We start from the raw sequence: 72089 nt of genomic DNA, 5'->3' as shown, positions 1-72089 counted from the left end.
TAATCCTTTTGTTTGATGAGAAAGGTACAATTAGTACAATGGCTGTTTCAAGAACTGGGTAACTTGTTGTTGTTGTTATCTTCTGCAGGAACACATGTCCGTTCATTTTCTATTCAGCAAATGATCAAAAGGTCCTTAAAATCCACTTTGTGCTTATTCAGAACACTTAGACTGCTTCTTTAGACTATAAAAGTTCTTGGTGCTGCTTCCCTTAGTAAGAAGTGGAAGAGTAACTCTTTTATTATTATAGAAGTGCATTGATAGCCTGATGACTAGTCAAAGAATGCAATTTTATTTCCAGGAATTGATTCCTCTTATTACCTTTAAGCAAGTTGCTTTGGGGTGACACAAAAATGCCACTCAGTATTATTTGAGGACATTATTTTAATTTCTATCTAAAAAAATCATAATTAAAAATAGAAAAAAGTCAAATCTCTTGCAGGCTTTAGTATTTAAAAGGACAAAGCGCTAATTTTTACTAATGCTATTTGGTGTCCATTCATCAAATATTATTATTTCAAATGTCATGTACATACTGTTTCTGCAGTTCCGTGACAGTCTTACAATGCCTCTGCTGTATTTAGTTGTAGCTAGATGTTATGAGTAGTCATTTTTTCCTGTAGCTTCTCAATGTAAGTATGAATGACCAGTTATCTTCTACAATACTTGGAGACAATACTTGGTATTCAGTCATCTTAGTATTAAGTTGTATCTATCTCATAAACCCCATAGACTGGGAACTTAAAATGTCAATATTTTCTCAGAAACTGACAGATAAATGTAGTTCTTTACATCCATACCTAACAGTTACAGAGGCAAAAATCATCCTTAGTCCAAAGGAAAATATACTGCTTTTGACTGATTTAAATCAGCAGCAATAAATCAGGTCTGTACTTATCCTTAATGATCTTGCTTAATCGGGAGGAGATTAAAACAGCACACATTGGGTACGTAGGCAGTAGGAACATTATCAGGATTCCAGCTATTTCTTTGGCCCTGATGCCAGACAATATTTCAGTGCTATGAAGCTCCTTTGGCCTCCAAGATGGTGTGGTCACATCCCAGCTACCTTTTGCAAATGGTTCCTGGACCATGATTGGGATTTGTTGGTAGGGTGCTCTTTTGTCTTGGCCAAATATGTGGCCAAACATCCAGCTTGGTAAGTTCAGGTGAGTGAGATTCAGTGCAAGGGACTAATTTTCTAGTAGGAGTGTGGCTGCTGAAAACAGAGTCACCCTGAAATCTGAAAAAAGTGGAAAGGGGGTGAGATATATAAGTAGCAAGTACCAGATGTGCCCTTAGGAAATGGCAGCAGGAACTGCTCTTATTTTGACATGAAGGACTAGAATAGAATCATTTCAGTTGGAAGAGACTCTCAGGATCATCGAGTCCAACCATAACCTAACTCTAGCACTAAAACATTTCCCTAAGGACCCCGTCTAAACTGTTACATCACGGGATCAACATGGACCCTCATTGCACTGCTGTTAAATAGCTGGATGGTCTAAATTGTATAACAGCAGCCTTTCAAAAACACAGGAAGAATGAATCCCCCAAGTACGTGATATATATAAAACCTCATCTAAGATGTAATGTCTCCCATTGAATAAAGATGGATAAACTAGTGCAGATCCTGAGAGTGACCAACTGTGGTCTGAGAAATGGGGAATCTCTCTTCATGAAGAAACCGAAGGTATTTTCATTTGGATGGTACGATTACTTGGTTGGCAAAATTAAGTTTGAAATGATACTGTGTCCTGTAATACACTGGGGAAATAAATTCTGGAACAGGGAAAGAGTTATCAGAGCTGCAGGAGAGTTTCAACATAATAACAAATAGGTGTATGTTCAGGCTGGACATTAGAGAAAGATTTCTAATTACCACTGAATAAAAGTCAGGAATAGGCCTACGGTAAAACCCAAAGGAACAAATAGTGAATCTATAACAAATAAAAGCAAAAAGAAAGGAATATGATCAGTTTACCCAGGGGCTGCCTGAAGTGCTGAGTGATGAGATTTCATAGCTGGAAACATTGTTCCTAATGATGTGTTCCCTCTTTGGCTGGATATTTTATAGGTTTGTAAATCGCATATTAATTACATTGAAATTAATCTCTTAATATGTTATCTATATATTTCTTTATGTCTTACATGGAAGTTTACATTATATATATATTTAGAAAGAGGATATATTGTTTCAGCTGGGACAGGTAAGCACATAATAGGACAAACTGCCTTTAGGAATTTGTGTGTTCATAGAGCTCAACGACAAGACACTTGAATTGTAGGGGAATAGGCGCTGTTCAGACAAACTCTTCCATGGACAACTAATTCGTCCTTTTTTCCCCCTACCTTCTAACAGGTTTATCACGCACTCCTTTGTAGACAGGGATTATAGTTTATCCAATAACAGGTTTTATAATACTTTAAATAATCCCGCCACATAATATGAATAACTTCAAGAAAGAGCAAGCATTTAGGATTAATGAAATTAAAACCTTTCATTAGCAGGAGAAAACAACTAATTTACATTCTTGAGCTGGTTTAGGACAGTAGCACTGATTTTGTGGTGAACAAAAATACAGGTAGAACAGCAGAAAAAACAATCTGCAAAGTTTTTGCTGGTATTTTCTTCTTGTTGGTTTGGCAGTGGTTGACTCATGGGTGAAGAAATGCCAATACCAGGATGGACCTCTGTTTCATGCTTGTTGCTGGTGATGCTGTCTCTTGGGTAGTCATCTAGTAAAGCTGACAATGTTGCCTTCACCTTTTACTCTCCTTCTGTGAGATGGCTAGAGATGGCAGGTGCTGTCAGAAGTTTGGCACAGCGTACTTGTCTATAGGGCTAACTCCCATTTGTAAACTTTTTGGCACCACTTTCGTAGTTGCAGAATCAGTCAGAAAGTCCTGGCACCCTGGAGACAGTCACCGTGAGAGAGATGTCATGGAAGTGGGATCACCTCAGCGAGCCACTATTGCCATTGCATGTCACACATTTTGCCAAGGTGTCAAAAAACAGTAAGAGAAAAAAGGGGTTTTTTTTAGAGGAAAGTGTTTCCAGCCTGCTGTCCGTGTTGGACCACATACATGGAGAGACTTCTAACAACCATCCTTATGCACAAACACACGGTGCTTTGGATTTATACTTAATAACCTCCAAGAACACCACAAAATTTGTCAGCATACAAGAAAACAGAAGTAGGTACTATAGCCCCTTTCAATGAAGGTTTGGGCTCATCTTCCAAAAGTGTGTTACGTAGGTGCAGAGACAGCTACCTTTAGGTCGTAGAAATTGAAGAGTGAAAAAATGGTTACATCAAACTCAAAGTTTGTTGCTTCTTAGACTCAACTGTTTGCAAGTGTTATTGGTTTGTTCTTTGCCATCTTGTCTTCTGGTCTTCACTTTAGTAATTGTTCCATCCAGTTTTCTTTATAACTGCCTGATTCACAAGGTATTTCCTAGGAGTCTTCTTCCAGCTGAGAAGATTTTCCTGTTCCTTGTTTTTTTTGTCTCAAGTGATACAAAATGGGTGAGTACTGGTCTATTTATACAAGAAAATAAGCAGTGGCTAAGGTTTTGGATACCTGTTTGAAATATGCAGTGTGACTTGTCCATCTGTATTTGAAGTTTGTGAAAATGCCATTAAAGGTTTGGTATTAAACCTGCATCTATCACAAATGCATTAAAACGGACGAAATGAAACATTTCCTTTGCACTATTTTCCACACAAAACCAAAAAAAATTATTCAAGCAACAGTCTTCTGCTGTGATTTCTTTTTTTAAAGTACGCCTCTCATTTTTAGTTAATGCACCAGAAATGAATGAATGACAAAACCTCAACAAGCTAATATTTCACATCTCTAAGTGCTAATTCTGTTGTTTAACCACTTTCCTGTGGTTACTTGAGAAACTTACGATTTTTCTTTGCTGCCACCTCCTGTTGCATTGAAGGTAATGCTGCTTAGGGGTGTTTTTTTTGGTAGTATAAAAGTGTTAATTTGATGGTAGAGTCTGCTTACCACTCTGCTGCATGAGGAGACTTTCCTGCTACCACGCTTGCTGTTATACAGCTGATGCAATCCATGTTGGTGGAGCGTGATGAACATGACCCAGACCAGGCACAATATTCTCCAAAACACTTCATGGCTACTTACTTTTCTTTCTCTGGAAATAAATAGAGCACAGTAAGTAGACTTCAGCCTGACACTGTGGGACTGGCAAGATGTGGTCCAAGGACTAAAATGTGTGACAAGCACAGGGAAACAAGAGTGCCTGGAAAGGGAGCAGGAAGAGAAGAAAAACAGGCAAGTGATAAACAAGGTTGAGCAGGGGGCTGAAGGGGGGATTGAGTAGGAAGGTGATAAGAGAGGATGTCTCTACCCCGAAACGTTAGAGGGGATGTTGGAGATTACTGGACCATAGAAGATGCAGTTTGAATGAATGCCAACTTATTTTCAGAAACTCTTCTTTCTTTTTTTCCTTCCAACTCTTTTCACTTCATGACTTTTATCTCTTACTGTTTTGAATACCTTTCCCTTTTGCCCACTTGCAACTGCTGTTTCTACCCATTCTTCACCTCTTTTGCTTTTTGTTTCTTTTGCATTCACTCTTTCTGTCCTCTTCAACTTAATAGACCAGAGTTCATGTTTTTTTCCCATTCTCTGTACTCAACAAGCATTCAGAGTGGAGAAAAAAAGACTTGAAAATACCATTTATATATATAGTTGCCATTGGACAACTCAGCTAGTTAGTGGCCTCAACTGGGTCATTCTTGTACTCAACCAGCTGATCTGACTGCTACAGTTCCTTGAACCTGCACCTTGTTGGAGGTTGTGGAGGCTGCATGGTCGAGATCCTTTCACTGTGGTGAATAAAACCAGTGACTCCAGTGAAGACTTGTGTAAGATCCTGGGAATCAAGTACATGATAGATAGTCCCCTTTCTCTGTGGTTGCAAAAAACTTTGCTTTACGTGAACCCCTGTGTCAAGATACAGCACTAGGTACCACTTTCTGGCAGCAGTGTTAATTTTGATGAGTATTTATTCTTGCCTTGTTCTCTCATCTTCATCACTCACTTATTCATAGGTATGTATGATAGGGGATAAGTCAACTGAGGTGGATACAAAATTCTCTGTCTCCTTCCCCTCTTTCACTCAGAAGCATGGACCTGAGGAAAGCCTGGACCTGTGAGTGAAGACACACCAGTGTTTCTTCAAGGCAATGGGGCTTCATCAATAACTTCAGCTTCTCATCAATCCTTCTCTTCCTATTGACCCAAAAAGAAATAGTTAGTTATGCAGGTAAATATACACCAACCAGCAGGCATCCAGTGTCTTTGAAAACTAAACAAACAGGAGCCAAAATGAGAACTACAAACTTTTGAAGTATTATTAACTCTAAAGGATTGTGCTGCAGAGGTGGTAACTGCACAAGCAGAGAATCACTTCTCCTGATTACAATTACTGTGGTGTATTGGGTTAAATCTTATCAAAACTGCTCACTAAAACCACCGCCATAAATTAGACTAGCTTAATAAAATTGACAGAAAAAGCAGGAAAGTTTGCAGCTGAAGTAATGGTAGGCACAAACCCAGGTACGGATCTCCAGGTGAAGATGCACAAGAAAGTGATTTGCTGTCACAGAAGGGAGCTGCTCCAGACTGGAAATTTGGAGGTGGCCCTTGCCAGGGAGACACTGAGTGCTTTGGAGAGAAGGCAGAGAGAGGATTTTTGTGATGGATTCTGGCAAAATGCCTGGGAACTGAGAATAAGAATCTTGTTTTTTATCCTGTTTTATTCTGTGTGCATAGGAAGTAAAATTCACTTTCCTTTGTGTTCAAAGCATACCTGACTATCAGCTTCTCTTTGCTCTAGATCACTGCTCTTGGGAAGGGAGGTTGAGCAGTTGCTGTTGATCATTTTGCAGTGGGTTAATTGGGCTGTGTAACTTTTAGAGCAGAGTAATTAGCAGCTCTGTGCCCTGTTTTGAGTTATTCTTAGTCACACATTAGTAAAGGACCCCAGAGCAGGGAAGCATATGCATATGTGTGTGTGTACATGCACAAGCGAACAAAACCACAACAAGAAGCCTTTTGTACTTAATAGGTTTGTGAACTGATCAGGGTTGGATCAGCTGAGCTATTCTAAAATGGATTAAAAAACACCTACTGAGACAATACATCCACAAGAAAATAATAACAAATTAGAAATATTTTTAATGGGGGAAAATCAGTTGTGTTCTTTAGTCCTAGTTTGAGCTTTCCACGGAAGATATTCTATTTCTTTTCTGCAAATGCCAAACTGATCCATAACTCTGCAGAAGTCAAAACATATTCATTTCTATTAGCTATTAAACTTTGTTATTGCCCTTAGAAAGAGTCTGACCACCTCAACCAAATATTAGTTCTTCTAATACTATTCTACAATCAGCACCTTAGCTTAGGATTAATTGTCTTAACTAAATAATGTTACCTCAGTGTAGCCTGAGCTTTTTTAATAATACAATAAATATGGAGTCTTCTTGAGTTAGTTTTACATTATTAAGTTGTTTTTTTTTTCCTGTCCTTTAAATGGAGAGCAATGGAGAAGCTGAAGCTTGTCTAATATACAGGAAAATTTAAAAAAGAAAACAAGTGTCCTTTGTCCTTTTTTAATTTGCAAGGAAGATAGCAGGAGTCTATGTGGGAAAATGATGGATCTGGGCGACTTGTGATTTTTTCCTCCCTCAGACTGCCACCAGTGTGTTTAATAATTAGATGCAGGCAGAATTGGACTCAATTGGACTCAATTCTAGAGAAATGAAATATAGGAAGAAGTTGCTACCCTTTCTAGAAATGAAAAGACAAAATCATTGCTGAAATTGTAGGAGGGTTTTTGGTTTCAAATTCAGAAGAAATCCTTCCATCAAAGGAAACAATTAAAGGGGCTATTTTATTTTTTTTTGCTTAGTGGAGAGTCTAAAGTCTTTAATAGTGTGAACTATTAAAGCAGTCAAGATGCAATCAGGCAGTTCCTTGTTGCAAACCCAGCAAGAATTGCCTTTGGGTCTAATGTCATTAATGTATAACACCATGAGGTTAATCTGTCAACAAATACATTTGATTTCTTTCTTGAACTGACAGTATGAAGTAGAGGAATGTACAACACAAGTAGACACAGATCAGTCAAATACTATGTCATACTCTTTTGAACTTCATTATTTAATGCACCTCAGTATCTCTTACCTGAATTTGATATGTAAAGTCTTTTTCTGTACTGGTTATATTGATATTTAGTTGGCATGTAGGCTGTTTTCATAAATGAATATAGTTATATTATATAGACTCAAAACAAGGGTAGGGTATCTAAGAAGTTATCTAGTCCATCTCTCTTCCCCAAACTCTTCTGAAATCATTTCTACTAGATATCAGTCCAAGCTTGTTTTTTTCCTACTGTCTAGTGTGAACCTTTTATTGAAATGTTAACCCCACTCACTTCTTGTCCTGTCTAACATAAGCAGGAAGCAAATTTATTCACTCTTCTAAGCATTTTTATACTGTTCAGAGATCTTTCTTGAACACTTTCCATTTCAGATTAAACAACTGTTGTGTTGTATTTTCTTCTCTCTATTCAGTTCTGCTTATTCTATTGTCTTTTTCTAGCCTCTAGGAGAAGCATTTAGCATTTTAAATATGGGCTCTACCCATACTTACCACCCTACTAACCAAAACGTTTGATATGTAAGGCTTGCCAAGTTAGTGACTTTTTAGCAGTTTCAAATACACACAAAAAAACCAACCAGTACTATCATGAGCACTGGAATCAATGGAGCTTGATTTTTTAATTATTCTTCATCCATTAATGCGTATCTTCCCTTTTCCCTCTAAAACAATCATGCTACATTCTTTCTATGCCTCTTATTCCTAAGAGATATCAAAGGAGAAATATTGTGCACAGAAATACTGGTGTTTCAGTTGTTTGATGAGGCACTAAACAAAATTTGAGTGCCTCATTAGCCTCCATCAATGGCACAGGTCATGGTTCTGCCTCTTTGCTGAGGGTTATGGTTCTACATAATTTTAATCTATGTTCTTACTGATTTTTCAAAACATTAAAAAAGATAAAACAAGATATTTCTACTCATTTCTGGTTTGGAGGGAATTAATAAGTCAAAAAGTTATTGGGGAAAATGTGAGCAGTGTAATTATGTAGTCCTGATTTCCTTAAGAAACCAAGAAGCAAGTCAACCACTTAATTTTCATTCCGTTTCCAATATCAATGTATATTTTCAGGGAGATGGAAATAAAAAAGAGTATCTAGGAAGTAGTTACCTTCAGAAATTTTAATGTCAATTTTTAAAGAAAACTACATTTTTCCATTTTGCTTTATTTAACGTATTTCCTCTTTTGACTGATTCCATGATTAAAATGTTGTTTTCTGGTTATTTTTCTCATGCCTAAATATAAAAGGCATATAGATATTTAAATTTTGATGATTCATATTTCATCAACTAATGTTAGGTGAGATTAATCTCAGCCTGCATGTATAATTATATTCGTATGTCATAGAATTAAGTCCAGAAGTCTGCTCACCACTTTATTTAGCTGTCTCTTTGATTTGTACCTTTCATGTTCCTCCTCTTGGGAGACTGGGGACCACTGGCTGAAAACAGAAGATCCCAAGGTGTCCTCATTGCCTGAGACAGGACATTTTTGAAGTGAGACGTACCCAGATGGTCTGAGTGAACTGTCAGCAGGTGGCCTAGTTTAAGGTTGTCTTTGGCAAGTTCTGCAGACCCAGAGGACAAAATTAGTGGCTTCATTGATCACACACATTTTGTATGCCTTAGTAAGAGAAAAATATTCCTACGTGGGTGCAAGCTGAAGGAGGCATTGCTTACATTTGCAGTGGAGGTTGTTACAAGTTGTTTTGGAGGGATGAATATAGGACAAGTTAGAATTAGGACTAATTTTAGACCTAGCTCTCTAGTCCTAGTAAACCTGACACTTTTAGAAAGCAATTCATTTGACTACTCTCAGCTATTCAGTTTATAGAGAGGCGATATGGCCTCTGGCAATAGTGAGAACCAAACTATCTGTTTCTCTGCAGTAACTGATACGAGCTTAACATAGATGGACCCCATCCCATGGCACCTCAGAGTGGCTAATTGATTTTTGGACAACACATCTGAGCAATGCAGTTCTATGTGCAAGGAAGAAATTAATTGGGAGCCAAGAAGTCAGGAAGGGCTTAGAGCTCAAGAAAATGTTGAAGAGGGTTACCTATAACAGGGTGAGGACAAGGGGAGAAAACGAGAGAGAGAGGAGCCTTGAGGAATTCTCCATAGCTATATATGGTGGAACATGAGGCCCCGAAGATCTAGTTGGTGGTGGAGCAATGGGGATAGCCACTTTACACAAAGTATGAGAGACTCACATACCCATAGAAGGGTTTCTTTTCACATAGAATTATTCCATTTTACTATTCAGGATTACATGTTAAGAAGCTAAGAAGAATGAGTGTTTTTGTTGTTGTTTTGTTTTGTTTTGTTTTTTCCATTTTTTCTTAAGGGGGCAGAATAAAAGAGAAGTATTTTACCTTCCTCCCTGACTCGAGCTATCTGTCCAAAAGGAATGGCGTTGCAACCATCTACCTGCAATAAGTAGAGGGAGAGATCTGTGTTTTGATGAACAAACCATGATGGAGTTTTCATGCTTCCAATTGCATTGTATTTCTCAAGAACTTGCAGGTAACCAATCCATAACTTCAAAGTTGGAGCATTTTTTAGTGAAAAAGACTAGAATAGGCTGTCTCTTGAGAAATAATAGTGGTAATTTGGATACAAATGGTCAAGTCTTGAAGAAAAATGTCTGCACCAAGAAACTTAGAGCCAAAACGCAATGGACAGGTGCAGATAAATAAGTGTGAATTTGCCTTAGAGACCAAAAGATCAAATTCTTTCGTTTACTTGTTTTGGACTCTAACTTGAGCCATGTTATTGATCATCCACTTGAACACTCAGCTGAGAATAATGTGGCATAGGGGGCTATTTGAAAAACAGGTATCCAAAAATGAAGAAAGGAATTTGAGTGTTATTGTCAATCTGACATCTGTGGATGAAAAGGAGCTGTGAGGTTTTGGTGCAGTAAGGAAGCAATGCTGCCTCCAAACATTTTTTTTTTCTGATCACTTTTGCTTGTCTGTATGGTTTATTTTCTTGATTACTGTTACCTAAACCACACTTTTTTTTTCCAATTTCTTTGTTAATGAAGCCATTCAGTTTTTCACTTCCTCAAAGAATGATGACAGTATCTCTAAATGCTACCTGTTCCTTCCTTCCTTCCTTCCTTCCTTCCTTCCTTCCTTCCTTCCTTCCTTCCTTCCTTCCTTCCTTCCTTCCTTCCTTCCTTCCTTCCTTCCTTCCCTCCTTCCCTCCTTCCTTCCCTCCTTCCTTCCCTCCTTCCTTCCCTCCTTCCTTCCCTCCTTCCTTCCCTCCTTCCCTCCTTCCCTCCTTCCCTCCTTCCTTCCCTCCTTCCTTCCCTCCTTCCTTCCCTCCTTCCTTCCCTCCTTCCCTCCTTCCCTCCTTCCCTCCTTCCCTCCTTCCTTCCCTCCTTCCTTCCTTCCTTCCTTCCTTCCTTCCTTCCTTCCTTCCTTCCTTCCTTCCTTCCTTCCTTCCTTCCTTCCTTCCTTCCTTCCCTCCTTCCCTCCTTCCTTCCCTCCTTCCTTCCCTCCTTCCCTCCTTCCCTCCTTCCCTCCTTCCCTCCTTCCCTCCTTCCCTCCTTCCTTCCCTCCTTCCTTCCCTCCTTCCTTCCCTCCTTCCTTCCCTCCTTCCTTCCCTCCTTCCTTCCTTCCTTCCTTCCTTCCTTCCTTCCTTCCTTCCTTCCTTCCTTCCTTCCTTCCCTCCTTCCTTCCCTCCTTCCTTCCCTCCTTCCTTCCCTCCTTCCTTCCCTCCTTCCTTCCCTCCTTCCCTCCTTCCTTCCCTCCTTCCCTCCTTCCTTCCCTCCCTCCCTCCCTCCCTCCCTCCCTCCCTCCCTCTCTGTTTAACTTTATAGCTCTTTCTTTAGAAGATCATCCAAAATGGTGCTAGCAGATTTAGAATAGGCAAATATTCAGTTAACATGTTTTGGCACCTAGAAGATGAGGGCCCAAGAGGGGATGGAACCCACCACCACTGAGCTCTTCTGTGCCTCAAGCTTTGTGCTGCCATTGTATTAATTTGTTCTGTCTCATGTCATGATGTATGACTTGGAGGTTTGCATGGCCTTGCCCTCTAATGAGGCCTGGCATCTATTTCTTAATGAGAGAGTGCAAGTGCCATGAGAGTAATTTGGGTGGACACATCCTGATGGATGAGGCTTTTGCACTCAAATATCCCTCTTCCCGGCCATTGTGTGTAGCCAAGCTGAAATTGCATAAGCAGAACAGAGAGTTACTTAAATTTTATCTCAGTTGATCAGTCTGGCATTAAGCATCAAGCCATGATTTTTATTTTTTTTTTATAACCACGTGAATGAATATGCTGAACATTTAAGATTTCCTGCAGTTCCCACAGGACCATGTGTACTTTGGCCTGATATTCTATCTGCTGCACCAAAAATACTATGTAGGGGTGCAAATGATGCAGGTAACATGGGGCTTTATTGTTCTTCCTGTTGTTTGCTGAAAAGGTACATTACAGAGCTGTGGTGCACTAGTAACTGAAGTACTGCCAGACTGAAGGATTTTGCATTCCACCCCCTGGTGTTTTTTTTTCTTACTCCAACCGCCCCTTTTTTTTTTCCCTAAAAAAACCCAGTCAAATATTCATTTTTGTATTCTTGCAAGCATGTTCACTGTTGGCTTTTGTTTCTCTATTTATGGTGGTCTAGACATGAAAGGTACATGTCAGCTGGATTCATCCAAGCTTGGGAATACCAGCATCTTCCTGGTTCTCTTCAGCCACTGCAACGATCTAATTCCTCATTTTCCAAACTATGGCATTTTTTTTGCCAAGGTTCCCAAAAAAATGTTTCACAATTTGAATCTTTTGTGTCTCACTTCTTCACTAAGCCCCATGTGCTTAAACTACTTTCTCAAACAGCTCAGAGCATTTGCATTGGTACCACATCCTAAGCCTGGCTTGATACAGTCAAAATCTTGTTGTGGACCTTGTAGAGACATACAAGAATTGATTGCCAGTCCAATTAAAATAAAGCAAAAAAGCTGCTACAAGTGCAATTAAAATGACACCCAATAATTCACATTGTCTAATTAAAATAAAAGGCGTGAAATCACTAATGTAATTAATAACAACATCTTGGCCACGCTGTCCTTTTGCTGTCCCTTTTCTCCAAGCTACTTTCCCACCCTTGTGGTTGCCTGTGGTTTGCTGTGGGTGCTGGCCGAGGGCTGCCATGGCAAGATGTCAGTGCCCCAATTTGCCAGCATCGCTGTTGATGGCAACAGTTTCTTCTTATGATAATCTTCAGTTTTGTGGTTTGCTTGGGCATATTTTTATACTGTTGTTTGTTAGTGAGCTTCTTTCCCAGTGACCTATGATACTGTACTATGCTAGGATTTTCGCTCACACATGGTTCTTTGCTGGACTTTTGCCAGGTATGATGTGACTAACCTTACTAAATATGAGAAAGTCTGAGATTTAAAGCTACTGAACAAGGACTGTGGTTAAAAAAATAACCATCTGACCATTTTCTTTTTTCTATTAAAAGTTTTGTCACTTGATTACTCTGTTACTTGAGCAAGAAAAGCCAGTCAAGACCAGTTAAGATGGGTCTAAGATGAGGACTTGAGGTCCATGGTCCGTTACTAACAATGGCAACATCATACCATCAATACCACCTGCAATAAACTGAGGAATAAACTCAATTTTCTTCCACTGCGGTCTTTCACGCATTTTTTCCCGTGATTTCTGCAAACTATGTCCTGGTGATGTGTGATATATCTCAGAAGGGCTTCAATTTATATCTATTGACATTTGACTCCATAGCAAATATAAAAATCTTCCTTAAAAATGCTGTTATAGGTCAGAAGTATCAGTGGGAACCCTGAAAGTCCAGTTCTTTGGTTACTGCTTTGGAAAAGAACCATGGTCCTGTTGTCTCCAAGTGCCAAAGGCTCTCGGTGGTGCTATAAATTACACCTTTTCCTACTTTTCACCCATCCATCTTTGCCCTTTCCTGGTCCTGACCCTCTTGTGTTATTCTGCTCACTGTATTCTGTTATTCTGTTATTCTGCACATAAAGTGCTGCTGTTTCCCACTGTGCTCCATGTTGATGAGGAAAAAGTGGAGGTGAGGACGGCCACCATGTAGCATCTGCTTTTGGGACTTATCAGCCTTGGTCTCCTCGTGAGGCTTGTAGAGAGCAGTGCAGAAGTGGTTTTGGAGGGGCTGGAGCAACTGGGGCTTCTCATTTCGAGAACTTTCCTGATGTCTACAACTGTTTTGGCACACACTGACACTTTGGAAGACTGGAAATCTCTTCAAGAGTGAATTTTGTGTTTGGAAAACCATGTGCTTTTCATCTCTCTCTGCCCTGCTTCTTCACCCTGTAAATAAAACATGACATTAACGATGAGCATTTTCTGCAAAGCGGCTTCAAGTCAGTTGAGCATAAAGCACTGTGTTCCTGTTAATTCTGTAGTGAACTGTCCTGAAGTCATTTGCCACACAAGGTTTTTGACAGTGTAGCTTTGGATTTTGGGTCAGTTAGAAAGTTACTTGCTGGAATTTCATGATTTTACTGAAAACGGAGCTACTCCCAGTGCTTTCATTAGGAAAGCAGAAAATATAGTGCTTTTCTCTTTTATGTAACAATCAGAGAGTGATATCCAGCCTTACTGTAAGACTCGCCCTTGCCTCAGAAAAATCTCCATTTCTGGAAATAATTTGCTTTCTCTTTTTTTATTATTGTAGGATACCACCCTTTTCTCTCTTTTCCTTCTAGAATGTGATCCTTTCACTTCTCATCAAGCATAGAAAGAAGACACTGGTGAAATTAGTAATGATTTTTTTTTTTTTAATGAAGTAAAAAAATTGTCATGATCTTTATTGATCTGTGGTATTAAAATGTCATGTGAATTTTTTTGATTATTAAAACTTTTCGTGACTTCTGCAGCCTCTTACTCTTAGCCACTGGCTGAAAGGTGACAGGGTTAGTCTCTTGTTACAAAGCAACCAAAACTGTTCCCTGCAATATTATTTCCATATCCATGATTGGATTAATTTTGCTATGTTATCCAGGAAAGTGCTTCTTGATCAGGCAGCTGATGAAAGCAAACTGATTCTGCGGGGCAGAGCTCTGCAGACTCAGGAACCTGTGTTGGTGGCGGAAAAATCAGTGTTTGATTCCTGTATTTCATATTTGTAAACTTCTTTTGCAGGCTTTTATTTTACTGCAATGGGGAGTGAAAGTCAGGTCTTCAACTAATGTAAAAATTTGCTAAGATGAGGATGGTGATGGTGATTTACACACATCCTTTTACTATCCAGTCCAGTTTTATAAGTGACTGGTGTTGCTGGTGAACATGAGTGAAATGCAACACTAAAAGATGCCTTTATTAACTCTCTAAAAGCAGCTTTTAGGACTGCAGATTATTTTTCCTCTCTTACCAGAAAATAAGAATCACTTGATGAGAAAAAAAACAAAACAAAACAAACCAAAACCAAACAACACATAAACCTTCAAGTTTAAAAGCATTCTCTGTTTTGCGGTGTGAGCGATAGAAACAGGATTACAGCTGTGCTGGCAGGAGGGATCCAGCAGCATGTGACATGTAGTTTGACAGAATTTGGCTGGGTCTGGCTTATGCCCCTTCCCCTGCCAGTGGTACAGTCCCAGGGTCCCTCTCTGAGGTGTCGTTGCTTCTTTGGAAAGCTGATCGGCACAGACATAGGGACAGGATGCTCCGGAGAGTGATTTCTGTGGGCTAAAGTGGATGATCGACAGCAGCACCGCTGGGAAGAGTGAGAGAGGGAGGAACAGCACAGCATCCATAGGCTGGGAGTGGGAAGGGGAGGAAGGAGAGAGATCGCGCTTTACTAAAGAACAGTGTGATTTTTCTCATCTCCCTCTCGAATTCTAAAACTTGAAACACCAGGAGCGCTGTGGATTTATGCTTTTACAGATCACTCCGGTCTGGACATTGAAATAAAAGCAGCTGTGGAGCTCTAGGGGGGATGATCTACACAGAGTTCATAAATAAGGTACGTCCTGTTTCTTCTCTTGTTCGTGTAAGATGCTGCAAGTATAGGGGTGTACATGTGAAAAATGCAGGTGCAACATTGCATGAATATGTGCACATCTAGGTGCTTACACTATGTATTTTCCCTGTATTTTAATTCAGGTCCACATTCCTATTAGCTTCACTAATACTTAATTTCAGATAGAATCTTTTGATTGCCATTCTACCTTTCTTTTCCTTCCTGTGGAATAAAATGTTTCATTGTAGGAATAAAGATTTTAGGATTTAGCATTCTGTAACATATCTGATGAAGTCAGAATTTTTTTCTGAAAGTTTTGATATTTAATATTTGCACCATGTCTTTTACTTCTTTCTCTCTTGCACCCCTTCTGATGATATTAGGGTTTCTAGGCACGTATGATATAACCAGGGATAATTTCATTGTGGGCAGAGTAATGGCATTTTGATAAATATTGTCCTTTTTGGATTGATATTTTCTTCTTGTTGAAGGTCTATACAAATCTGAAACTATCACAGAATTTGGAAGAGAACTGATCATTTGTGTCTTTAGGCAATATCAGGAACCTAAAATATTGATTGACTTGAATTTATACTGATTATTGGTTGATTTCAAAGTAAGAAATTAAAACCGATGTCCTAAAACACTCCCTTAAAACAAGAGAGAAAGTTATCTGCAGAAACTGTGTATATGTCCCTTCCTCACATCTTTACTTGTTCATAGAGAGAAGGCAATTGTCTGGAGCTGTAAAACTAAGTCAGCACAGTGTCATGATGGCACTTTGCACTAAAGAAAAACCAGCTTTTTATATATAGCAGAACTCTAAACTGCATTTCATTATAAATTAGCACTGAAGTACTCATCTAAGGGTCGGGCATCAGCAAATCCTGGTGTTTCCGTGTAGGTGGAGAATGTTTCTTTGTTGAGTGGGATGTAGGATCACTCCTTGTGTGCCTTCTGCAACCAAAGTTTGCAGTGTTGAGCTACTGCTTCAGTAGTAAACAAGCAGTAAAAGGACAATTTTAATATCAGTCTCAGTCTGTAATAGGAGGAGAGAGATCCAGCAGAGAACGAGGGAAAGAGAGTCAGCATTTCCAAGTTACATTCCCAGCCTCTGACTTGCTGTATGACTGCACGTAAATCACTAACCCGCTCTAATTAGGTTTATAAGCTGGAAAATAGTTGTGCTTGTATTTACTCCAGGCTTTACTGTTTTACATGAGAAAGGAACATATGAAATTTCGTATGCTGATCTGCCAAGAAGCCACTTGTTTCTCCTTGGGACAGGATCGGGTTTTTGTGTGTCTCCAGGACACTTGTTTAATGGACAAACGGAGTGCAATGTTGAAGTGGAGGAATAGGATTTCCTCTGCAATAGGAAACCTTAAAGTGTTCTGGGAGCCTAAATCAAAATTGCAGGTGATACATCTTGTGATTTGGCATTACCTTTCTGTTCTTCTTCAGCTGGTCTTGTTTTTGTAGCTTTTCCTTGTTGTTTGTACTCCTGCGATGCTACTATCAGGGTACCATTTTCTTGGGTTACTTAGCTCTATTCTTGTCCTCTCCGAACTGTGCCTTGACTGTGACTACTTTTCATTTTCTTCTAGACACTTTCTGCTGATCATGTAGCTCCTGTATTTGAGTGGCTCATGCTTTTTTCACAAATCAGCCTCAGGAAAGCAGGAGTGTGAAACCTTTATCACTACTGTGCTGTAGGTACCACAGAAATATTCAATAAAACCTTCTCAGCCTCTTCGGATCCTGTGAAATGTCTGCTCTGTTTTCTTTTGGTTTGTTTTGACTGAGGTCTAGAAAGACACTCAAATTCCTTTTGCAGTGTTAGGACAGGGTTAGAGCCAGATATTTGGTGCATGTCAATCAGTGTTACCCTGCTGCAGCAGGTTCACACAGTTGAAGGTCTTCTCACCACCAGTACTCCCAGGAAAACTATTTGAAGAAAACACAGAGCTGTCTGCCCCAGACAAGAGCAAAGGTGTGCACCCTGAAATTCATAAGCAGTGTGAACTCAAACATGGATGTGAGTAACATCCCGGGGATACAGTAGGAACATGGATAGATCTTTCCCCCCTAATAAGCTGTTTCTCAAAGTTGAGGAATTTTGCAACGAGGGCTTGAATCTGGAGATCATTTTTTTAATCTAAGAAGTGCCCCTGCTGTAATGTGTTCTTCTTGGGCAAGCTGTGCATGGTCTTGGGAGCTGCCTCCCCGTGCCCCTCAGCAAGGGTTCTGGGAGCATCCTCTGCTGTGGGCTCTGGTTCACACAGTGCTGCATTGCGTGTTCTTGCGGTGTCGGTGTGTATGATGCTTTGTGCTTGAGTTGATTTTATGAACTAAAATCCAAACACAAGCAAACCTGTATTGCTGTTTATCAAATGTTTACATGACTCTTCCTTTTAATTTTTATTCCCAAATTGACTTTTTCTCAGTGCTTCTTAAACACCCTTTGTTCTTCAGATGAAATAATGCTTGAGTTTCAAATCACGTTCGTCTTAGTTTCTCTTACTGCTTCCCTCTCACCTTTCTGCACCTTTTGCAATTCATTAGTATTTTGTGGTATAACATCATGGTGACTTTCATTTTATTTTTTTAAGTCCCCAAAAAGCATTGTTGATGCTCAGTTCTTGTCAAAGCAATGACACTACTCTACATACAAATGCATTTCTCTATATCCGTGTTACCCATTCAAGGCACTCCTTGTGCACAACCCTGCTCATAATCCATTTTGCATTAATAATTTTTTTATCAAAGCTGAATTCAGCAGATTATTGAATCTACACCATTTACAGTCCTAAAATAGTGAAATTAATCCCTGATATTATTCCTCCTCAAAAGGATCTATCATCTATCTATCTATCTATCTATCTATCTATCTATCTATCTATCTATCTATCATCTATCATGTCTGTCTGTCTATCTATCTATCTATCTATCTATCTATCTATCTATCTATCTATCTACCTACCTATCTATCTATTTTGGGGGAAAATGACTCTCTGATCTAATGATGTGAGTTGTTTAAGAAGTGAGTGGTCTCAAGCATCTCTCTTTGAGAATTTTAATTAACCTCAGGAAAAAAATTACCTCAGGTGGCTGTGAAATTTCCGTTGTTAAGAAAAGGCTGGACAATCTTCTGTAACAACATAACCAGAATTTATCCTGCCTTGAAATCAGGTAAGGATTGTTTGCTTGAAGCTCTCTCCAGACTGTTTTTCAGTCATAAAGGTTGCAATGGTCAGATACCATAATTTCATTTCTCAGTGCCTGCCATCCAGACTGTAAAGCCCCGGTCACCACTCAGCTGGCTTTCTTGGAAATACCACCCAATCTTCCAGAATTATCATTGAGCACTGTGGTTCTGACCTCTTGGAAACCACACACAGGGGGTTTTATTAGCAGCCAGAGGGAATAGTTAAGAGATTTGTCTTCCTAATCAGAGGTGACTGTTGTGAAGGCTGCTGCTTTACCCATCTTGCTCAAACATACTGCTGTTTTCAGAAGAAGTAAATTTTCCATGATTTGCATGCCCCAGCACCTTCAGATTCTGCTCCTGGACACAAACATACCTCTGGCTGCTGTTGGGGATGTTGGCAGGCATTACACAACAGAGAGCATTATTTGTTGTTTTGTTGAGCTATAGGAAAACAAACCCACAAATAAATTGTAGAATTCAGATGACTTCAGGCTTGTGGATGTTATATGCCCTTTGGATATTAAGGACTAACCGTATAAATACAGCACTCTGAAAGCGTAATGGTTTTGATTTTTCACATCAAAATTGAAGATATAACAGTCTGCTGAGATGAATCTGAAATTTCAGTTTCAATCTCCTTATTATAAAGAAATCAGTTGTCTTCCAAAAATGCTATGCTGAGAAATAGTAATATTAATAGTAATAATAATAATAATACTAGTAATAGTAATACAAGAAAAACACATGCCTCGCTCACAGCTTCAGTTCTCCGAGTATGACTTCACCTGTGAAATCTAGTCTGTTGTTCCTGGAGCTAATAAATTCATTCTTCATAAAAGCACTGCATGTCTTTACACCTCTTAGCACAGCTTGTGGTTTATAATAATTTTCCAAAACAGAAGAACACATTTTTCTTGCTTCTTTCAGTGACCTGAGAGCTATTACACCACCCCACATTAGTTCAATGGCCCACTTCTGCCATAGATGTGAATTCACTCTGTTTTCCTTCTGGGAGAGGAGGTTTAGCAATTTGCTGAAAATTGCCCATCAAGTAAAAGCGATGAGACTCTGCAGGACCAAGGGGGTTGCTCTGTGTTTGATCCTCCAGAACTTTTTCTCCTCTGGTAGGATTTGGGCCTTCCTTCAGAATCTGGGAAAGTGACTGGACTAGGCTGGAAAAGATGGACAGTGACAAAGTCATGGTGTGTGATGAAACATAAATGGAGAAAACCACAGCCTGGTCAGATTGTGTCAGTGGTTTGCAGCTGCTGAGGTGACAGGTGTTATGAATCTTCAGTCTTCTCTAGATGATGCTGTTGAGGAAGATGTGGCCTTAACATCACAGGCTGGATTTTGCTTGGGGCATGGAAAGCCTCGTGCTATGTTTGCAGTGTGCCAACCACTGAAGGGGTCTACAAAGCCCTGAAACCAAATGTTAGTGCCCGACAAATGACAGATAATGGCCAGGTCTATTGTGATTGTCCTCACTCAGCCCCTGCAAAATATCTTTTCGGCAGCTCGAGGCGAAAATTCCCCAGATTTGTCCAAACCTTAGGAAAAAACTTAGGTCGTCCATGCTCTGCAGGAACAACTGAGATTTTCCTCCCCCTTCCTTCAGTGCCCTCCATGTAGGAGGAAGGCAGCAGGAAGGTTGCTGCTCTTCTGTGCTTTGCTCCTTTCCTGCAAGCAGTGGGGATGGCATGTTCTTGCCTTCCTCAGCTCCAAAGGACATGGTGAAACACGCCAGTGGGAGATGAGAAGAGAGCAGGGAGCAAAACAGCTATCAAAACAGCATTGATGAAACCCCACAAAAAGCCTCAAATTGCTATTTTTTTTTTTTAGTCTCAGAAGCTTTGAGGCTCGATATTGTAATTTTATAGTGTCTGAGTTACTATTTTGGATCTCCTGATGTTGGCTATAGTGGAACAGTTCAGTTTTAAAGAATATAGTATTTAAAAGTGGAATTGGTTGCATTAATTAAATATGAATGTCTGCAGCACAAGAATAAGCATGAGCCAATTTCTAATTGGAAGCAGCATATTTGTTTCTTCGTTATGGTTTTAAATCTGTTTTCACAGGCACTGGGAAGCTTTCAGCACGGTTTGTGCTGGAAAGATGGTCTGTAAATGAGCTGGCTGATGGCGGGCTATGGTGTGGTGCTCTGTGTTCTCATGTATTGGTGATTGGAGACCTACTGCAGAGTGGAATCCTCTGGTCCTTCAAGGCAACAAGAAGAAACCAGTCTTTGATAACTGCTTTATTTTCCAGTACCTGTCAAAGTGTACCTACCGCACTAGATAGTTGCACATGTTGCAAAACCATCATTTGAGAGCTTATTTTTAAATTTATGTTTATTATTCAAAATCAAGGACTCAGTTATTGAAAGACTTATCATTTAACAGTGACTGTTTTGCTCTACAGATCCACTGCTGTAGGTCTGCACTGCTTACTAATGTAAAAGCAGCTGCAGACACTCGCATAGGCACTTGTGAATTTATTATTGTCCCATTTTTTACAATTATTGCATTGTTTCAAAACTCAGTAATAAGTCTTACTGCGTACTTTTAAGAGTGAAAGGAAATTGAAGCATCTAAATGGGGCTTTAATCAAAAATTTAGGTTTCTTCTCTCAGCAGGATCTTTACCCTGAGATGGAGACCACATAAATCTAAGTGTAGCTTTTCTCTTACCCATGTCCTTCCAGTGTTACAGCAGAATGTTGCATTGTGTTGATTGGGTAGATCTGTGACAGGTAGGCATAAAGTATTTTCCCAATATCAACATCAAAAAGTTGATGTTCCAAAAGCTTTCTGATTCTCTCTTCTGTTAGAAATAAGAGACATTTCAATTTTACTGAATTCTGTTGTGATTAGCACAAAAGCAGCAGTCTGATGTGATGAAGCACAATGCTCACTTGAAATGCAGGAAATGTCCACTTTTAACCTAGTGGATTCAAAGTGATGATTATTCTTCAGCAGATGTGAGAGAATCTACCCTAAAATACCCAACAACCTGTTGGTTAAACTAGGCTACTAAGGAGAAAAGACAGCTTTTAGTCCACAGGTTGGATCTTCAGAATCTAGCCCTAAACTGAGATTAAATGAAGACCTTCTTTCTTAAGGAAATCTTGTGTACTACATCAGGAGGTTAAAAAAATAATAATATTAAAAAAATTATGATGCTCTGTCGTTGTTTTGAGAAAAGTTTTCTGGTCACCGTTATTTACATTCCTAAATGCAGCAGCTGGTTGTACCCTTGGGAAGTACTTGATTAAGGATGGATGTCATAGAAATAAGTTTTGACAGCCATCATCAAACTGGAGGAAAACGAGTACTGAAAAACAAATATTTAAATGGTGAAGCAGTGTTTGTCACTGGGACTTTTGGTCTCATGGTCTGTGCTACCAGCGTAGCAGCCAGCATGGGTGTGGGAGGACAAGGTGGTGACCACTGAGGACCTTCACCCGTGCCTTCCACAGCTCATGTTCACAAGATGGGCTCCACAAAACACACAGGGGAAGTTTAGAATAAAAAGGACACTTGGAGGTATGAATTGGGATCCAGGAGACACTGAAAGCTGACTAACTTTGCTATGGAGAAGTAGATGTCATTGGACAAATGGAAGGAAAAGAAAATTCCTTTTTTTTCCTCTTAAAAAGATGACAGTACCCTCTGGCACTAATGTATCCTTTTAGCTTTTCTCTTTTACTGACTCACGTAAAATTATTAATAGTTTTATTGTTTTTAATGTATCATGAGAGGGCAGAAAGTTATTTTCTTAATTAACACAATTGACAAATGTTATCACTTTAGCTGTGTTAATTCTTTTAAAATAAGCTCTGTGAGGTGTCACTGGCTCCATGGACATAATCTATTTTACTCTACCATTTATCCCTTGGTAAATTAATCTGCTGTACAAATAATGGTGACAAATCTGTGTAGCCCATGCCTTTGAACATAATATTTCATTCCTTGTGGTCTCTCATCAAAGAACCATGCTAAAGCATTGCTGCCACAGTAACTTTCACAGAGGAATTGCTTTGTAGCATTTGATCGTATCTCAATTCCTGTGATTCTTGTGCACATACTGCATACCATTCTTTCTCATACTAACTAATTTTTGGCTCTGAACTACAACATGTTTGTAGTTTTTTCAGATTTTTTTTAAATAGTTGTTAACATTTCCTTTGTTTACCTGCAAAGTCATTAAAATAGTTTCACCACTTCATACCAGTTTGACTATTCTCCATAAACTGAACCCATCCATTTTTTACACGCTAACATAAGTATGATTGTTTTATTATTAAGTTAGATTAAGGACTTCAGATTTTGCCATTATCTGCCAATATTCATCTGAGCCACAGGGAAGAAGGCATAATTTAATCTGGGTTTAGTGCACCTCACATTTTTGTGGCTTCCCCATATGTTTTAGAAGTTCACAGGACATTGCAACCAATGAAGATTGGTACAAGCATGGATCACTGAAATCTATATTAAAATAACATTTTATATTCCCTGCCCCTGACTAATTAACTTTTAGGGGTTGTGGATCAGAAGCTTTATGACTTTTATCAGGCATTTAATACTGTAGGTATCTTAAAACGCACATGTATAAAAAAGCCTCGCCAGAATTAGCAGTTCAAAACTGGGTTCCTGAAATAATTAATCTGGGAAAATGCACATTCCCTACATTTGCTAGGCTTTACCTAGAAGTTTAAGCTTTCCCTCTCCTTATTTTTTTTTTCGTGCATCACATAGGCACTAGGTGAACATCAGTTTTATGGTTTTCTTGAGTTGGAATTATGAGAGGAATAATTATTCTGCCTTGTTAATTACTTGATTTTCTGTGGGTTTTTGTTTGTTTGTTTGTTGTTGTTGTTTGTTTGTTTGTTTTTTAAACTCTAAAAGTGAGCTTTGATTCTTCAATAGAGCTTCATCTGGGAGGCACAATTAATTCCCTCCTAATCAGGATGATGAAAAATCTTTTAAAGCCATAATCTGGTACTAACCTCCTGTATTATAACTCACTGCAACACTTTTTGTGTAAATCAAGAAAAGTTGTTTTTCATCTTTGTATATCTGAAACTTATTCTTAATTTGCCAGACATGATTTAAAATGATGAGGAAAATTTGTGTGTCTTTTTGGAAGTTAAATATTAAGCTCCCTTTTCTTTTTGTTGTCTTTTAAAAATATAAATAATGTGCTTTCTCTGCTTAAAGCCAAGCTAAGAGGCTTTTTTAGCAACCAGATAGAACTAGTCAGTCATAACATCAACATTTGCAAGCAGATAAACAATGTATATTGAATGAAGCAGCTATATCTGCCCTGTTGTAGCAGTCCAGTTTGATCAGAGGTTTCATCCTGCTCCATGGCTGTGATTTCTTTGGAAAACTTGCACCTTTCCTTCTAAGGCTGGTTAAAAATCCCAATGACCAGGTTTCTGACTGGGCTTAATGTGTACAGAGGTTGAAATCTACTCTTTAAAACTGCTTTGGTCAATATTGTCCATGTGAGCCACTTAACATTGACTTCAGCGGGAGATTTTAATGTAGTTCAGGAAAGGAACATGCCCTTAAACACTTTGATACTTATATCAAATCCAAATTGTGCTGACAGACACTGGATGTTCTTTTCCATTTGCATCACTTCAACCACCCACATGGTTCAAAAGCCGCAGTGCTATGAGGGTTGTGGGACCATGCAAACTGTGGGACAGAAAAGTATCAGGATGCTTTTAAAGGTTGTGTGGAGTTGGAATCGAGACTTGTGGTTACGACTGGTTGGAGATGATGATCAGTCTGATTATTTTGTTTCCCAGATTCATGCCTTAGTCCACACTTTGGTACACGATGGTCTCTTTAGTCCATGTCCAGGCTGCTGTACCATGGTACCAAACCCAAACCTAAATGGTTGCTCTGCGTTCTGGACTAGTGAACAATATGGAGTGATTATTGTCCATCACTGTGGAAGGAGAAAAGTTCTCATGAAGTCACCTACTGTATTTTTTTTTCATTAATTAACTTTTGCTTATTTTTCCTTCATCAGAAAAAACAGAACAAAACAAAACAAAATAGAACCAAACCAAACCAAACCAAACCAAACAAACCAAAAAGCAGCAATGAAGCTGCTAAACTTTAAAGACTTAGTTCTACTTGGAGCCAAATGCCTAGGATGCCTTTCGGCTTCTCCCATGTCTAGAATGGCAGTGTTCCCTCATAATCTGATTCCCTTAAATAAGGTCTTTTTTTCAAGGCTAGAGGGGCAGCAGGGAGAGTATTGTGGGTGCTTTAGGTGTAGGTAGGTGTCATTTGTGATGTTTCTGGCTATACAGGACTGTTATTGAGAAGACCGTCTGCCTTCAAGATGCAGAAGACATAGCAAATGGGTAAAATAATGAAATATTTTTTCTTCTCACTTTACTTCCCTTCAAGTTTGAACTTTAAGAGGGGCAAAATTTAAAGTTTCCCAACCTGTCCCAGGTCCCACAGCAAAAAGTGTGGAAACCTTGGGAGTCACTTGCTAAGTTATTGCATGTCACTCCTGCCTCATCATCACCAGCAAGAAGAACTAAATGTCCTAAATAGCTCTTGGCTGGGTGGTTTCAAATGTTGCAAAAATATTTTCTTCTTATGCTAGTGTTCCTCACTTTACTCCTTCGGTTGTCCTGGAGGGATACATTTCATGGAAGTCTGCCAGATTCTGGTTTTCCCATATCAGGGTTCACTTTATTGATCTTAGCATGCTTGACCTCAATAGCCCATTTCCACACAAAAAGAAATGGAAAGAAAACTCAAGAAGTTTGCCTAAATAAGTCTATTCTTTAATACTCCTGTTGCTTCTTCATAACTGTAATTGCCAATTACTTTTTATAACCACAGCTTATTAAGCTATTTGTATTAGAACCCTCCACCTAAATAACTCTAAGGAGAATTTATGGATATAATTTTTCACTTAAGTGTAAATTTTGCAGAGCATTCTGTAGACACAGTGTCCCTCAGGATACAAAGAAATTGCTGAGACTGTCTTACTGATAATTCCCAGTTTCTTGTGATTACAAGGACAGTGTGTATAAATATAGACAACCAGTTCACTATGCATTAAACATACTGAGCAATGAAACCTTTCAGACACAAACAATTTCCTTGCTTGTTTTTCACATGTTCTCTGTCTTGAGTCACTCTTACACCCAGTTGGAAACAAGAAGCTCCTTAATACATTCAGGGAAGGTGCTCCAGAAGCCCTGACTTGAATGGCACAACACACTTGTGCTTAGATACTGCTCGGATAGATTACTGTGGTGAGTGCCATATGAGTAACGACATTCTTGGATAAAGTAAGTGATAAGAAGGACATGGGCTTGTTTGAGCAAGTCCAGAGGAGGGTTCTGAAGATGATCAGAGGGCTGGAGCACCACTGCTATGAAGACAGGGTGAGAGAGCTGGTGTTGTTCAGCCTGGAGAAGGCTCCAGGAAGACCTTACAGCAGCCTTCCAGTTCCTAAGGTGACCTACAAGAAAGCTGGAGAGGGACTTTTTACCAGGGCATATAGTGATAGGACAAGATGTAATGGTTTTAAACTGAAAGAGGAGAGATTTAGTTTAGATATAAGGAGGAAATTCTTCACCATGAGGGTGGTGAGACACTGGAACAGGCTGCCCAGAGAAGCTGTGGATGCTTCATCCCTAGGAGAGTTCAAGGCCAGGTTGGATGGGGCTTTGAGCAACCTGGTCTAGTGGAAGGTGTCCCTTCCCATGGCATGAGGTTTGAAACTAGATGATCTTTAAGGTCCTTTCCAACCCAAAACATTCTGTGATTCTATGGTTCCATGAAATAAATCATGGCAGGATGCTTTATGCAATTTTAAATCGGATCCTGAAATGCCCTGGGAGGTGGAAGAGCAGAAATGAAGACAGGAGGATGCATGCTGTGTATGAACAAAAGCATCTTCACATTTTCTGGTGGCAGACATTATCTATTGCAAACTGTTCTTCTGTTTTTCAGACGCTGAACAGGACATGAATGGAATGGCGTCAGATGACAACACTTCCTCCCAGGAAGAGTTCCTCCCACACTATCTCCAGAAGGAAGATCCCTTTGCATCAAAGCTTTCTAGAGAAGCTGATATTGTAGCTGGGATTTATTTGACAATAATTGGTAATGACTTTTAAGTTTGTCTTTGAAATATGACTATGTCACTGCATCTTTGTAGGCACTCGTGAAGAAGGCAGAAGCTGTTGCACAATAGATGTGTAATTATATATTTCTCCATATTAGGAAGAAAAATCTAGGAGGGAGAGGACAGAATGTGTTATAAATATGGTGCTGAGAATATCAACAGTTAGTGTCAACACACAATGCTCCTCCAGGTAACTAAAAGTGACCAGGAGTAGACGTTCCAGCAAAAAGTGAAGAAATACTCAGATTTTTTACAGATAAGTTGCTAGCTTGCAGTTTAATCGTTCTTCACTAGAACTGTTTTTTTGCCTCTTTGCCATGTGTGTTTTATGGCCTATTTTCAAAGCCTCTCTCATGTGCCTATGCAGCAAAAAGAACATCCTTAGATGTGCTCATCTGAATCTTGCTCAGCTCCTGGCATCAGCTCTCCTGTTACATATCATACTGAACAACATTTTTTGCCCAACACTCTCCCTTCCCTTTTGTTTTGGAGTCTTTTGCCATGTGCAAAGTGATTTTGCAAGCAGAATAAATGCAATTATTCATTGGTTAGTGCACACAGATGATAGCTGGGGCTGATTTCTACTTTAAGTATTCCTGTGCCAAGGCATTGTCATCCACCTGGGAAACAGTTGGTCTCTGTTGCTTCTAGGAATAAACTGGTCCTTGTTCTTTATAATTTACCTTCTTTGCTTTGAGGATGGGGACACGATAATATCTTTTAGTGTCAATATTTTTGCTCTGGAGTACTTGAGCTTCTAACTGTTCCCTCAACACTTAGAATTCTTTCTAGTGTTTAGGTTTCCTTATGTTTTATGTCTTTAGTTCATGCAGTTTCTCATAGATCAGCAGCTATTTTCTGAGTAAAACTGAGCCCAGGTTGTACAACTGTGCTACACCAAACTGGGCTCTGGGTGTCAGACAGATGGATGCCAAGCTGAATACAGGGTATACAGTCTATTCCTTGACATTTATTATTTTATTCTCTTGTTCTATAAGTTCTGTACAAAATACAAAAATCTTTCAGTCCTACCTTCATGTTTCTCATTCACTATTTTACATTTCTCCTTCCTACTCTTACTACCTTTCCCCTGACCGCTCTAAGTAATCTAATATTTTCTGCAGGGAAGGTCTCACAAAGACTTGAATAATGTTTATTTCTCATGTGTCTTCTGCTTATGTATTTATCAAAAAAGGAATTCAGAGCAGCAGAGATGTCAGGTGAAGCTGTATCTCTGTGGTGTTCTCAGTACTCACACACAGTTTTGTATGTATGCTAGCTTTTCACATATATATATATATATATATTTCTGCTGATATACAGACAGATGTATTCACTGAACTGTCCAAAACAACCCCCCTCAGTTCTTTTTTCACTCAGTTAAGCAAATTTAGTTTTAATCCCAGTAAATATGTCTGAGTAGTTGAAATGTAGATTTATCCAGTTCCAAAGAAATATCCCTGGCAGATGTGAAACATCTTGGAAAACATAGATATAATCAAATTAAGAGAAGAAATAGAAATAATGAATTTGCAGTGAAAAGCCAAAAGCCAGCCATTAAGGTACTGATTTACATAAGCAGTGTGAGGAGACTGAAATTATAGTTTATAAATAGCTGATAATAATTTTGATACTGGATTCCCATCCTCCTGATGTTCTGGACTGGACGTCAAAAAGCCTGTGATGGATTCCTTGCGCCCAGTGGCCCAAGCCAGGGAAGTTCAAGTCATGGCTCTGCTGTACACATGTAACTCTACTTTAGACATTGCATTCTAGATTCTGCTCTGGGCTTAACTTATTTTTTCATGTATTTGGCTCGCATCATGTACAACTGGTATCCTGCACAGATATTTTTAATTCCTTTTAGCAATCATTGCAATGATTTCAAGTAGTCATTGCTTAGCTGCTGATCAGTCATACCCTCAGCCACTTGAAGGACGGAAATATGTTTCACGTTTTCTAGACCAGCACAGCAGTGTTTTAAGCACAGCACACAATGTAGTAATGGATATTAATTTACCAGAGACCAAGAAACAGAAACTCTTCTTTTACAGGGGTTTGAATGAAGACATTCATGCTTTTTATCAGTAAAACTGAATTATACTTCAGAGCTCAGCCACTGAGAGAAGGAATTAAACGAAACTGGTGGAAGGAACAATGTCAGGTCTTCTTCTGTGCTTGTGAATTGATGGGGTTAAGTAGTCTTTAGGCACATTATGCTTATCAAGAAAAAGAAAGGCTTTGTTTGGGCTAAGGCTTCATATATGAGTTACAAGATCGATTTAGCTTATTGCCTTGAGGATGCCACCATTAGCTCCTGTTGATGTACAGATCTGTATTTTATTACCCATTCATGTTTAGGTGGATGACGACATTTTATTAATAGCTCGGGCCTGCAAAAATAGGAGCGCTTAGAAGGAAATTCATCTCTGTTGTTCCCAGGTAAATCTTGGAGTGGCTTTTAATACTTTCTGTGAACAAAAATAATCCTAAATTTCCTTTCCCACTAAGCAGATTTCTGACAGTTCAAAGCTCCACATTTCTGTTGGGACATGAAGCACTGACATGCAGAGGTTTTCAGTGGTGGTTACTTGATCTTGAGGTAGTGGAGAAAGAAGTCTGTCTCTGTGAAACTAGTCCCTGGCATCGAATTCCACACAACAGCTTTGCTGAGGCTGTGAATTTGCTTTAATGTGCAGCTTTATAGTTAATCCCAGCTCCCAAGTACCCAAAACAGTAAGCAAAAACTGCACTTAAATTGCTTTTGGGCATAGTGTGTCTTGTAGTAACTATACAATATTGCAGATTTGCTTTGTAAACTGTGCAATCTGCAGAAGATGGAGAACTGTGCTGGAACATTCAGCTCCCGTACCCAGTCAGGGTTTGTCTGTGTTTTCTTATTGTAACTTGTGATTCAGGACGAACCTGTCCATGGTCACCTTCTGCCACTGAACTGTGTCCTTGATTCCTTCCAAGATTGTTATGGGAGATTGCTATGGACATCTTTTTGAGCTTGAGGCATGTGAGGTGCAAGTGAGTTTACAATTTATTTCAAAAAAGAGGGAAGAGGCTGCACAGTGAGCAAGCAAGGCTGGGATGCTATCAGGAAACTTGGCAGAGCTCTTAGGGTCAGACTGGTTGTACAACTAAAGTATTGCAGTTTGAAAATACAAAAATGCATATTTTTTTTTGTCCTTAAAAAAATCAGGGGTCTGGACCAATCTGTGATAAATTCTCTGTGAATGTGTAATCTTGTCCTAACTGGTTCATTTCCATGTGTATTGTTTTAATTGGAAAAAGAAGAATGAAACGGTACACACAACTATGAGAATCCAATTATTTTTACTTTGTAACTTCCCCTGCTAGCTTTTCCATCACTGACTTGATTGATTTACTGTACAACTGGGTAGGGCAACTGACTACTGAGCGGAGACTCGCTGGCTGTCAGCTCCTTTGGGAGCCCATGGCGAGTAACTATTGATTTGCAAACTGGTGTTGCACACTTCTTCAGCGTGTTACAAAACAACTTAATTGAATACAAACTCCTGAACTGCCTTTATTGATCGATTGATTGATTTATTTATTTTTCCTCGGATGGTTTAGCATGATGTCAGATTGGAGAAGCAGAATATTATTTGTTCAGATTTCTTCTTTTATATGCTTTCACCTTTGGCTGCAGATTGGCTCTTTCTCTGTAGGTGGCACTTTTTTAGCTGTCGTATCCTTGGCTCTTACTGTGTAAATATTAACAGTGGACAGTTGTACCCTGAACTGTCTTTATTTTATATATGAAGAGTCTTTTTTCCCCTGTTTTCAACCCTGGGCTCTGCCCAAGACACAACCTCAGCTACCAGAGCTGGGAACCTGCACTGGTGAGGACTTCGTCTAGGAAAATCTTTTTAATAGCAGGAAAAATGAAGCATTAGATGCTTCATTTACAGAGATTGTAAAGTTTCTATCACCAAAGAGTTAAAAAAGAATTCACATAAACAACTGTCAGACACAGGTATAGACAAAAGGCAGTTTATCACTGGACACTTTCCAGGATTACAAAGTCAGTGGACTGGGGCTCTCTGAAATATTCTTATTAATAATGAGCAGTTGCTTCAGAGGCTTCTCTGATGAAGACATCTCTCTGGACTATCAGTCAGTTGAAAAAGACTCAGGGAAATTTCAGGCACTTTTGAACAGTGTTTCAAAGTAGATGCTGTCATGCTAGATATCCTAAATATCAATAGAAAGAAAATAGCATTAAGAAAGAAAAGGATTAAGATATATGAAAAATGCTCAGCAACACTGAGATTCATTCACTTGGCTGCAAGGAAGAAAATAATTTGTATGAATTCTTGTATATACTCATAATTCAGAGTAATTTCTCAGAGGCATAGGAATAGGATGTACTTCAAATTTCATTCACCAAGGATAAATCAAATTTACTGAGAAAACATAAGATTAAATGATAAGACAATTTCTGTCCTGTTTATTTTTTAAATTAATGTAGAAAATGATATTGTCAGTAGACAAATAAGAAGTGTTTCCAATTACATAAGTATTGAATTTATTACTGAAAAATTCAAAATCAAAGTATTTTTCTCATGAGTTTGGTAAACTCTGAGTTCCACAGTTACTTGTATTTCTTGAGAAATAGTCTTGTATCAGCCTCTGGGAATCATTTGTGTCTCTACCTTATGGATGTCCCCAGGTTGGGTTTCTTGGATCTGTAAGGACACGGCACTCTTGCAAGGGGGTCATTCCATTGATGGGCCAGAGGAAATCATACAAGAAATGGGAAACAACCATTTCGTTCCTGAGATTTAATTCCTGAGGTCTGGTCTCTCAACAGACTGTGATGAAAACTATGTGATGCTTGAAGGTGCAATATTTGGAGAGAGAGATGTTGCTGGGCAGGTGGGAGCTACTGGGGTGTTTTTGAAACATGGAATATGGCTGAGTTTTCACCACCAGAGCCATGAGTAGGAAAGCCCCACGAAGAGTGACTTTCCTGCATCATCAACAGAGGAAAGTTGGGTTATTTACAGCTTTTTTATAGTAGTGTGGAGGGTTGGCCCTGGCCAGCAGCCAAGCTGCTCACAGAGGGATGGAGAGGAAAGGGGAAGAACAGAAGCAGCAGAGATAAACACAGGGTGGATATAACGATGGGGCAGAAACAATCAACAAAGCAAACTCATTGTGGGGCAAAACGAACTCGTTGTGGGGAATTCACTTCAACTGAAAACATTTAATTACTAATTTGGGTGTTGGGAGACAATTTAACAAACTTTAAATACTCAAAGTAAACACTTTGTTCAAGCTGAACTTCACTCTTGACATCTCTCCTTCCCCCTCATGGTCGTCATGAGTCCCTTTGGCAAGACAACGATGGCGCAGGAGGTTGGGGTCTATGCCACTCTTTGCTCCTCACTCTTTTCTTCTGCATCTTCTTCTTACTTTGTCTCCTCTGCTCCAGCGTGGGGCCTTCATGGGCCATGGTCCTCTCGGGGTGTTCACCTTTGGGGGTGACTCTTGCTTCCTCAAATGGATGTTCTGTGCTTTCTTGTCTTTCCACTGCAAAATGCTCAGTCTGGGCTCAACATCTTTGAAACATGAGTTTTGTTTTCCTAAAGGGAAGTGAAAACTCTTCGATTTTTGATACCAGTGTGATTGGCTGATTAACCACTTGCAGGGTCAGTCCTTGGGTGTTGATAAGGCAAAAGATGTCAGCCAATATGAACAAAGTCGCTCCTCATGCACTGAATTCTAGCTGGAAGTTAAAATCAGACATATTTTACCATTTTGCTTTCTTATTATGACAGAAATAATTTTATTGCAAAATTTAAGATGTAATATTAATATAAATAACTTACATTACTTTAGAAATGCATCCCTCAACCTCTGACTATAGTGTTTTATGAAATAAAGGTTGGTCAGAGATCGGGGTCTTTGTGATTACAGACGGCTCAATTTCGTTCTTGTGGTTGTATAAATGTTTGTGAGGCAAATGGGGTTGAGTGGAGCAAAGGAATTTTGGGATTTCTATTATGTGCATTCAGTCGATAGTTGTGCAGGCCCAGGTGGTAAATGCCCTGCTGCAGAGGGAAAAAATAGCATTTGTTGTGGGAGGGAGATGGCTGCAGTAGATGTCTCAATGAGCTGCATAATGAGGATGAGATGATGATGTTTCAGAGTAAAATGTCTAGCCTTGGGACCACAGGTTCAGGTTGAAAATATGAGAGAATTTCACAAGGAAGATGAGGTATTGCTGGTTTTTTTGAGGAGAAATCTAATTTATTTGTTTTTAATTATTTTACAGGGATTCTTTCAACTCTGGGAAATGGGTATGTTATATTTATGTCCTCAAAGCGAAAAAAGAAATTGAGACCTGCTGAGATAATGACTGTTAATTTAGCAGTGTGTGATCTGGGCATTTCAGGTAATTTCTCGTCTTATTTTCATTCATTTCTACCATCCCAACATTCTTTCTAGCAGCAGCAAGGGACAGTCCTCTGGAAGTCACGGGGAGACCAAAATGCCTTTTGCTCTATTATTTGCATATAAATAAGAGAGGATAGAAAACAACATTCCTGAACAAGTTGACAAAAATAAATGAAAAGTACAAGGGAAAAAAATATGGTTGGATCTCTCAGTCAGGCAAAACTCCTGTTCATCCGAGCACTGGGCAGGCCTTAAAAGTTGGCTCCCATGTGCATCCCGACATGATAACCACAAAAGAACTCAATATTACAGCGGAATAAAACTATGTTTTCTTGCTGAAGGATGCTACGGGAGACATCCAGGTACATCCAAAATACATATTTAGCCAAATATGACTGGAGAGGAGCATGAGGGAAAAGAATGGGAAATGCCAGTGGCCATCAGCCTACAAAAACTAATAATTTTCTCTCTAGTGACTGTCTTTTTTTGTCGTCATGTCACGAAAATAAGCGTTTGTGTCACTCTATAGAGTAAGAGGAACATCAACCAACTGGTGGGATTTTTATTTCAGCCCCACAGACAGGATGCCCTGGCATAAGAGGTGGGAGCTTTGGAAAGGTTAACATGAATTTTCAGAGTCAAATACCTTTGGAATCATTCCTTTGGCTCTGGACATGAGTCTCATTCAACTGCTCATGGCTGACTGCAAATGCAGGGGCAGGAGTGGATGTCCTTTAGAAAAGGATATTTTGGACGGCAGACAATCCAATGGGAATAAAAACCTGATGTGATCCAGCTGATCATGGGATCTCCCCAGAGCAATAACACCAGCTTGTTACTGTGCTCTCAAAGTCATCTGTCCCCTGTGTGTTGCATACACCAGGACCCCATCCCCAACTCCAGTGTACCCTTTTCCTGCCCTCGTCTCTGCCAGATGTTTTTGCCTTCATCCAAATGCCTAAAATAAAGATGTCTCCCAGCCTCCTTGACCCAAAGCTCATTGTGCTGTCACTGTGCATGGCTGAGAGCAGCTCACCCCCTCAACCTCCACTAATTTTGATGCCTCCTGGTAACCAGTAAATATGGTTTTCTGAAGGAGATACTTGTGTATTCAGCAGAAGAAAGGCATTAGTATAAATATCTCCGCTCTGCTACCACACAAAGAAATACCAGTTGTTTCCTTGACATATCTGCCATGGAGACACTATTTCCACCTTGCAGCACATAGAAGTGAAGCAAAAAAACCAAAAGACTAGTTTTTGCCTCTTCTGTGATGCACTCATCTCCTTTGTGTTCTAAGAGACTGTCTTATTTTATGAGGCTCATGCCCGACTCCAATGAGAGTCACTCCTATGAGACAGAGTGTTTCAGTAGAATTTCTGTAGCTATATATTTGGAATGTAAACAAGCTATCTCCCAAGCATATAAGCTGTATGTCCAAGCCATACAAACTACAGCTTACTTGGGAGCCCTTGCAGCATGAGGGCTGCTAGTTTCCCTGTTAAGGTCTGTCTCTAACATAACACTTGGTCACCTTGTGTTCCGAGGGGATTCCAATCTGCCTGTGTGTTTAAACATTATAATTAAAAAGAATTGTGACTGACACAGCCATGCATGCTTTTTCCTCCCTGCATTTTTTTTTGTTTTGTTTTGGTTTGGTTTGGTTTTTGTTGTTGCTGTTGACAGAAGATGTTGACTCAGGAAACATGTTTTCTATCTGCTGGACTGATTGAAATGAAGATGGGACTTTTGCTGCCTGCAGATACCACAGGGTGGCACCAGCCACTTGCTCAAAACCGCATCAGGCTCATTTTGCACTGATCCCACGCTCCAAGTCCTGTGCCACTGAAGAGAAATTTGATTTTGTGCAAATATATGTGTTGGTCTTTAGAACTAACAATGATTTACATTAGAAAAGTTGCTGACTCTTGGCATATATTCTAGACCTTGCCATATTTAATGTATTTTCTTTCAAATCTTAATCACTGGGGTCAGCTTTTGCTTGAAGAATTAAAGTACATCTATTCTGTTTGGAGAGAAGCACATGATATGTTGACCTGAGCACAACATTCAGGCTGAGGCAGAGTTTTCCTTACATGCTTAGGCTAAAGGAAATTAATCCCAAAATATCTTGTTTAAAAATAAGTCTCATTTTGAAGAGTTTTCAATCATTATGCTTTTGGCACAGAATGTGAAGCAAAGGACATCTTCCACCACGTTTTACTTTGGTAGAAAAGTTTTAATTTTCTGTTAAGAATGAAAACACAATGTTTAGTTTTCATTAGTCTCATCCAAAATGGAATATTTTAAGTAAAAATCCAAAATATTTTTCTACAGAACACGTCAATGAAACAGACCTTTTCTTGACTTCTACGAATAGGTTACCTTGTGGGAATTATTGTTTGGGAGACCATTTTTGCCTTCTTTATAAAGCAATTCACTGAGCTGCCATGACATTACAAACGGTGTGGTTCAGCCAGGGAAAATAGCCCAGGGCAGCTGAGATGTTTTCGACTCCTCGAGGTGCTCTGGAAACTCCTGTGCAGGAAGGAATACAGGCATGGGAAGGTGGAATTAAATAATTAATGCTGTTTGAATGTTGCAATTCAACTGTTCCGGCCTTAGAGCATTTCAGGTCAGTCTAGTAAGTAGAAATGAAGGATTCAGAAAACAAGCTGATGTTCTTAGATTATGTATTTTTGAGTTTTATGTGTCATTAAGGCTGGGTTTTGTTTTTGCCCGGTTTGAGCCAAAAAATAAAATAAAATTAAATTAAATCAGGAAGTGGAGATTCCAACTAGAAAATTATTATTTCTAAACTTTCTCATTTTCATGATACTTACAAAGAAAATGAACAATGTTAATGTGTTTTAATGTAAGAATAGAACATATTACCTAAATTCATTGCTTCCACAATGCACCACTCATTTTTACAAATAATGAACTAAGGTGCCACTAGGATAGAGTCTCCAAAATATAATACTTAGGTATTTCCTTTCTGTTTGGGGATACTTAGAACTTTTTAATATCTGTGACCAGGTGACTTCCTGAGTGTCACCAAGGAAGAGATAGGAGCTGAAACCACTTCTGCAGCTCAAGTCCATGCTGTGACCGTACCACCATCTTCCTTCCTAGCTTAAAACTTTACCACAACATACATCCTACTGTTGGGCCCTGGTTGGTTCGCAGAAGTTCTCTTTGAAGGCAAATTTATCCTCTGTTTGAAGGCACTTGATTATAGGGACATAGCCCAAATAGATCTGTACTAGTTTTAAGCCCGGCCTCACTCATCGCTCATACCGTTTACATTCTGGCATGTATTTGCATATGGATTTAACGCATACTCTGAAATTTTCATAATAGGATGGGCTTGCACACGCTCAGTACCAGAGTATGGGTTTACTTTCCAGTTCATGTGGTCTGCAGTAAATCACCTGTTTCCAGCCATTCTGCAGACTTGGCTCATCCTACCCCTGCATAGATGCTATGGGATGTGGGTTCAACTGTCTTACCTTAGTCCTGTGGACAGAGGACATGTAAGTCATCACATCTGTTGTGCCTGAAGCCTTCTCTCCACTCTGCAAAGCATTTTTACTAGTTTTACATTATCTTTGGGAAAAGGGGAGTGTCTGCTTTTCTGGAAAACAGTGTGTATATCAGTGATGAATGCCTCATCCCTGGAAGTGTTCAAGGCCAGGCTGGATGGGGCTCTGAGCAACCTGCTCTGGTTGAAGATGTCCCTGCTCATAGCAGGGGGTTTGGAACTAGATGAGCTTTGAAGGTCCCTTCCAACCCAAACTAGTCTAAGATTCTATGATTTTATCAGTCAACTGACATTCTTTTTTCTTTTTGAAGTTGTAGGAAAACCCTTTAGTATCATTTCCTTCTTTTCTCACCGCTGGGTGTTTGGATGGATGGGATGCCGCTGGTATGGATGGGCTGGTTTCTTCTTTGGCTGTGGGAGCCTTATTACTATGACAGCTGTCAGCCTGGATAGATATCTAAAAATCTGTCACTTGTCTTATGGTAAGAAATAAAAACTATACTAAATTACTATGGAAAAAATGTATTAAATGATACAGTGTTATAGACTGAAATCATACTTAAACTCCTCAAAATTCTTTTGTTAAATATAGAGGGGAATATACAGATGGGAGGAACATATTTGTATGACCCAAGTAATCCCAGCTAAATTTGTATTGCTGGGCATAACACCTTCACTGTTTTCTCTCTGCTGCCTGCTTTAGTTAGGAGTTCTAGTAATCACTCGCAGATAAATCACTTGGTGTCTATCAAGTGATGTTGACATTAACAGATCTGAGTACAGCACATCTTGCAGGGTATTATGGCCTGACATACAAAAGTATTCCTTATTGAATGTCTAAAGTCCCTTAAGATATGTGGCAAGCTATTTAAAACATCTAAAAGATTTGGATGTGTAATAGATCACGACAAACATGATGCCTTCTCTCTAGTATGGAGATGGAAGCTGAAAGGATCTAATTAATTCAGTCATGAAAGGTGTTATCACCATATCCATCAATATCTTATTTCTCTTGGATATGAAGTATTATATGCTTCATTCTCTCCAGCTAAAAGATGTCACAGTTTAGAAAGGACATTTTCCTTGCCTTAGAAGGGACTAGGTCCCTGACAAAATCCTGGGAATACTCAAGGTGATTTTCCACATAAGAAACACTTTGCCCATGTGACCTGAAGGACGTGCAATTGTTCTCACTATAATGTCATATAATATCAACCATGTAATATTAAGGTATAAGAAATGTTTTCAGCTGGGAAGTGTAAGCTAGCCTGGCCAAGAGCTGAGTGTGCTATCAGTTAAAAGCTGTGGTACTGCACTGAGATCTGGCATGTTCATACTTTTTTCCTGAAATGTGAGTGCAGGGAAAGTCTCCTTAGCTGTGTTTTAAATACACCATTCACATTAAGCAGGATTTCAGCTCATTCTAGAAAGGTCTTATCAAAATAATCCAGTAGCAACTCAAATCATAAGCAATTTTTCAGACTTGATCAGCTGAAGTAAACATTTCATGGCCAGCTGCATTCATGCCATGAGCTCTGGTGTTTAGTTCAAGACAGACAGAACACTTCAAAGTTTGTTTTCGTAAGGGCTGTCTCATGATGGTTGTCCATACAAAATGATGCAGAGCAATAAACATATTCAGCAGGTTCAGTCTAGATGGTTAACTTAGCCATTTTCTGTACAAGGGCTTTTGATCCAGTTTATGTTCCTGAGACCCACGATTTACAGCCTGGCCTTTCCCAGGTCATTCTTCCATGTGAAGCTACCTGGTTCTAGTAGATTGTTCAACACAGGGAGCTACTCCTAGACCTACTTCTCCACTAGGAATAGGAACAGGAAGACCCTTGTTACAGGAAGTGCAACCTGGAAGCTGTTGGAACAATTTCTGAAAGCAAGTCCTGTGGTCTAAATCAGTCAGGAACATGGAGCACCTTCAGTTTGCTCCAAAAGCAATAATGGTTTTTTTTGTTTGGTTGTTTTTGGTTTTTTTTTTTTTTTGTTTTTTTTGGGTGTTTTTTTAGTAATCAGTTGCTGTGGTTTGACAATAGCTGTAAAAATAATACAGATATTTTAGTCCTCATGCTCTTGTTGCTCTAGTTTTTCCACACCTGAACGTCACAAACCGCCTTCCTGTCTCTCAGCCCTTGTGCTTGAATTCGGCATTTGACGGCCAGTGTTCATTTTCCTTCCAGTGATCTGGAAATGTAAAACCAGGTAGGGAGGTGCACTGGTTGTATCCGAATGTTTGGTGTGCTTTGCTTTTGTTCCATGTCATTCTAAAATCCTGAAGAAAGCTCCTCACAGTGGATGAGAAGTGAAAACAGATTACGGCTTCCAAGATGGAAGAAGCTGATTTTCTGAGTAAATAATACATTTTAACTTGTTAGTCCTTTCTGAATCCAACATGTTGAACAAAGGTGATAGTGGACAGCTTGTAAATGGAAACTTTTTCCTAGCTGAAATAGGGATGCATGCAAGATAAACAGAGAGACAATACCCCACTCCATCACTCCAGGCACGCCATTAGTATTTAAAAAAAAACAAATGGACAAGGGTACATGAAAACATCAGTTACAAATACTTCTGACTGTAGGCATATGATGATTTACTGTACTGGAAAAGAATGACAAGATATAAATTAATCTTGGATATGTTATTTTGCCTGTAAAGCCTTGTCTTTCAGTCACTTGGGTTAATGTTTTATGTTGAGAAGCGTCTTGAGATGAAACTTCAGCCAGTTAGTATGTGACAGGAGGAACAGGAAATAAAGTTGCGTCACAGAGTTGCAGCTAGTGAGTCTTCATACAACAACAAAAAGCTGAACTAAACACTTAGTCCTTCATGTGGGCTGAATCTCCATTTCATCCGAACACATACTATGAATATGCCTTTAGAAACCACAAAGCAATTTTCAAAATTACTGGACAAGATCCCCACGATCATTGCTATTTGGATTGCTTTTGTATGGACTCTTCTAAGTTGCAAGTCACCACAGCCTAAAGTAGAGATCTAAAATAATGTCAGGTGGAGCCCTCTCCAAGAGTTTTCATGAGATACAATGCAAGCTGGGGTGCCTAACTAAGGGGTATATATATATATATACTATAGGTAGCTGGAAAGAGGTGAAATAAACCCTATAGCAGTTGTTGTCAAACAGCCAAGAAAACTCTTACTGCATATGTACAATGACATATTCAACCGTGCTAAATACATATAGACCCGATGTTGTAACTCTTGAATTATCTTCCAGGTACCTGGCTTAAGAGACATCATGCATTTATCTGTCTGGCAATGATCTGGGCTTATGCTACGTTCTGGGCTACGGTGCCTTTTGCTGGTGTGGGGAACTATGCTCCCGAGCCCTTTGGGACCTCCTGCACTCTGGACTGGTGGCTGGCACAGGCGTCGGTGGCTGGACAGGCTTTTATTCTGAGTATTCTTTTCTTTTGCCTCCTGTTCCCAACGGCAGTGATTGTGTTTTCCTATGTCAAAATCATTCTAAAAGTCAAGTCATCCACCAAAGAGGTTGCTCACTATGATACCAGGATTCAGAACAGCAACATACTTGAAATGAAGCTGACCAAGGTAGGAAGGAACTCAGTTTACTCTGTTGGGTCATAAGAACAGGCTTGGAGAACTTCAACCATGTACTGAGCAACAGTATGATGCTCTGAAGGTGATTCTTCCAGCTTTCTCCTCCGTACTGTCAAGATGGGAAAAGACAGGGGTTGAGACATAATTTTGTGATTACTGCACTCAAATCCTCCAGATTATCGTTCAGTTTGAAGCTCTGCCACAACCTCCCTGCATGACCTTACAAAAGTTGTATCATCTCTCTGTGGCCCTTTTCCCCACCATAAAACTCCCTTCGCTTTCAGAAACTGTTGTAAAGAGCTATTTTAAAGCATTCAAGGTGCAGAGAAATTATAACAGAAAAACAGATAAAGAGCAGATTATTGTAACAGGGAGATAAAACTTTCAGACAGCTTACATTCCTCTCTATTAATGAAGATATAAACCAAAGTCACTCCTATGACATTGCAATTGTTTTTATAAAAAGAATTTATCATTTAGGTTCAGCCACAAGCTACTGATAAAAACGCACTCAAGTGATAAAATTAATTTTCCATCTCAGACCATATCCTATTTTCCCTTTTTGACTGAATCTATTTTCTATTTGGCAATGGTGACAGCCATGATCTTTGCTGATACTGCTTATTGTGCCGGGAAATCTCTCAAAATAAAAACTTGTACTGAACAAAACCAGATTCCTTAGCTGTAAAAGATTCATCAGCCTCTGTAAGCCATGCCAAAAGGGAGACAAGAAGCATCTTTTGCTTGGCTGATCGAGTTTTATTACATTTTTAGGAGCTGAACCGAGAGTTATATAATATGCAGCAACAAATGGCATTATGTCTAAATGTATCAGAGAACCTCAGCTAGCTACCTGTGTCATCAGTGCTGCCAATACAGCTGGTAAAATTGTACTTGCCTTTAAATAAGGTTGCTTTAGCACAGCACTGATTTATAGTAATTCAGCACCTTTCCTTTGAAGAAAATTGGAAATGTTTGATTTGAGGTTGCAAACTGATTTTTGCCATATTGGAAGGATCATGTAAAACTTTAATGTGATCTGAGTCAAAACACTAGTAGCTGTCTCTTCTGTCTCAGATCTACAGTGGAGAACATAATATTAGGACACATATAAATATGGAAAATGAGCCTCCATCACAATCTGTTAAACTCCACAGCACAATTTATAAAAAATGACTGTGTTTGAGATCCTTGACTTTTTTTTTCAGTGACAGACAACAAAAAAGCATAAAAAATGAAGTTTCCCCAAAATAAATATTACCATCAAGATGTGGAACAAAAGGCTCGCCAAAAGGTTTTGCAATACCCTAAAAACGTGTGCTTTCTGAAGACTTTTTGCTGTAATCCTGCTGATTATACTTATTTCAAATAAGCACATGAACAGCTGTCAGTCTGGATGCTGTAACAGTTTGTCAGTGGCAGCAGTATAATGGCAAATATTCTTCAGGACGCATTATTGCATTACGTTATTTGAATCTGTATCAGGCTGTGTCTGAGCACAGACAGACTGGTTGAGGTAAAGTATATAAATCACAAATTTTGAGCCCCAAAAGTTTTTCTTTAACATTTATACTGAACATTCCTATGGCTATGTTTTCCCATTTTGTAAGGAAGACCTTTTCTCATTTGCCAGGAATGCAATGTTAATCTTTGGTAGAAATTTGCCTTTTAAAGCATCTACAGATTCTAATGGAGTACAAAATCCATACTATGGGTTAGAACAGTCATAGAATCATAGAATAGTTTAGGTTGGAAGGGACCTTCAAAGCTCATCCAGTCCAATTCCGGTCATGAGCAGGGACATCTTCACCCAGATCAGGTTGCTCAGAGCACCGTCCAGAAAAAAAAAATAGACATTGTACTGGCATTCTTACTCTCAATTAAATTCCCAATAGCTTCAGTTCTGACTTACCCAGGTAAATATAGTCATTTTTATCTGCTGGAGTGGGTATACCCAAAGGTTTAACAGCTCATGCCTTATTGAATGACTTTGTGCTTACTCATTCCGTATTGGTCTTGAATGCGATTCAAATATTTGGCATTTTTCCAGTGACAGATAGGTCATAGACCCTCTCCTGGGGCAGAAGATAAACCTAATTTGGCAAAACTCTTCTGGCTCTTGTTATCAATGGCCATCCTCGTAGCAGGTTATTGGTCCCGCTGGGATTTGACATCTTCTCTTTTGATCATCAGCACAACCTACAAGAGAGGAAGAAACCTTGAATTAGATCAGGGGGTTCCAAACTCTTTTCTTCTTTTTCTAATTTACTTTATTTTTGCCCCAGTGACAGCAGAAGGAGCTACAGTAAATATAGACAGGAATTTACCCTCCTAAACAAACTCACCTACAGAGATAGTCAGGGTCCTCTATTCCCACATATCATCAGGACCTACTTTAGTCGTGGAAATTTCTTCAAAGACACTGACTTAATGAAATTCTAAATCCGATTTCAAAGGACTCAGAATCTGGAAGACTTGCACGTGATTTTTTTGTGTGTCTTCTTTTCCCTGTGCATGCTTCTTTCATTCTGGAATGTAAAAGAGACCGGGTTTCTTTTTGAAAGTGTGAGGAATATTTGATTGGAAGAAGATACAGAAGTGAGGGGCCCTGCAAATAAGAAAACAACAACAACAACAAAAAACAACAAAGAAAAAAACCAAAAAAGTAACAAAGAAAAACCCTATAGGAAAGTTTTCAGCTTAACCTGCATTCATTTCAAACATCTTGCGAAGATTTTCAGAAACTTTCACAGCTCTGTGTTATATATTATCCTAGAAAACAGAGCTTCTATGTTTTTAAAGGAATTTCCTCCTTAAATAATTTGAATTTTATGTCAAAGAATTATTGTTTTCTTAAATTTATTTAGTTTCCTCGTGTTTAACCCGACCTTAAAGCATTTTTAAAGCTCTGTGATAGCAGACTCATGAACTGCTCTGTGTCAGGTAAAACAAAAACAGGAGCTAGGAAAAGAGAAGAAAAATGTGTGACAGCTTTTGTTTGTGCTGTAAATTTATCTGAAGCAAGTTATGATTTTTCTTTTCCGTTCTGTTGTGTGTTCCTTTGCATTCTGCCTAGCTCTGTGCTGTTCTGTCCAACTGCTAGATTAATTTCTTTCTCTCTTTTCTCCTCTCACAAGGTGGCAATGTTGATCTGCGCAGGGTTCCTCATTGCCTGGATCCCTTACGCTGTGGTCTCTGTCTGGTCAGCCTTTGGACAGCCGGACTCAGTCCCCATTCACTTTTCGGTGGTGCCAACTTTGCTTGCAAAGTCAGCAGCCATGTACAACCCAATTATTTACCAGGTCATTGATTGTAAGTTTGCCTGTTGCCGGGCAGGTGGATTGAAGACACTGCAGAAGAAGAGCTCTTTGAGGAAGTCAAGGTAATTTCTTGGAGAAGTAGGATATCTTTAAGTACAGAATATTCCAAAAATTTACCAAAACAATATTTATTAAGAGTCACAGCTCTTTGAATCCAATATCTTGGTTTTGACCAGGTTCAGGGTCTTTCTTGTCATGAAAATTTGTAAAGTGACTCTAGGTGTAAAAAGAGAAGTAAGGAGATGGTTCTTACTTTCAGATTTGGCTGCAACTCCATTGATACAGTTGGAAAAAAGTCTCATTGATTTTAGTGGTTTTTGGATCAGACCTGCCCTCCTGTTCCTTTTCTTTCATATCATCATATGGGTTATCTCCAGAAGGTGTTGATGACCTCAATTGACAGTGAAGTAAATGGGAGAGAATTGTATTAATTTCTTATATAATTAACCTGTTAATAGCATGCCTGTCAGCCACAGAATTAGCTGTGAGAGGCAACAGTTTCTTAATCATCCTGTAGGTACCACTTATACCAAAAAAAACCCAAAGCAAACAAATTCAAATGAAAAAAAAATCTCATAAAAAGGTCTCTTTTTTATTTACAACTTTTGGGCAAAATCCGTGATGACCACCAGTGGAGTTCCTGGAAAGACTAACTATGCACTTGGAGGAAAAAAGCTTTTAGTTCTGACTTATACCAGACAAATATCTTACTTTTATGACTGAGTATTAATGAGATAATGATGGATGCTAATCTGATGAAAAGGTCACTGATGCCCTACTAGATGCAAGTAATGGTGAATCTGTAAAATTCCAACAAGAGTAATCTGCTTCAAAACTCTAGAACATCCGTGTGTTGGTGGGTACTTCTTAGAGGCATGAAGGACCATTTAATCATTCATATTATTCCCTTACAGTTTTCAGCATTTTAAATGTATTTTCCAGAGAGTGAATCTCAAGGTTACACAGTTTCACTTAGCAGATTATTCTGTAATCTTACGCTCAGATTTATCTCATCTAGAGAACATACAGTTTATATATGTTGTGTTTGACTTGTTGAATTTATAGTTTACCAAAGATCATTCTGCAATTTTAGGCAAATGAGTAACAAATCCAAAGTAGCCTTCAGTGAATCTTTGGAGGCTGGATTTGTGTTTAACCTCCATGTTATCACTCTGAAGGAGGAAGGATATTTAACTTTGTCCCTCATGCTGAATGCAAGTTGACTTTCCTAGACCTATACGGTGAACAAAATGATCTGCAAAAATCAGTTCCCAGAATTAGGAACTTAATTGTCAGCTTGGTACGAACAAGAAAATTGTTCTTTCTCCTTCCCATAGGATGTATACCATACCTGTACACAAAGACTCGACGGCGATGAACGAAACCCAACTGGAAGTATGAAGGCTAATTTCACAGACAGCAAATGAAAACCTGATGACAAGCAATCATGCTGTCTCAAGTTCCTCTTTCTGTAAATAAAGTGAAACATGATGACAGCTTTATTTTACTCCCTAGTCCTATGTAAAATGTAGCTTTTTCCATCCTGACTAAAATATTGTGATTGGAACTGGGCAAATATTTTAAGCACTCAGAGGAAGAAGAAACAGAATATTCATGTGTATATGTATACATTTTATTCTATTTTTTCAATTTTTATTTTAGCCCTACAGAACTGATAGTTTGGATGATATTTTGTCTCATGGAAAGGGAAGTATTCACAAAGGCCAGTTTTAGCTTGCTAAATCTAACCTCCCTACATTCCTGCTACTGTCACTGGAGCATGAGAGAAAGGATTCCTTAGAGGACAGATCAGAGTTGGAGCTTCACTTATGAGGGCTCTGAATCACCTGCTGGATAAACATTAGCCCTTTGATTATTTGTTGTGAATATCTCTCCAACTCATGTGGCTACAACCTACCTTAAAACCACTTTGATTTCAGTCCTTCAATATTCAGAAATATTTGCTTTTAGTCAAAGCAAGATCAGAAGTGCCACACTCATATACCACAGATGGTCAGTATAATGTTTGTGAATGAGAAGGGAAAGGTCTCTTGCTCAAATGTCAGTTTCATTTAATAAATTTGGAACCATGAATGACTTTGTAACAAAAAAATAGAACGTAAATGAAGTCAGCCACATACAAGCCAAACTGAGGAAACTAACAGTTTGCACACCTTTTCACCATTCTCTGGCAAATTTACAAATAAATTTGGCAGCAATAAGCAGACAGGCTAGACTTATTGAATGGCTTTTTTCTTCTTGTATTTTTCACCATTCTTCTTGAGATCACTATTTAATATAAAATGACAAATCTTTTCTCAATACTCAGCATGAAACCAGAAACAAAACTAGTGAATTAATGAGAATGTTACAGCACAGATAACAGACAAGTCTTTCTCCAGTGCAGTGGTATCCAATTTTTAAACACTAAACCCTGAAAGGATGAGTATTAGGAAAGATTTGGGAGAAAGACAGGCTTACTAAACCAAAGCTTGTAACTTCCTAAAGCACTCAACAGAAAAACATGGTGCCTTGGAAAGACCTGCAGAGTAAGGCAGTCAATATAGTTGCACTATATCTGAACCATAATTATTCCCATTCTCTTCATTTTCTTTTTGGATTTACCCTAAGGTATATGTATATCTACAGACCAGAAATTAGCAGTCCAGTACAAGCAAATTTGTAATGCTTAAAATAATGATTTGGTGGTTGTATGTCATTTCTTTGGGAAGAAGACAATACTATGAAAAATAAGTTAATTGCAAATCAAAGAACCTCCCACATACATTTATGCTGACTGTTCATTAGAAGAAAAGAAAATCACAAGCGTGGAAGTTTTATTCTGAATTGTTCCTTTAAGGAAATAAAGCATTTATGAAAGAGTTTCATTTGTTTTCCTGTTAAACTTTTAATGGTCCTTTTTATCATATAGTTATTTCACAATTGTGTTTAACATGTATTCCCTGCGATATTAAACTGAACTTCTTTTTTAGCTAATCTGTAGTGATGTTACTATTGCTTCATATAATAATATCATAAAGGTTTAAAATAATCTGATGTTTCTTGGCATGTCCCAGCACTCCCATTCTGTAATGCAAACAGTTGCTGTTTTCTCAAATGATATTCAGACAATGTAGCAGAAGTTAAATTTTGTTGAATTTCCATATTTGCGTAGAAGAAAGTACTGTTTCCTCCCCTGTAATATTTTTTGCAAAAGAAGTTTGAATAAATACTAGAACTCACAGAGGTAAAAGGAGTTCACACGTTACCTATACAATGTTTTGTGCTAATTTTTCCCAAGAAATTGAGTTCTTTCACTTCTATAGACCTTTCAGTATAAGGCAAGTTCATTTCTTGACTATGGTTGCAAGTAATGCCCAAGAACTGATCCAGAGCAGAAGGCATCCTTGACAATATTTCCAGATTTGGTTATGAAGCCATTGACAATCTTATCTCTATTTTTCTGAAGCTTTTATTCCTTTCTTCATCCAGGTAAACTTTTGGGTTGATATTTATATATGTTTATCATAACTAAGGTCTGATGTAAGGCAGACATACTTTGGTCTTATAAATGGAGATTAGTTGTAGCAGATCTTCTGGTAAGACTGCAGGAGTTACCCACTAGTGTGGCCAGATTTCAGAGTAGAACAATTCACAGTTTGTGCATGAACCTTTTCTCTAGTTTCAGTTGAGGACGCTTTTCTCTTTACTTTTTAAAATTATGTACTCTGAAATTGCTGCTGTGTCATCCCAAAAATTGATAGATACTTACAGTATGACTGAATTTTATATTCTTAAAGATTGTGAAACGTTTTTTGACTCCACTATAGGGAATATGCCAGATACATGTGCTATCTAAATAGGTCAGAGGTTTAGTAAACTCTAAATATGAACTTGCAGAATAATGCTAAACATGTTTCATATTATTTATTATTTTTTTAATTCTGTGCCATAATTATATTTGTTCGAAGACACAATTTTACCACTACTGAATAGTATCTTGCTCTGTAAGAAACACTAGGACTCCAATTTGAGCAGGAGATAGAGAGATGTTTATACTGAGCATGTGTTCAAGTGACATATGTTTTTATTGACTCAAGCAAGACATAACATTTGAGCATGCAGTACTGTAATTTAAATCCAGAACCTGAACCCAAGAGCTCAAAGATCTCATCTGATTCAATGATGAAAGAAAACTTGAGCACCTCTTTGTCTACCTGTGTAAAGCACATCACAAAATTAGTTCATGCTCTGTTTGGGATGAGAGTGGTAGATGAATGAGGGGCCTTATTATGCGTTCAAATTTTCAAGGTTGACTTTGAATTTAATTGAAGGCAGTAGCCTCGTATTTCAAAAGGAAGTAATTTGCCATTGATGGTCTCAACAGAGTTTTGTACTCTCCATGTATTGATTCTGATAATTGATAATAATATAAAACTGGGACATGGAACCTTGGTCTAAGGTCATCAAAAGACAGTGAATCTCTCCCTTTCTGCTCAAGAAATCTTCTGAATGTTTTGCAAGTTCAAACTTATGTTGGTTTTTGACCTGAGCTTAGTCAAAGCACCAACAAAGTAAAACCTACTCAATGTGATGAATGAGTAAGGAATACGACTCTGAATGAAGATAGGTCTATTGAATTTTCAATATTTTTGCCTCTTTGTTATATTAAAAAAGTTCCTCATTTTATGTATTAACATTAAAGTAAATGTTTTTCAATGAAGTTAGTGTCATCAAGAAAGATAGCTATGAATGAGAATCTTTTGTTATGTATCCTATGTGCACATTCAGACTGAGCTGCCAAGAAGCAAAATATTATCTGAATTCACTGTCAGTGGCTTGAAGAAAATAATTGGCATAGGTTAAGACTTCATTTAGATAATGAGTGGACCTGGACGGTAAGATTGTCCCAGTGAGATTAAGCCGCTACTCAGTATTTCAAGGTTACAGACAGTGAAATTATGCAAAGCATGTGGGTATGGAGACATTTAATTTGGTCATTTTTCAGTCATAGATGAAGAATGTCTATAAACCTTCTGCAGACTTGAAAATCCGTTGACAATGTAGAAGTATAAATATTTAAAGTGCTTGAAGAGAAACTTGAAATATGGGAATTAAGCAAATTTTTATGTCAGAAAAAATTGACTAAATTAAAGCACTAAAAAAGAAAATTATGTTTTTTAGCTTTTGGAAGACAGTAGAAAGTGTTTCCCCATGCAGCTGAGTACAGCTGTAGCAAAATTTATTTATACACCTGTAATAATAATGAAAAAATCCCAACCCAACAAGTGATTTATTAAAAATATTTATGGCCTACAGTTCAAGATTGCAGCCTGAAGATTTTTTGCTTTGTGGCATCCAAAGGGAGAGAAATTTTTTGTGTCCTCATATAAAGAGAGTATGATTAATGAATTGACTGACACAGTGAAAGTGAATTGAATTCTTTAGTGGAACTTCTTTCCTGGATGACTGTGTATGGACAATGGCTTTTGGAGGATGTTGCACCTCCAGTGTACAGGGTGATCTTGGTCGTGAAAATAAATCTGAATTGCTTTTAAATGACCAGACACTTACTCCTTCTGTAATTCTACAGTATCCATTTTATGATTGTATTCATATCTCTTCTTCTCACTAGAGAATTTTTAGATATGTTAGTTTGCATCCCTCAGGAAAGCTCTTTGACATCTTTCTAGTTACTTTTCCCATCTCAAGATGTTCCCAGATGAGTCTTGCCCTGGGTAAGAAGGTCTTAATAAATAATGTTCACTACAACACCCACTTCTCTCACTGCCTTCTTTCACGACAGATGGATGATTGCCTGGTTTCATCCACATCCGCATCTTTCCAAGTTTCACAAGTCTTTGCAGTTCTCCAGCCCCAAGGAAGAACATTTAGCCACCTGAAATTAGGTTTTCTGGAGAGATGCTTGTAGCCTTAAAGTAGGTAATGAAGGGAAGAGGCCTTTATTCTCATCATCGTGTTTACATGTGTTCTTGAACCATTGTGAATCCCATACTGACCTTTCTCTTATTTACATGCTTTGCTTTTCAGGATGACCTGTATTCCTCTTTACTTCGCACACAGTGCATAAAGTGATAGGACTATTTTTGTAATTGTCCAGTCTGAACTTCACTTCCCAAGTTATGCCTCTGCTTCAGTTTGTAGCTGGTGGAACACGTCTTGGACCTATAGGTCAGAACAAAATCTTTTGAAATACAAGGCTTAGTTACAGGGTTTCATGCTTCCATTACTGCTGAACCTAAAGGATTTTTTACTAATTGTGCATAATGAGTCTTTACCAGTCACTGACTGTATTTCTATGTCTCAAGTGGGTAGAAAAGAAAACCGTAGAAAATTGCCACTTAGTTTGGTTGAGATCTATTCTAAGAGAGAAATTCAGAATCAAATCAGGTAGCTGCAACATCTGGATGAAAGATACTAATAAATAGCAAAATTTTAGTAGGTGTTTCAAGTTAGTAAGATAGATTGTTGATCTGTACTTTGAACCTAGAACGTAAAAGGAATTTTGGGAATAAAAGTCTTAATCTTTATGTAAAATGACAAATGAATTTGTCAAGTATCTAGTAAACATAGCATTGACTGAAAGAAAGAAAGACTATATTGCAAAGAATATATTTCAGTCATAGATGGTGGACACAGCAGGTGGTAATATACACATTTTAAATTATGAATAATGTCTGCATTGCATCAAGCATAATTCTACATTGGTGAAAATATTAAACGTTTAGAAAATAGATACGTGTGGAAAATAGATATGAAAATAGAAATGTGAAGGTCTTCTTGGACTGTAAAAGGAGAGGCACAGGAGCTGGTGTGCAAGTCTTATTCTTTCTGTGCTAGTGTTGCAAAACATATCAAGAAATGGATTTTTCCTCAGGATTTTGCATTCATGGAGGTGATTTGCAACACCTAAAAGTGTTCCACTGAATCATCTGATCATCCTCTATCCTGAATTACAAGCCATTATCTTAGGTTGATCATTGCGAACCTGCCTGTCCACCTGCATCTCTGTTCCTCAAAGCTAAGGAAAGCTTTAGGGAAACTAAAGGATAGTGTAGCAGAAGAGAAAAAATTGATTATGTATAAGAAATGGAAGTTAAGAGGAGAAGATGACTGGGTTAAGTAGCCAAAAGAAGCAAGGTCTGAGAGTAAATTGTATCAACTTATAAATAGTTTTAAGGCAATACTAATGTAAATGAAGGGAGGAAAATATTCACAGTCTCAGAAGGTGATAGAATAGGAATTCAAAGCTGGTATCTAAGGCAGGAAAAGCTGAGCTGATTCCACTATGGAACAATCAAGCTTTGGAAAAGATCTCAAAGGGAGAAATTAGGGCATGATTTGTCAGATATTCGAGAACAGATTAACTAATCCACTATCAGAAATAATTTACAACTAAAATTACTTCTAAATGATAATTTTAGTCCTGATATCTGATTTTCTGAAAAATTTCAAATTTAAATGTTGGTAAAATCTCACCTTAAGACCTACTTTTGTTGCTGAAGAAATGAGTACTGACCTTGCCATATGGATAGCTAGATTGTATACACTAAAACCTGCTTCAAAAGACATGTCAGACAGTGAATCTTCACTTCTAATGAAGTTGTTTCAAAATCTGAAGTTGGTGCAATGCAGTGGTACATACAGATGCCAAGTTAAACTTTGTTATGAAAGAAGTAGCTTTCCTTTCTCAGTTATTAGATTAGCTTTTCAGAGAGGCATCAGATTGCAATGCTTGCAGTTCAAGCTGAAATAAAGTGCTGTAATTTCTGCCATAGACAATTTCTTGGAATAAAATATTTTCAGTTATGTTATTGAGCTTTTGAGAATATGATAATAAATCTGGAATCTCCAAGTGATTAAATTAAAATATACCAAATAACCACAGGGAAATTACATGAGAAAATTACCTTTAGACAAACATTTGTTAGTGGTCTGTGATCTACATTTTCATTCTTAGGAATTATATTCTTAATAGAGTTAAACTTGCAGAGATACCAAGAGATTTTTAGTGATAACAACCCAAAATAAACAAAATATGATTGTCACCTCAAAGCTTAGGTGTATTCATTGTACAGAAAGACGTTCCTACTACTGGAAGTGTGTCCTATTCATAAATTATTTAAAGTGTGGTTTTTAGTGTTTGTACTATATTTATTGCTTCAGTTTGTTTGCGGTAGATTTGTATTTACATTTCATGTCCTGATACGGATCTGTGCTTAGTATTGTAGGGCAAGAAAACACAGGTGTGTTTTGGCTATCTTTATCCTCCTCTGTTTAGGACATCAGATTCTTTCTTTCCTGTTGAAAATAGATACACACATCCTTACAAGTCCATGGTTTATGTGTAGTTCCAGTTTATGCTGTAAAAAAGGGTCCTGCATTTCCTGTTTGACTTACACATTTTCCACCGCAGCAGCCTTACCAGCCTCGCTGAAGTTGCACATGGTTTACAACACCTACAGTAGAGGGTCTGGGTCTGTAGGGAAGAGAGAAAGTCAGCAGGGATTGAGCTTCTTTCTCAATTAGAGATAGATCAGAAGAAACCTCACTGAAATCAGGGACTGGCCATGCTCTGAAACTGTGATAGAAATAAAAGGAGAAAGTGTCTGGTTTTAGCTTTATGGGAGCATGCTGGACCCAACAAATGCAAAATGTATTGCCCACTTTCTAGGGACTAGTTCACCAGCTCTGACTTCGATAGCTGGACACTGAGCTAAGAGGATCCCTCTCACTGGGAAGAGGTACCGGCTGCAGTAAGGATATAACTTGGCAAGTAGCCTGAATGTGAGGAGGGCTGAAGGCCACTTTGTTCGTGTCACTGGGTGATTTCAGCTTCCTCCATGTTCTACTTCATTATATTCTTTTAAAAATGCACTTAACCTTCCCAATGGCCCACAGGACTACACAGCTGAAGTGTCAGCATGTTGGTGTTGCAAGCAACATTCAAAGCTGTATACAGCTGTAAGAAATTAATAGGGAACTTTCTAGAATACTTATCGCTGCATTTTTTCAACATACTGGAGCTCAAAGTGTCACAGAAGATCTGAGTATGGTTATTAATGAACTTCAGAGGTCAGAGAGGTAAGAAAGTTCATAAACTGCTACAGTCTTGTAACTCACAGTATGAAATTCAATTCTTAGTATCCATAAATATTTCCAATGCATTCTGTGTCAGTGCAATGTCCTGGAACTGCAATCAACAATATAAGAGAAAATTTATGAAGTGAACCTGTAAATAACTGTGTAAGTTCTCAAGTGGAGTTGTTGAGTTAATATGTTGTTAATATATACCACTGTATTATGAAGCAGTAAAGAAACTTAACTTACTGGCCGCATTTAACACCGGGGGACATTTTGCTGTCACTGTATTGGAACAACAGATGGGTTATTTTCATTTTTCTCTGCCCTTTTATATTCCTCTAAGCACACAACCAGACTGATGCCATCATGGGCAGACTTTATTTTCTGCACTTTGTTTTCTGAATGTGCTTTCAAATAAAGCAAGATAACAGATTCACATCGTTACCTGTTGTTTTGTCTCTGGGTTTTGATTACAAAGTTATGTTTTCACATCAAGGCTGGCTTTTGTGCCATTTCAGTGCAAGTCATAACCCACATGTGTCTGTAAAGTACTTTGCCATGATGAGCGGCTGTGGAAGGAAGGCTCATTTTGGTGTGATGAGAAACACCCAAAGCCTGAGGTTAATAACTTGTTTGTTCTTGTCTCTGTCACCCTGATTAAAAGGATTCTCTAAATAAAGAACAAAACACTTTCTCCACCTCTTTTTCCCCTTTGCCCCCATGACCCCAAAGGACAGCTGGAAACTTTGGCCAAGGGATCTTGCAAAGCTGCCATCTCTGTCTATGTGGCACATGCCTCCTGTCCTACCTCCCTAGACCTGGGTGATGTGTAAGGAGCGATGGCCACAAGGATAATCCAGAAACTCTGTTCAGAGCCAGTTCTCCTGCTCTGTGCCCTTCGGTTGGGCTGTTCTGGTTCAAGTCCAATGTCCTGGAAGCCTGCAGAGTTTTCAGCGGTGTGGCTCAGCCTCCACATGAAGTGACAGTCTGAGGAGGGATGGAAGAGGGTCTGTGCTATGGGAGGTGGACCAAATGGTGCTGTGCTGCTGCTTCATACACTGCTCTGACGAGCGGTCATGCTGCTGGCTTGACCAGCAGGTGAGAAATGAGCTGGAGCATCTCTGGAGCAACAGCAGAGCTGAGGTTGGATTCCCATGGCTTGGAGGGGTTGATGGGCTGCACAAGTGAGCAGTCCAACTGTGAGCAGCAAGGGAAGGACGTCAGTCATCTTCACTTTCCTCTCCTGCTCTTCTGACAAAAGGAGCTCAGTGGAAAACCTCAACAGGCAGTGCTGGCAGCAGGTAGAGCAGTACGGGCAGGCAGAGGCTGCATAGTCCTCAGGAGCTTTTCCTCCCAGACTCATCCTCCCGCCTTCAGCAGTCATCTGTCTGTAAATCCATCCAGCCATGGCTCAGAAACTGCAGGAGATTACATCAGTGCTAAGCTGAATGCCAGATGGTTTTGACTGGACATGGCAGTGTTTCAATCTCATTTTGCTCTGCCCTCGTGGTGAGCTCAGCTACAGTCAAAAATGCGATGGGAGGTACAGTAAGCAAAGGGATTGAGCTGGAAAATAGTAGCAAGCTGCTGACTGTACTCCTGGCACACCACGTCTGCTCTGTACATACATGGCTCCAAGTGCCCTGCCTCAGAGGATAGAGTGGAAGAGGAGAAGACCTGGTGAAGGGCAGCAGAACCCTCTTATGGGACATGGAACATCTTCTGCACAATGATAGGTTAAACTGACTTACCTTGCAAGAGGGAGAAGTGAGATGGTATATGATATAGACCACAGCATGGAAAGGGTGAAAGGAATTGATTTACAATATGGTGCAGAAGTTGGAAGGCACCAAATGAAATGTCCAAGTATAAGACAGCAGGCTTGAGGCAAAGGAAAGAATGTGCATTGTCCTGGCAGCACTCCGTGAAGTGGGAGGGGGGCACTCATCCTGCAGGGGAATTTGGGCCGCTGGACAATTGTGCAGAGGCTCTCCGTGATCATACAAAGGCAAAGGTACAAAGCGACTTTTCTGTAGGAGCCACAGGAGCTTTTCAGGCAGAGTCTGGTCCCACAGAGGTGACATAAATAATTTTATCTGACAAAACGTTCAAGGATCCACGAACAGACTTGCTTTAATGGCTGTGGGGAGGGGTGCTCCTCCCTACGTCATATGGATCCATTGAAAAAAGAGCGCTGAGCTTCGATTTAATTGATGCACATTTAGATCCTATGATGGGTATTTCAAGGCGCTGAAGAAGGTGTTTTGTCTTTCTTTGAAGGTCATGCTCATAAATGGCATAAAAATAGTTCTCTGAGTGAATCAAGGGTTATTTCTATTATCTTTCTTCAAAGCCAGAACAAAAGAACAGACTTTTTGTTTTTATTTCATAGTTGTTACTCTGATATACTGAAAAATAAAAAACCAGGTTTTGTAAAAATACTATGAGCAAAAAAGTTATTTTTAGATCAGTGGGAAAACTATAAGATCAGAGAGAGCACCATAACCGTTGCATCTCCATGGAGATTTGGAGATTAGTGAGGAGCTTTCTGCTTATGGTAAGCTCTTTCTGTAATGGAAGCTGAAAATAAAAGAATTTAATCAGGATTTTAAAAAAGAAGAGATTCTGGTGCATACAGAACTTGCACGTGGATGTTAAAACAACCAGGATTTGCAGCTAGCAATCAAACGGGGATTTCAATCTCAAGATAAAATATTGGTTTCACTGTTGTATTAAACTAAGACTCAATCTTTATCTGAGTTTGATTTTCAGGAGTAAAATACTCTGAACCGTGAGTACTTCTATGACGAGGTGCTGGAGCAATTCCAGATCTCAGAGTCAGTGTTTTGGGCCAGTCCTGGGTTTTTAAAACCTTCTTCACATGAGAGTTCTCCCTGCTCGGCAGGAGCTGCAGTCCCCAAGGGTGCAGGGCTTTGGAACCTGGGAACCTCAGCAGGCCAGAAATGGGCTCATAAAATTGTTGCATAACAGGAAAACAAGCTGGTGTGAACCCATCTTCACATTTCCTGATATTTCCTCAGGGGTTCAGTAGGTAGAAAACATGGTAGAGTGGTGAAGGGAAGTCTTCTTTTACATACCTAATGTTTAAAAAAGATAGACATTCATCTTGTAGAAGTGGGTCCCTGTTTAGAATATTTAAGGGTAGTCACCACAATTTAAGTTTTGTTTTAGATTTTTTTCCCCAATTCCTTCTCTTCACTTTTGACTGTTAAATACAACAACAAAATCAAAAATGGAGGTGACATGGACAAAGTTTGAAGTGGATTACTCACTGATCTCATTCCTCTGCAGTATTATTTTTTATAATCTGACTCCTTTCTAATTTTGGTTTCGTACTGATAGATAGAGAGGGCTTTTGATTCCAGCTATACTGGCTATAAATAACTTTCCAAAACTTCTTTATTCTTAAATTATTTGGAAGTACTCTGCTGTGTTTCCACTTATTTTGATATCTTGTAAATTGTGTGTACAATTTTTCCACTTGAAATGTTGCACGCTTGATTTTAAAATAATATTTTAAGACCATGTAAAACTAATGAGAAACATTTGCCTATTAGAAGGAAAACTATGATGGACTTCAAGGCTACATAGATCCAGTGGGAGTCAGGTATCAGGGTTCCATAAAATTCTCTTTTTTGCTTAAATGCCTCACCTATATACCAAAAGTAAACATGATGTCTTTCCTATTTCCTGTTAAGACCTTTGAAAGCTTTTCTTGAGATCTGGAAGAGCAAGTAGTGTAGGGTGCACAGAGAGCAAGTGGACATTGAAGGTTCAAGTGCCTCTTTCCCTCCATTGGGAAAAGGGATTTTAATCAGCATCTGCTATATTTCAAAGACTCTTGATCACATGCCTGTACAGTAAGTTTCTTTATTTTTTTCTGCTCCAATTACTATTTAATTTTAAGTCAAAATGAGTTCCTCTTCTGAAGAGACTGAGAAGTACAAGTTGAGACTCACATCTGTGTCTTTCCGATAAATATTTTTACTTTGTCCTAATCAATCAAAATATGACATTCGTGCAACAAGAATTTTTGTCTGAGGAATTAGACTGTATCCTTGAAAAAGTTGCCCCAAAATCACATGCAAACATTTTTTGTTTGGATGTGAGTCCTGATTTCTACATCTCTTAATGTCTTCTTCACTGAATCCAAACTCAGTGACCAGTGTCTTAAACCACAAATTCAGCTTCTGTTAAAATTTTTTCCTAGGACATCTTCATTACCATGGTGGAAGAAAAGCCTTTTAGCAATGGATTCATTCATTTAAATAGATATGAATCTTATAATATTTAGAATTTATCCTGCAACAATTCTGTGGGTTTTGAAATCCCTTAGTGCAGTGCCTGTGAAGGTGTTTAGGGTTTTGTACGAAACAATAGCCTCAGGATACAGTTTTGTGCCTATCTGAGGAAACATCATGAGATACTGCTATGTGAAGAAGAAAATCAGAAGGAGAAAAAGAAGAAAAGATAGGAAAAAGAAGAAAATGATACTCCAGCTGAAAGAAGCTTTCTTCTCTCTATCACACTTGCAATAAAGTAGATCTGGGGATAATGGAAAAAAATAAAAGTTTTCTTTTGAAACCTTATTGATGTTTATGCAAAGGACGTGGAATAAAGTATAAAGGCATCATGAATGACGCAGAGATAAAACTGCCAGCTTTAAATAAGATAGGGTTTGAAGCTGATGTTTTCTATTCCTGTTCCATTCTCATCCAATGCATAGTCATCCAGAAGGTATGAAATATGCAGTAGATTATAGTCATATGGAGTTTTGCATAGAAATCAGTTAGTATTAATGCTCTAATGCATCACTGTCATCTTTGAGCAGACAGAACCATGTAGCATCTTGGAAAGCGAGTGAGGAAATGACGATATCAGCTTCTGTTGTGTGTTGAACTAGACTGGGTTTTAAAGAGTGAAATGCAATTGCTTATCCACTGGTCACTCCAAGCTCTCCTTCTTTGGTATTTACCACTGGGGCACAGGTACACATACAGGACCTGCCTACTCATCACCCCCCTCCTTTCTACCAACATATCATTACTGTGGAACTAATTGAACAGCGAATCCTCAGAGTACAGAACATATGATTACAAGCATAACATTGGATATACTTTGACTGAACTCTGCTAAGCAGAAACAGAAGGATACCAAGCTGGATTTACACCTATTTTATGCTTTCCTTGTGTACAGCTTGAGGGGCGGAACAGCTTCATGGCCATGCTAACTCTTCCAAGGTCACAAAAACAGCCCAGGCAAGCAAAAATCCTTGCAGCATGCTAATATCCTGGCTGCACTCCAACATTCCCATCTTTTCTTGGCTGCTATTGTCTCCACCTCATGAGGGAATCACCTTCATTCCAAAGATTTCTCTCAGTTTCAGTGTCGGTTTGACTCGTTCATATTGCTAGATTGGCCAATAGTCCATTGAGTAACTATGCAGTTTCTCATCACTTATTCCTTTTCTCTCTGTACAAAGGGCTTGAGTTAAGACAAACAATTCTCCAGTGATCCTGCTAGGTTTAATACCACAGAGGGTTGTATGACACTAAGGCAAGGTATAGCACAATAAAAGTCATGTTGAGTATCGTAAACATCACCCACTTTTGCTGCCATAACCGGTGTCTGTTGCTCCCAGAGCTTTTGTTTCAAGAGCTGAAGGAACAGAAGCAAGAAATCAGTCCACAGTGCTATTTACAGAAGAGCTATATCTCACTGAGGAAATGTTTTTGCCTGAATGGCTGAATAGAAAGAGACATCATCAAGAAACTTGTTTCTGTATAGGTAGACTTATAAGGGCTTGTATTACAGACAGTCACAGCCCTGCTGGGAATATATCCTCAGCTTGCCATGTTTACTACTGCTGATATCAGTGACAGGGAAGATTTCAGGGATGCATTAAGCTCTGTCTTTTGAAATAAGGATGCACCATTTTATGAAAAGACAATGTAATTAGGGTTAAATCTATTGAAGAAAAAGGGTTTAGTGAACAGCTGACAAATTTGGGATTGGCATGGGGGGTTGCCATCACAGAGGCACCATTGGGATAAGAAGACAAGCCATAAATTCCTGCAGTCAAACATGGACTTTTCAGAAAGTTTTGTTTTGTTCTTTTTTAGCTCCGCTTTCATTTTTCCTATCTCTGAAGAATTGTCCCAGTCCTCATTTATTACGGTGTTTCATTAATTTTCTTATTCTCTGTGCAGATATAAGGCAGGATAATGTTTTTATTACATTATAGTCTCAATTTTGGAATGTTGCTGTCAACCTGGCTTTTGTAGAATAGCTTATATGTTTGGCTTAAATATTGCAAGCCTGTTTGTATCAGTATCATTTTTTTTTGTTTGTTTGGGTAAATGCTGAAAGAAATACCAATCACAAAAAAATGCTTCAGACAAATAAAAAGTGACAGCAGATGTCATATGAAGAGCTGTTTATTAGGATCCCAGTCTTGAAGGCTTCCAAAAAGAAAAAAAGATAAAGGTGTAATTCATCTTCAAAGAAATCAGTTTATTATATTTGCTTACCTCTATGTAAAGCTCCTTTGCTTGTTAAAGGATGTCAATTGGCTGAGAAGGAAGCAGTAGGAAAACTGGGGGAGGACAGGGTGTTTTTCTGTTTCCATGTACAAGCCTGGTGCTCCTCCAAGGTCAAGCTTAGCAGAAGACAGGAGAGTGTGACACATCCAATGGATTTGTATTAATAAAAGGGACATACCTGGCCAATCACTGTTGCTGGAAGACAAAAATACATACTCTCAAGCCTATGGAAGTGCTTAAGAATGGAGAATTATTATCCAGTGAAAAATCTCTTTGCTAATCACCAATAGATTTCTTTCCTCCTCTGCTGTTAATAGGGATTACATGTGTGCCAGAAGAAAAGGAAGCATCAAGAAACTGAGAGGCACAGCACAGTGAAGACTGTGTTCATTCAAACAGTTTGATATTCAAGGTACTGCCATCTAGATGTCATCAAAAACTGAATTGAAATACTCACATTTCATGTGCATGTAATTAGTAACATTAACCCCTTTAGGTTGCCTGCCCTACTAATGCTAAAAATCTGGGGCAAAATCCCAATGAAGTGAAGTCAATTCCTAGTAGATGTTTTCAAGATTTCCCTGAACATGCACTTTCTGTTTTCAGAACTTCTACTGCAATGCCCACAAAGCCTGAGTAAGTCTCTACCAGCTTTTTCATCTGTGTGTCAGCTCCAGATGCTGGATCCACCACTGATAGAGGAAACTGCTGCCGCATGTCCTGGGAACAGCCAACCTTCACCTGCAAACCCGAGCTGCCTCCTCACTGTGATGTGGGAAGACATCAAGCCACTTGATCAAGCATTGAAACAAACTATGGAGGAAAGGGGTGTATTCCCCACTCCTTGATGACTTTAGTTCAAACCTGAGTGCCTTAAAGGAAAACAGTTTGGTTTTAGGTAGTTCTGCAAGGAACAGGGAGTTGAATTTGATGATCCTTATGAGTACATTCCAACTTGAGGTATTTTATGATTCTATGAAAATACAGTTTAGCCATATATGCAAATTATGGGCTGTATATAGGAGTGACTGGTAACGGACAGTGGTGGGGATATGGAAGAGGCCAAAGGCAGATGGCCTGACTGTGGTCCTCACTCGAACCTAATGAGCTCCTGCAAATGTGGTGTTGAAGGATAGATGTGGAGAGCTGACTGTCTCTTGGAGAGCAACTGACTGCAGTTTACACAAAGGGAGGTGAGTTTGGCACTTGAGTTCTATCAAAACACAGTTTCTTAGTTTGAGCTCAGTCTTTCTAAGCCACTCAGACTTCATTTTATTTTGACCAATTAGTGGTGTCAGAACAACAGAAGGACAAATCAAACAGTCCATTCTGTTCATCAAGTCTTTTCCTTGCACAGCACCTGGATGAGAGAAAGTGGGTTTTTTTTCTATAAGGAGTAGGAGCATATGAGAATATGGCTCTGTTGTGTAGAGGCTGATGTGGTCTGAGAAAGCGACAGGGAACTGCCGGGGTGTAGAAATACTACTCCTGTCCAGAATGCATGTTGACATGCTATTGCACCTGGAGGAACAAGATTAGTCATGGCATCAAGTCCTCTCTGATTGTGTTCAGCATTTAAAATTCCAGGGGCAACTTGCAAATGCCCAGTGTGTGGGAGTTTTTATATGTGTGTTTTTCTGTAGGACCTCAAAAAGTGAAAGGTGTTTTTTAGATAATTATTTTGCTATAAGTAGTGATGAGTAAGCCTAAAGGTTTCAGAAACTGGGGATTATAATTAGGAACATAAGAGGTTTGCTGCCTTCTGCTGTAACTTAGTATTGCAGGAAAAGAAAAAAATCTGGAAATTAGTTACGCAGGAAAACCTCCTGAAAACAGCAACAATAAAACTAATGATACAAATAGGGCAAAGTAATTAGTTGGAAAACCCAAATGCATACAGATCAGCCCAGCGGAATGGAATATAACCTAGCATGCAGCAGGAATTAAATAAAGACATTCCTGAGGCCAAATACATTATTTTAAAGAGACAGGGAGACAGAGAATTTACAACAAAGTTTAAGAGAAAACAAGGGAATAGCATTTTCAAAAACTAGGTAAGATGATTTCCATAAGACAACCTCGCTTCTGGCTGTAACAATATAACAAACAAAAACGAAAATAACCAAGAGCAAGCACCTGGATCCCTTTTTTAAAGACGTATAATATGTGGTTCCTCAAACATAAGCGTTGATGGATGGAGACTATTTAATGTTTTTTTTTCAATTGTTTTCTGCCACTGAATTTAATAAATCGTTATTGTTCGTCACCACTTCTTCTGTGCAAATGGCAAGTTCTTGAAATTATCTTGGTGTGACTGTCCAACGACTACTACGTTCATATAGCATTCAGCTCCAGTTTTAGTGATGCAGCAATTGCAAATGTGTAGTTTATGTAGAATGTCAGATTGCTGTAAATTTTTATTTTCAGTAATTCGCTTTCTCACAAAGGATTTAATTATTCTCTCTAAAGCTACTGGATCCTGGAAAGCAACTGATTACAGTGTCCAAGCCTGCCTAACCTAGGACATTCTTCCAATTATCTTGGAGGAAACCTGGATGTGTAAATGTCCTGGTTTTGTTAAAAAATGAGTTTCCCTTTTAGTGAATTTGCCTGTCAGCTAAAGCCTTCATATTAGCTGCATTTTCCTGGAGAATCAGATACATGTTTTGGTAAAAATAACAATGGAATGCGAAGTTATTGATAAGCATGGATGGACATCTCATGAGAGGGGCAATGAGAAACAGATGACCAAGAAATTGATCAACTGTGTATAACATTCCATTCACACGAATACTTCATATAAAAGTGGGAGATCACGAGGATCTTGGCCCTTTTTTCCCTTTTGCTTATGGCCGACATTAGGAGAGGACCTTGCGAGTCGTTCCTGCGAACTGAGGCCTAGTGAGAGACTGAATCCAGCTCCGGTTGGCTGCAGAGTCCAATCCACGTCTTTGGGTGCTGGCTCTGCAGTTGCTGAGACTTTCAAGATTGGTTTTGTATATTTTGTATTATTTTCTCTATTCTTATTAGTAGCATTAGTAAAACATTTTTAATTTTTCCAACTCTCTTCTCTCTGTCCTTTTTTCCTTCCTGATCACCTGTCCTGAGTGGGAAGAGAGGAGAGGGAGGGGCTGAAAGAGGAAGGCGGGGGGAGGAGGTTAACAATACATCTGTCAGGGTTTTATTGTCACCCCACAATCAAAACCCTCAACAGTAAGACATGAAGAACAGGAATTATTTGTTAGTTTCTTGAATTTATATCCAGTAATATTCAAGATGACTTCTTGGAGGCAGTTTGAATATGAAAACTTAATAATAGTTAAGAATTATACTGAGGTATTTATCCCACCAGTATAACTGCAGGATGTTGTAGCTGGCATTGTTGTTTGACTGCCTTGCATGCTAGGATAAGCAGGAAATTTGGGGGAATGTGGAGGGGTTTCATTAGAAGGAGATATGTTGTTGAATTAGTCAGGCTCAAAGGAATCTCAAGGCCACTTCGAGAAGCTGAGAACAGAATCTGCTGTGAGAAAGAGGGGCGTTTCTTCATTAACAGGGCCTCAGCATGGCGTGAGTCGTCGGACCTATCATCGGTGGGGTTCCAGCGTGTGGACTGCCCATGACACTCATTTAGCAAATCCATGCTTGGAGCATGGATTCATGATTAGAGAACAGTTGCGTATACAAGGAGACATGTTTCTGTAATAAATGGCTTTGCGTGATTCACATTGAATCGGAGTGCTGAGTCCTTTATCGTTCCAACAGGGCAAAGAGGTTTGTCAGGTCTGAGATAAAACCAGATAATATCTGGAATATGGCAATGCTGGCTTGGATGGGATGACTGTTTTGGATTGAATAAAAAACCTTTGGTTTTGATGAGGTTTGCACAGGCAATTTGCAAAACCCTCTGAAATAAGCCCAATTTCTAATGCCACACACTGATTGCATTGCCAGAGGAAGGTGAATCATTTTCATCTGTAACCCTGAATTCCAGATAATATGTACTTTTCAACCTACGTTTTTAGCATTAAAAAGGAAGACAGCCCCTATCTAAATTATGCTATTAGTAAGAACGTGGAAAGGCTAACTAAAAAGAAAAAGAAAAGAACTACTTTTTTGCAAGTCACTGAGCATATTTTACTTTGTTTCCTTTTGATTTGTGTTTGTAGTATTCCCTTCAGAAATTCCCAAAGGGAATGTGATTCGAAGACATACACACTCTGCCTTTCTCTTGCAAGCTAATACATGGGATACATCCTGACTGACCCAGTGATGGGATAAAAGGAAATTTTCCATTCCATTAGCCTTAATCCTGGGTCTTTCAAAGATAGTGCTGTTGACAAGGTGCCAAATGTAGCACATAATGAACCTGATGAATCACAGTCATTGTTCCTTTGGGGTAAAGGCACAATACAAAGGTTATTGTATATATTAACTACTTCAGTGATTTGGGTCTTAATTGTGAAAAGAAAAAACTTGAATGGTCACTTGGATGTTTGTCCTTTCATATATAGATATATGAAAGAGCTTACTGATCCTTCAGACATCAAAGACACTGCACACTGGTAGATCCATCTCTCTTCCTATTTTCCTAGTAAAACCAATGAGAATTTAGCACCGATCTCAATAGAAGCAAAAAGGCACACAGGACAAGAACTTTACTGTGGCCATCTCCAAAGCTGAAAATAAGAAATAGCTGGCTATGGCTTGTACAGTAACCTGCACTGACACTTTATTAGATTTCTGTGCTCAGCTGATTGTGCCATGAAGGAGGTGACTTCTCTGCTATGGTCTTTCGAGTTCTGTTTTCCTTACCACGTGGCCCGCATGCCAACAATTAATCTGCAAAACACCTCAGAACACTCTGGTCCCGAAAAACACTTTGTGTACATCATCGAAAGGGAACACAGAAAAGACTTGTTACAACTTGGAATTAAATTCTATGTTTATTATCATCAAGATATTGTTGGATATATCATAGTTTGTTATTACAAATTAACTGACCTTGATGCAATTAAAACTGGAATCTCAGAAACATGGTAGAGTTTCAACGAATTTTCTAGATGAAAAGTTGGTCACATATGTTTAATATTCAAGAAAGCTATAGTGTGGGATTCTGCTCTTTTACTTCTTTTTCATCCCTAAAATACAATCAAACACCTATGAATGCTTTTTTTTTTTCCTTCCCTTTTAACAGCTATTAACATTTTTCTATGATTCCACATGATGTGGCCAGACAGGATTTTAACCCTGTGCAATGGCAGGACAGATACTTGGAAGGTATAAAATTTAATTTAGAAACTCATATTAATCTTTGCCACATAGGTAGGAAGATCTTTCCAATATAGAGATACCACCCATTTTAAAATAAACACTTCTATGAAAAAACAAAACAAAACAAAACAAAACAAATACCACACACATAAAAGCAAAAACCACCACCACCACCAACAACAACAACAAACCAGAAAAAACCTTTCCTAATAGTGTACAAATCTCTTCCTGTTCCCCACAAAGGCTTGTTGATGCAGATATATCCTTTATATATGTATATAATGCCATATATATGACATTGTGAATAACCAGAGAAGACAATGAAAGAAAATGACAGACTTCTGGCACACAAGAACCAGTTTTTGGAGCAGAAAAGCTCCATCTGTGCTAGAGTTAAATAGTGTCAGGGTTCATTCTCTGGTGCAGAAGTTAACTGGCACAATCTGGACAGTATTAAAATAAGGCATAAAAATATAAAATCATAAGATTGTAGACTAATTGGACCTGAGGAAGATCTGACCTCTGAAGGTCAGTTAATCCAAACCCCTTCTCAAATAGGGCTATCTTCAAGGTAACTTGGGTTTCAGAGGACTGTTTAATGTCCATCTGAGCTTGTGTCTCCAAGGATGGCAAATCCATAACCACTCTGAGCAACCTGTTCCAATATTTGTCTAACCTTACGCTGAAAGTTTTTTTCCTTGTATCTCATAAAAATTTCCCTTGGAGCCCTTTGTGCTCATTGTCACTTGTCCTTTCATTGCACATTTCTGAGAAAATTCTGGTTTTATCTTTATTCCTCAACATCAATTAGGCTATGGAAGTCTGCCATGAGCTTTGCCACGCAGTTTTCTTTTTAGTGGTCTGAATAAACCCCACAGCCTGCTGACCACCTTGGTGATCCTCAACTAGAACCTCCCCAGTTTCACTATGTCTTTGTTTTACTAGTGCAGGGGAGGGATATAACTGGACACTACACTGCAAAATTTTGGCCAATACCATGCCAAAGACTGCTTTAACATGCTATTAGTATAGACAACCAAGTTCTGGTGCCTAGACCTGACCCAAACACTAGTACAAGGATATAGGGCAGATGAAAGCAAAAGGACAATGGACTGTTACTGGAATAAAGATTCTCTCAATGAGAAGTGGTTTGGGTTGGGCAGAGTGGCCATTTGTCAAAGACCTAGTGTAACTTAGCTTATGTATTATAGTATTTACAGCTTTATCCACAGTTTTTCAGATTGTGTTCACCACAGAAAGGCAAATAGCTCAGAGCCAGAACTGATCAAGCCTCACCTCTGCTCCAGGAAAGTAACTTGTACAGAAACTTAAACTTTATAATGAAATGTCAACTGTTTGAGCTATTCTAAGAATGCACAGTTCAGAGAAGAATACATTTTGGAAATTTTGTCCTGAAATGATAGTTTAGATGTGTCACATTTTTATCATTAATTGTAGCTGGAAGTATGAGCCCATCTTATATATCCTAGAGTGCACAACCATGTGTCTCTCATGACGCAAATGGTTCAGGCAATAGGCTCTGCTGCTACAGAGAAAAAAAAATGAAAATAATTTTCAACCAGAGTTTGGATTACTGCAGAATTTCAGCAAGTTTGATATTGGGTTATAAAAGGTATGTACAAATTTTTCAGGTGAACAAAAAACTTGAGAAATTTAGCTTGGGGAAGAGGTAAATAATAACCACATTTCTCTGGTTTATCATCTGTGCAGCTCTGCATATTAAGTCACAAGAAGAATGTTATGCCAGCAAATAAAAAGCTCCAACAATCTAGAAAGAAGGTTTGATTCAGAAGCAAAAAAAAAAAGATAGAACAAAAGGAAAATTTGGCACATAAACAACAGAAAAAGAAGAAATGAAAGTACAAATTTAGATTTCTTATTCTTCTTCATGTGGACCCATTTTCCAGGTGGAATTATGGGTAAGTATATTCCCAGGAGCAAGTGGTGTTTTCTGTCCTAAATTCTTCCTTTTGCAAACACTTAACATAAAATATTGTGCGCTGATTTATCAGTCACCTTCACACTTCACTACAGACGATGCTTTGTTTGTGCTTAACAAATGCAAAGAGCTCTCTGCTGCTTGGGCTGCCTGTTTTAAATGTAAATATGAAGACATATGTTTGCTTTTGGTTTTGACCTTTCTTGGTAGCTTCTGCAGCTGATGAATCTAAAATGACAAGAGGCTTTCTTCCCAGCTGATACTTCTGCTGAAACTTTGTCTAATTGTAAAACATGAAGGAAAACAGAAGAGCTGGCTGTAAAATTGCTGCACTCAATAACCTCAGTATTGGCCATTGATGTCAAAACAGGATGATGAACTCCTGGAACAAAGATTTAAAGACCCACTAGAGAAAAATCTGAATTTTTAAGAGAGTATAAAACTATCTCTTACTAACTCGGGACTATTCTACTATGTATACCAGGAGGTGAGTGCATATCTTGATTAGAAATTCCTGTTTATACATAATGTATAGAAGAAAAACACGGATTTCAGGATCATTTGGAGATCCCAGCTTGTTTAGTCATCACAAAAATGCTATGCTGAGCAATCTCATTGAAGCAGTTTTTCATTTGCAACTCTTATTACTGAAGACAGTGTGATCTGGTAGACTAAAAGCAAATGTTTTTGTATCAATTTTCCCCTGCATTTACTAATACTGACACTAATAAATGCAGAACACTGTATGAGGAGAGTATCCCATTTATGACCAGTGTGCATTTCAATAAGTGTCTCAGCTGGCAGGAAGCAGTGGCTGTGTCCCTCTAGCCAGCCCCTTGTCCTCATGTCCATCCCAGATAAGTAAAGATGAAGCAGGACTGTAGCCATCTCAAAATCCTTCCTTAATGGCCATGATGAAAAGTGATTGACTTAAAAAAAATGTAAATGATTAAAATCTGACCCTGTTTGGATACTTTTCCCTGCAGCTGAATAGAATACATGGGAACCAGTTCACTTGACTTAGGGACCTGATGTTGTAGAGAGGACTCATCTCCATATTCAGATTCCTATCTGGGTGTTCGCATGGATGGAGCTACCCTAGAATAGACACATCAGTTGTGGCACAGCTGCCTGAGAACTTATCTCACCCTTTGAGAACTTCTTTCCCACAGACAGAAATCTTCTGATTACAGTTACTACAGAGATCCAAGTGAAAATTCTCACTTTTATTTCCAATTTCCAGTAAAAAAAATAATCAACAAAAATTTACGTCCATTTTTGCAAAACTCTCTTCTGTTCGAGGCAAAAGCAAAGGCAAGAACATGAAACAGGAAAAGTAAGAAGTACTGAAGCTTAAATAATACAAAAATTGTTTAAATAACATTGATTTTCTAACTTTATCTCACATTTTAGAGCTGCTGTAATTACCTTGTAGGTATCAATTTGGAGAGGATATCAGAAAACTGATTTTCAGCATTGCAGCTGCTATAAATTGTGACCCAAATGTGTTATAACCACTGCTCAGTTATGCTTTTACAGAGATGAGAGATAGTGGGCTTTCCAAAGTGGGGTTAATGGACTATTTGTGCCTGTAAAGAGCTGCCTTGCACATGAAGGTGGTCCTGCATGTTTCAAAGATGAAGCAAAGAACTGAGTATAGAGGAAAGTGAAAGAAAAAAAGAGACAATATGAGTAACCTTTTTCTGAAAGGACAAAAACACAGGTGTATCAAAAACACTTTAAACACATAGGTGCTTTCTGAAAACCACATTTCAATGTCAGGAATCACAGGAGTGGCATGAGAATTTTGTATACCTGTGAAAGGGATGAACGGAATAGGATTGTTGGGTTGTTAATGCCAGAGAATTTGATCTGCTTATAAGGGAAAAAATGATAAGAGAAGGCATGGTAATAAATTGTTTAGGGGTAGCAAAAGAGAAATCTACAACACAAAGCTAATGAGATCATCAGTGAAATCAAGTAGTGGTAAATTTTACACTCTAGAATAGGACTTTTTTCAGATGATTTATGGTCAGTGTAATTCATGCTCTCAGCAGTATTGTGTGGACCATAGTGACATTCAAAAGGGGGACTGAAGGGCTGCAAGCATAACAAGAACAGCAAGAGTAATTCTAATAAATAAGGACAAAAAAGACCTTTTTTAGAGGTTTTGAATGTTGACTTCCAGACACTTGATTTCTCTTAAAATAACAAGATATAAGAGGAGATTTTATCATGGAGAGAGTTTACTGCACTTCTGTCTACTCCATTTTTGGTGTGCTTTATTTTTGGTGTTTTATTTGTTTCTCAGCAGGATACACTAACCCAGGATGAGCAGTCTCACACCATGGATGGACAGGTCTGGAGCCTGCAGCATTGAACCCTAGTGTGGTGCTGAAGTTCTACAGTGTTCCTTTGCCTGTAGGTGAATTGTAGAGGGTGTTCAGACCCTCAATAGGAATCAGGTTTGTTTTCTCAACCTTTTTGTTCCCTTTACACAGGTTCCAAATTTCTAGAAGACTTTCTAAAAGAATAATCGCCCTTGAGATCTAATCTTAAACTGCATAGCCAGGAGCAGTGGTCAGCCTATGGTGCTTGTTATAACATAGTAGCAAGTGCTGTAGTACTATGTTCTAGATTATTGACATAAATTTCAGGGGTCAGTTCAAAACTATTATTGTCCATTGCATCAAACATAACTAAGGAACCTTACATGTTCTTATTAGTGGGACTTCACATTGTAAAGTGGATATAAAACTGGGTAAGCATATTAGTGATCTGATGATAACAGAAATTAAAAATATTTCTGTTAATAAATTATGAGGATAGAGTTTGTTCAGACTGACATAGACTTCAAAAAATATCAGATGGATTTACACTGTTGTAGTCAAAGGGACAACTTCTGATTGAAATTGACGTCCAGAAGAGCTTTTGCTTGTGATATTAAGAGAAGAACAAAATCAGTATTCATATTTCTTTTCTTCATTTTGTTGAGATCCACACTTGTACCATATCTTTTCCCTTTTCCTACAGACCTAACAAAAACTTCTGCTCATCAGGACTGAGAGCCTCAAGGCTCCAGAGTCATAAGGCTACGATTCATCCTACAAATCCCTTCACCACAACATCCAAGAGGATCTTCGATGCTTAAATCCAAGAGAATCCAGACACCTTTTTCCGATCTAGTGAATGATGGGCATTGACTTCCTGGAGTTAACAAGCTTTTTGGTAGGACTTGATGAGGAATTTCCCCTCATCAGTGGAAATTCAGAACTTGGATTCATCTCAGGTCCTGTAGAGCAAAAATTCAAACACTTGATTTAGAAACCCTGTTGATCTTGTCTCTCTGGTTAGTCAGTGGAGAGATAGAAGCATAGGATAATATCTTATATTGATGTAATAACCATATGAAACCCCTTGCACAGTTATGCTGCTTTCAGAACCTCAGGAATATACATCTAAGAATGGGTAGACAAAATCTGAAATTAATGCCAGGTTAAACATTCAGAGAGATTACCCTATTCTCTGTTTTATGCACTGGCGTCAACAACCACTTTCAGTCCCCACAAGTTTGAACAGATGTACACAGAGCAATGAAATGCATCAACACGGGACTTTGCGAATGCAGCTTGACTATTTTATTTCACGACTGTCCCCCAAAGAGAGAAAATACATGCACACTTATTTTCTTTATTTGACAAATCTTTAATTAGAAAATCAAAATTTCTTTATTACAAAATTCCACAGGCTGATAAATCTTGGTAGGTTATAGAGAGAATCTTTTTCTATGAAGCTAATATAAAAGTTAAAATAAATAACATTCATCAGATAATCTCTCCCCCGCTGGTATGTTACCTATTACAAAAAAGCCTATAGTCATCAACTTTTATTTAAAAATTAGATATATTGAAGCTTTTTTATTACTTGAAGGGATGATATTAATATTTGATGATTTATAAATCATTTTCTGTTACTGTGACTGGCAGGAGTGGAAATGCAGCAGGCTTGGATCTAAATCCATATGTGTTTTTTTAATGTTCTGAACTCAACAAAACAACTATCTGCAGGGGAGCACAGTCAAATTTAATGATTATAACACTCTTTTTTTAAAAAAACAAAAGAAAAATCAAAGTGTTAATTAGCATTAAAACATTAAAATTGGTTACACAGTAAAGCTTGCAATTTTACATACAGTTTTGGCACCAGAGTGCTGCTAATACTGTGCTGGTGTGTTGTGCTATGAGGGTTGGACGTGCTTATGGACCAGGACTCTCCAGCTGAACACCGTAGGGCTTCCATTCACATGGGACTGGCATGAAGAGACTGTGATTAAAGTTGCAAGACCGTAATATGGACTTTTTTATAGAATTGCATTAAATGACATGTTCACTACTTAACCATGCACCTACATGCGAGGGTACTTGAAAAAGCCCAAAGATTTTTACTGTATGTTTACAAAGCAGCTGCTTCTCTGGAAAGAAGTGTCCAAGCGATGAAATGAAATCTCATGTGAAAAATGAATATACAGTTATCTACATTAACTTATGCTCCTCATTAAAATTACGAACAGTTTATCATTCATATCTAATTAACAGAACAGAGTGTAAAGTCTGGGATTTTGTATCTATTTTGCATAGTCCATTTAGTACCCGGTATTTTCTTGTTTGCATGATTAGTGTCTAAGAGAAACAGTTAAACAAATACATAATCATTTACATAATGCCACAGTTTATTTAAAGCATTTTGAAGCTGAAATGATGAAAACAGGACCGGGTAAATTACTTGGCAAACTGCACATAATTTATTACTACACTAAGTACATTGCACTGTCTAAAATAGTCACTGTTAAATTGCCAACTTTTAGGCACCGTCTAGATCATTTTATGTGATCTTGCCCTCCCCTAAAGCTACAAATAAGTATGTAGTTTTAAGTCAGAATTTTAAGGGAAGCCTTACTGAAAACAATTAATTGTTATCACCCTAAGGTGACGATCAGCAATGAATATCACAATAATCCAGCTGTTCTTGTTAGACACTTAATTACTGATTCCACTGTACTTGTCCATACCTCTTGTGAGGTGCATTTGTCAACATATTCTCAGATTTCCCTCTTAGCAGGTTTGTTCCAAAGCCCACTGATGTTCATAAAAACACCCTTCTTGTGGCAAGGCTTCAGGCAGGTGTTGTACGTGCCTCATCCTGATATTTGTGGTATTCCTGCTGCTCCCTGGGAAAAGGTTTTCCTAGATATTTGGCTATATCCATTGGTGTATCTGTTGGTTGCTATCGTCAAATGTGATGTACTCCAAAAAAAATCCCTTCAAAATCACAGAGGACTTATTCACCTCACCTCATCTCACCTCTTCAATGTCAACATCCAAGCTTGAACTAGACCTCCCAAACTCCCACACTCATCAACTGAGAGACGGAGGTACTTTTGGGGCACAATCAATTTGTTCTGGTTTCTTTTCACCTTTGTTTTGACACAATGGATTGTGTCCAGGAAATGCCTTCTGTCTCTTGGCCAGACATGCACTCTACAAATGTGGGTTTACACACAGATGCTCTTATTTGGGTCAGAAGAATTCCAGGTTCTCATGTTGGTGTCTTGGATCATATTTATATTCTTGGGTTGGAAGTTATAAAAACAACCATCATTTACTTGTCGACTCTGATCAAGGTCAAATAAAATTTAACTGCAAAAGCCAGTGAGGTTGTTTAGCTCAAACCTG

At 38.6% G+C, this 72089-nt stretch overlaps 1 protein-coding gene across 1 annotated transcript; it reads left to right on the top strand.

The window, feature by feature from the left end:
• Positions 1-14862: 14862 nt before the first annotated feature.
• OPN5 (opsin 5) lies at positions 14863-52923 on the top strand. Its single transcript, XM_065835547.2, has 7 exons — positions 14863-15183; positions 26391-26543; positions 32876-32995; positions 36853-37023; positions 39792-40126; positions 43273-43517; positions 44793-52923. The coding sequence occupies exons 2-7, from the start codon at positions 26405-26407 to the stop codon at positions 44854-44856; spliced, it is 1074 nt and encodes a 357-aa protein (XP_065691619.2). The 5' UTR covers positions 14863-15183; positions 26391-26404; the 3' UTR covers positions 44857-52923.
• Positions 52924-72089: the final 19166 nt, after the last annotated feature.

Source organism: Patagioenas fasciata, chromosome 3 (assembly GCF_037038585.1).
Source record: "Patagioenas fasciata isolate bPatFas1 chromosome 3, bPatFas1.hap1, whole genome shotgun sequence".
Lineage (NCBI taxonomy): Eukaryota > Metazoa > Chordata > Aves > Columbiformes > Columbidae > Patagioenas > Patagioenas fasciata.
Note: the sequence above shows the minus strand (reverse complement) of the source record. Positions and strands in the feature narration are given on the sequence as shown.

Bases quoted from the DNA above. Each gene is read 5' to 3' on its own strand.
- OPN5 (XM_065835547.2), top strand. From the start codon at position 26,405: ATGAATGGAATGGCGTCAGATGACAACACTTCCTCCCAGGAAGAGTTC. The intron at 26,544-32,875 runs GTAATGACTTTT...ATTATTTTACAG, and splicing joins GATTTATTTGACAATAATTG to GGATTCTTTCAACTCTGGGA. The intron at 32,996-36,852 runs GTAATTTCTCGT...TTCTTTTTGAAG, and splicing joins GTGTGATCTGGGCATTTCAG to TTGTAGGAAAACCCTTTAGT.